Below are 57,931 nucleotides of genomic sequence, written 5' to 3'. Positions count from 1 at the left end.
AACAGGATCCTCGTGACATGCATTAATGGAGAGGTCTCAGTGTGAGGAAGCTGCCCACAGCTGCTTTAAGACAGTTAGCAAAGCAGCACTCATACAAGTTTTTCTATATGTTTGCAGTTTGGCAGATAAAAATATTCTCAAGCGTTTCTACTGCACACCATTGATGCATAAACATATATCAATATCCACTTATCCTGGCTAACAAATTCCTATATTTAAAAAAAAAAAATAATTCAGTCTGTGACAACTAAAAAGCGATTTCAGAAGAAGCAATTAGAAGTGGTACTGCAACATGAAACTTGCAAATTCCGAAGAGGAAATACTGTTACATAACTTTAGACATTTCTTGGACTTTTAAGATTCATTATTGTAGTCCTGCAACAATTTGAATGACTAGTGTTGGCTTCTTTTATGCAACAGGTCTTCTCACGTCATTGGTGCAGCTGTGAGAAGGCCACTGTTAATTCATTTTCGGTTTCCAAATTTGATCTGCATTTTCTGTTGATTGATCACACACTGGTAGGATCTAGCAGAATGACGTGTGGCTCTCTCCTGTTGAATAGTTAAAGCATACTTTACTTGTCATATTTTGCGTCTATGCTTTAGTCTTAACATCTGGTAAAGATTAATTGTCAGCCTTATGTTTACCTAGAAGTCACCTTCCAAAATGTGCCATGCACAATGTCTTAGCAAGCGGTTAATCAAATATTCCATTAGAAACTACAGTTTGAGTTTACAATGAAGGCACTCACACTGAGGCCCCCCCCCCATGGGACGTCAGTGTGAGCTCTGTTTCAAAAACCACAATCGACATGCCTGTCAGGCCACTGGCAAAGCAACTATGATTTTAACTGTTCTTAACTCTGCCTTCTGAAAAAGGGGAAACCTAGCTGTTATTACACATAATTCTACTGATTGTGAAGTGAGACAAAGAGGATGGGACTGCATGAATCATTGCAAAATCAACTCTCAAAGTCTGACATATTCTTTTCCACTCACCATATTTAAATACTTCTACTCGTGTTCCTTTTAGTTCATGCGCTATGAGATTTATTGAACTATAAACAGCTGTGGAAGAGTCATCATCTCTCAATCCCCAGCTTATGCAACCACATGTCAAAGTGACTTTGGGGAAGACACTGAACCCCAATGTTCTCACACTTCTGTATTAGGAGTGCGTAAATGTGTATGAATTAAGCACCACTATAGTGTACACACTCAAGCTCCATTTTCCATGAACTCCATACAATTTTCTTGACTATACATACATATATCTCTCATTTCTGTAAACAAGCCAACTTATTGGATTTCTGTCTTTCAATTGATTCAATAACAGTTATTCCTTAAGATTCTGTGATTAGAGCAGCATTCGAGCCACAGTCTCTTCCACATAGATGAGGCAGCTGGGGCTTAGTCGATATAGTTGTTCTCTCTCAATTGGAAGGTCATGGGTTCGATCCTTAGGTCCTGCAGCAACATGTCCAATGTGTCTTTGGACAAGACACTCAACCCTGAATTGCTCTCGCTGCTTTGTTGGCAGGGTGTGAATGCTTTTGAATGGGATATGTTACTTCTGATGGTCACTCTGCATAAAAGCCTTTGCCATCAGTGTCTGAATGGATGTGACATTTGAGTATTCTCTCTCCTCTACTATGGAATAACAGCAAACTTTATAATCCAGTGATAAACCAATCAGAATCAAGTATTGAAATAGGGCTGTGTAATAAGCATTGATGACAAGCTCTGTTGAGGTTGCGAGTTTAAATAAAGAGTGTGATGTTTCTGGGATGTATCATGAGTCTATCTCAACCACAGGACCAAAAAATGGTAAGATGTTCACCAAATACTGTATACCTCTTAAAAATTGCCAGTTTGCTGTGGCTGAATATAACTACAGTATGAATAAAGGCAGAGTAGCAGCATCCATTAGTTCAAAAGTACAAAAGTACAAAAGTAAATGCACTGGTGTCATTTTTCCATTTTCTCATGAAAACCAGGGCAGCAATGTTTCTATTTTGGATCACTAGCATCTAGGAATCAAGGATAGATGAATGAAAAAAGTAACAATAAAGTAAAAATAAAGCTTATTTTGACCTCACACCTGTCCCATTTTATTGGACATAACATTTCAATAACACCTAGAACATTTTTTTAAAATGATGGTTAATTTTCATCTCTTTCAACTGTCTGAGGGAACAAAGCACTCATCAGTTGATCAATAGATAATCTCTTGGCTCGCCCCCTAACTGTTTGTTCAACTATGAATAGACGAACGATCAACAGATAATCTCTGTTCGTCTGAAAAGTGACACATTCTCCAATATCATGTCTCTTCTTGAAATGATTTTACTGCCTCTTTTTTGTTTTATGTATTCTTACTTGGCTGTTGTTTTGTTCATTAGTGTAATGTAAGGTTGGTCCAATATTGTCACATCTGTGTAGTCTGAAGTTATGTTTATTTGCTATTTTGCATTATTGTTCCTGTTCCTGTTTTATTTTGGTACTTACCCTTGTCTCTGTCTTTCAGATCCTGCTCCTCGGGCCTTTTTCAAACCAACCCCTACACACTCCCCCTCCGTGACGGAGTGCACTCCGTCAGAAGTCACACTCGCAGCTGAATGAAGTCCCCTCCATCCAGGTGGAGGGTAGAAATACAGCAGCAGGCTTTGGGACAAACTTCACTCTCTCAGGTGGAAACAGGAAGTGTGCATCCTGGGGGAACGGCTTATTATTAATGTACGTAATACATTCTGTAAAAGTCTTTATGTAGATTATTTTTCTCTAGTAAATTTACATTAGTGTAGACTTATAGCAAAACGATCAGATGGAGCCCACATTCTTTATTGTAATTTATAATTTAATGTTTAGTTAATTTTTTTGTAATATCAAAGAACAGGTTGTCTTAAATGAAAGCAGACAAGGAGAGTATAAATGAACATCACAGCTGCAAGACGTTTATTTTTTTGTAGCCGAAATTAAGTTTTACAAAGAAATCGAAAGTAAAACAATGATAAATAAATAACAGTGAGAAGTTGTCTGCAACATAATTTAATATTCTCTAGTTTTTGCAACAGTCCCTTTAAATATGAAACACAATGAAATAAACAGGTGAACAGAAGGAAGAAAAGAAGAGGAGGCTTTTATTTGATCCTTTAAAACAATAAACAGGTGAAGTTGTTCATGTCTGTATGATGATATTAAATGTCCATCTTAGTTGGAGCAGTGTTTTGGTTTGTACAAACACTTACACACGGAACTTACTTTTGTATAGGTCACTCCTTGTCCGGTAGTCACCGAGTGATCATCGAGTGGGCATCGGTGCAGACTCGCTGGCGGAGGGTTTTATGGCCCACTACCACTCCCCGCTAAGTGGTTTGAGATGGACTTAATATGGCGGACCCTCCGCGTGGACGCGCAAACGGAGGGGTAGTGGGTAGGGCTAGGGTGTAGTGGACGGTTTGAAAAAGACCCCTCGTGTTCCTGCCTTGTGTGTCAACTCCGCCCTAATTACCCGCACCTCTGTCTCATCATTCCCTGATTGTCTGTCTTTATATCCCTGGTGTTTCTTCCCTCATGTTGCCAGTTCGTAGTGTGTTATCGTGACCCTCGTTCCAGCGTTTCTTGTTCCTGAGTAGTGTATAGTGTTTTTTGACCTTCTGCCTGTTTCTCGTTTTTGATTCCCTGCCTGCCCCTTATCGGATTTGTTTGCTTGTTTGGATTGACCTTGTGTACCGACCTGGACAGGAATAAATTAACCCTTTTTTGGAAACTGCATTTGGAGTCTGCATTTTGAGTCCCTGTGGTTCCTGGCATTGACAGAACGAACTGGCCAGAGAATGGACTCAGCAGGCTCGGATTCAGTTCGTGCTGCGTTCCACGAGCAGGAGGAGCACATTAAACGCCATGAGAATCAGCTGCACACGGTGTGCGGAGGAATTAAGGAGCTCACGGATCGTCATGAGAGCTTTCAGTCTGCCATTCCCAATTCCAACACCTTATGACTCTTTTGGACACAATGATTCCCCCTGACTCGCCGCCTGCATTATCACCTGCTGCTCCACCTGTAGCTCCCCTGTCCTCGTCTGGCTACACTCCCCACCTGGCTAAACCGGAGCGCTTCTCCGGTGACTCGGAGAACTGCCGCTCGTTTTTAGTGCAATGTGGCTTGCATTTCGAATTACAAGCAGCCTCTTTTCCCACAGAGCGAGCGAAGGTGGCGTTTATAATCACTCATCTGACCGGGAGAGCAGAGGCTTGGGCTACGGCAGAGTGGTCTCGTAATTCTCCGGTGTGTCAGACTTCTGCCCTGTTCACTGAGGCTCTTTCCCGGATTTTTGATCTATCAAACCACGGTCGGGAGGCCGCCCAGAATCTTGTGACCCTGCAACAAGGCAAACAGACTTTGATGGATTATGCGATTAAGTTTCGGACGCTAGCAGCTGACAGCGGCTGGAACACCACCGCGTTAATGGACGCTTTTCGCAATGGACTCTCTGACACCCTCAAGGATCAGTTGGCCCCACTAACTCTTCCTTCAGACCTTGATTCCCTGATTTCCCTGGCCTCTCGGATTGACGCACGTCTGAGAGAGAGAGAGAAAGAAAGAGGAGGCTCTCTGCTTTACGTTCTTCCAACCAGCAGTGGCTGCCGCCCCGCAACTCCTCAAGTCATCAGAACGACTTCCCGGAACAGCTCCGTCCCCCTTCAGCACCCTGGGTTGGCTCAGAGGAACCCATGCAGGTGGGTCGAGCCAGATTAACTCCTGAGGAGCGTCAGCGCCGTATGAGGGAGGGACGGTGCATGTACTGTGGACAATTGGGACACTTTGTAAACAAGTGCTCGCCAAAAGAACGGGCTCACCAGTGAAGGAGAGGACACTGGTGAGCCGCACCTCTGCAAAAGACTATTCCTCTCGACGTCTCACTCCGGTGGAGATTTCTGTGGTCTCCCAGTGGAATTCCCTGCAGGCTTTGATCGATTCCGGATCAGATGAAAGTTTCATGGATTGGAGACTAGCTGATCGGCTGGGAGTTTGAAAAGTGCCGCTTCTCAAACCTCTGGAAGCCAGTGCTTTGGATGGCAGACTTCTATGCAGAGTGACTCATCGTTCGACACCAGTTCAGCTCAGAGCTACAGGTAATCACACAGAGACCATTAGTTTTTTCCTGTATGACTCTCCGTTTCACCCTCTCATCCTGGGTCTACCCTGGCTCATTCTGCACAATCCCCACATGAACTGGGCCACTGGGGAGATATTGTCTTGGAGTGACAAGTGTGTTTTAACCTGTTGCTCTTCTGGTTTCACTCCCGAGCCCCTCATGGACCTGCAGAGGGTGGCTTCGCCTACACTACCATCCAATTCATCCCCTGGTTCATCGGCTTCTGACTTTCCTGACCTCTCCACGATTCCCTCCTGTTACCTGGATTTAAAGGAGGTCTTCAACAAATCCAAAGCTACCTCGTTACCACCTCATCGACCTCATGACTGTGTCATCGACTTTCTACCTGGAGCAGCCCCACCGAGAGGACGCCTTTACTCTCTGTCTCCACCAGAACGCCAGGCCATGCAGAGGTATATTGATGATTCTCTGGCAGCAGGGATTATTCGGCCCTCCTCATCTCCTGCTGGAGCAGGTTTTTTCTTTGTAGACAAGAAGGACAAGACCCTTCGACCCTGTATTGATTACCGCGGACTAAATGACATCACCATTAAGAACAGGTACCCCCTTCCTCTAATTTCTTCAGCATTCGAACTGTTAAAAGGTGCCAAAGTCTTTTCAAAACTTGACTTAAGAAATGCTTACCATTTGGTGAGGATAAGGGAGGGGGATGAATGGAAGACTGCTTTTAATACCCCAAGTGGTCACTATGAGTACTTGGTAATGCCTTTCGGACTAACTAATGCACCTGCTGTGTTCCAGGCTCTAGTGAACAAGGTTCTTCGGGATATGTTGAACATTTTTGTGTTTGTATGTCTTGACGATATTTTGATTTTCTCTCCTGATGAGAAGACGCACATCCAACATGTTCGTCAGGTTCTGAAGCGGCTGCTTCAGAACCACCTGTTCGTCAAAGCAGAAAAATGTGAGTTTCACGTCACCACCGTGTCCTTTCTAGGATTTGTGGTTTCTCCTGCGGGCATTCAAATGGACCCGTCTAAGGTCAGTGCTGTTGCTGATTGGCCCACACCCAACAGCCGTAAGTCAGTTCAGAGGTTTCTAGGCTTTGCTAATTTCTATAGGAGATTCATTAGAAATTTTAGTCAGACAGCTGCACCTCTGCATAAGTTAACCTCTTCTAATGTCAAGTTCCAGTGGAACTCCCAAGCTGACTGTGCTTTTTCCAAGCTGAAGAAAAGTTTTTCTTCGGCCCCTATTCTGATCCTGCCTGACCCTATGCTTCAGTTTGTAGTTGAGGTGGATGCGTCAGATGTGGGCGTGGGAGCTGTTCTCTCTCAACGCTCTCCTGTTGATGGCAAGCTCCATCCCTGTGCCTTCCTCTCCAGGAAACTCTCTGCAGCTGAGACAAACTACGATATTGGTAATCGCGAATTGCTAGCTGTGAAAGTCGCGCTGGAGGAGTGGAGACACTGGCTGGAGGGGGCAGAACAACCGTTTTTAGTCTGGACGGATCACAAGAATCTGGAGTACATCAAGACCGCCAAACGTCTCAACTCCAGGCAAGCCAGGTGGGCTCTCTTTTTTACCCGCTTTAATTTTGTTTTGTCCTACCGTCCTGGTTCTAAAAACATTAAACCAGATGCCCTTTCTAGGCAGTTTGACTCTGACTCTGTCCTTAAGACACCCACCTCTATTCTTCAGGCCTTTCGCCATTCCAGTGCGCCTATGGGTACCAACCCCCTCTGTTCCCTGCATTGGAGGTGGAGGCTAATGTCCCTTCGGCCCATGCCCTCATTCGCCGCTGTCGGAAGATCTGGATGGGGGCCAGACAGATGCTACTCCGTTCATCTGCCCGCTACAAGACAGCTGCTGACCGCAAAAGAACCCCTGCGCCGACCTACTCACCTGGACAGAAGGTATGGCTCTCCACACGAGACTTATCCCTTCCAGTGGAGTCCCGGAAGTTGGCTCCACGTTTCGTCGGCCCGTTTCCAGTGTCCAAGGTGATCAACCCTGTGGCTGTCCGACTTCAACTCCCTCGCACTATGAGGGTCCATCCCACGTTCCATGTCTCCCGGATTAAACCAGTTAAGGAGAGTAGGTTGGTCCCGGCCTCTAAACCTCCACCCCCTCCCCGGTTTATCGATGGCTGCCCTGTCTACAATGTAAATAGACTGTTGGGAGGGATATGGTCCTGAAGAAAGATCCTGGATCTCGGCCAGTAATATTTGTGACCCCTCCCTTATCCAGGACTATTATCGTCTTCATCCGGACCAGCCTGGGCCGTCCCTAGAGGGGGGGGTACTGTCACATCTGTGTAGTCTGAAGTTATGTTTATTTGCTATTTTGCATTATTGTTCCTGTTCCTGTTTTATTTTGGTACTTACCCTTGTCTCTGTCTTTCAGATCCTGCTCCTCGTGTTCCTGCCTTGTGTGTCAACTCCGCCCTAATTACCCGCACCTGTGTCTCGTCCTTCTCTGATTGTCTGTCTTTATATCCCTGGTGTTTCTTCCCTCATGTTGCCAGTTCGTAGTGTGTTATCGTGACCCTCGTTCCAGCGTTTCTTGTTCCTGAGTAGTGTATAGTGTTTTTTGACCTTCTGCCTGTTTCTCGTTTTTGATTCCCTGCCTGCCCCTTATCGGCTTTGTTTGCTTGTTTGGATTGACCTTGTGTACCGACCTGGACAGGAATAAATTAACCCTTTTTTGGAAACTGTATTTGGAGTCTGCATTTTTGAGTCCCTGTGGTTCCTGGCATTGACAAATATAGTCAAAAGAGCCTCAGTCAACTACCGATCTCAAAGTCAAACGCAACATATGACACAAGGATCATTCTATTCCAGCATTATTGAGGTGCTCAATGTCTAATTTTAAAGTGATTTGTCAAAAAAATTCTCAAAATAATGCATGACTCGATAGAAATATGCAGTTAATGCAATTCTGAAAAAAAAGAAAAGAAAAATAATTTAATTTAATTTCACTATCACAGTCTTGTGCAGTTGGCTGGTAGAAACGGCAGATATCTCCTTTCATCTCAGGCTCTCATTGGCTATTATAGAATAGGAACAGTGAATAGAAGGCTCTAATTGGTTAAATGAGATATCTGGTCACAGAAATAAATCATTACAGTAAATACAGATTTTTCAAATACTGCACTTTTTTTTAATTAAATCTTTTACTGGGTTTCCATCTTTTTGTTGAACAGTATGATCAGGAGAGAACAGTTAAAGTCATAGTTGCTTTGTCAGTGGTCTGACAGGTGTGTCGATTGTGGTTGTTGAAATAGCGCTCAAACTGGCGTCCCATGGGGGGCTCTAAGTGTGATTTCCTTCATTGTAAATGGGCATGTGTAAAACTGTTATATGGTCACCATATTGCAGAGTTAATGAATGAGAACGGTGGATGGAATGATGGATTGATGGAAAAAAGGATGGATTAAGTCCTATAGAATAAATTGTTCTTCAGTTTCGAAGATAAATAAGCTTAGTTTACTGATCTGCTTTATCTCGTATGTTGCACATGAGAATATGGATCAATAAGCACAAAAACAAAATAACAGTCAATGTTATATAGGCAAAATCTGAGGATTCAGGCTTGGGTATTTAAATCCTTAGTAAGGGTCACCCTTGGTGTAATGTAGTATTTTAAATGTTTCTTAATTTAATTTCATGCTCTGCTAGTTATAGTGAATTTTATATGGAAGCACTTAGTTATGTAAATTGCTGCTTATTTTTACCCTCTTAATTCTGTTTTTCAAACCCAATGAAATGCAGTTTTAAGAAAGGACAACCCAGTTAAGAAAAACAACTGTACTTGTGTTTGACTTCATGTTTTAACTGTGATTCTGCATCACTTGTAATAGCTTGGTGACTAATGCTAACCAGTAAACAGGAGAAACAGAAGCAAAATACAACTTGACCCAAGGCATGGTGGGGGAACAGGGAAGTGATAGACCCGGACAGAAGCCTCCACACTGCGGCCCACTCAGCACAAGCTCAGCTGCCTGGGCCAATTGGGATTTGACTCAGTTCAGCAATCACAGGAACATAGCAAGGGCAGCTGTTTCCCTGTAGTGTAAGTGAGATCTGCTATTATTCAGAAGAAGCAGAGTTCCTGGCTCCTGTCCAGTTTTGTCATCTCGTACTCACTTAGAGCAAAAACTGGCATAAATGAATGAAGTCTTAAACGGCAGCAGAGTTCACTGCCTCCTAAGGTGGGGATAAGCTTGGGGATAAGGCCTTGTTAATATTGAAGAGTAAAGTAACTATTTAAAAAGTGTGAACATTCAAAGGCCAGTACTCCCCTCCCAACACAAGAGTCCCCTCGTAATCACAGTAGGATGACAACAAACCATAAAACTAATTTCATTTGAATTCTTCCTTATCGTATTGCTTTAGACCAAGCTCTTTTATTTCTGGTTTTCATATAAACTTTGCTTTTAATTTGAAAGAACACAAAACACGACTTCCACTGTATTGTAAAGTTAGAAAGTCAATAAAAACAGCCAAAAGAACACATTTTGCTATGTGGTATGAAACCTAAATACATTAGTTTAAGTGATTAACCATCTTTCAGAAGGTTTGCTGTATCTATTTGTTTTCTCTAAGCCCGAACTCAACCAGTAATGAGAGACATGGATTCAAGCTAAACTTTAATGTAATGTAACTTTACTGTAATTCAGCAGTAAACTCGTCACCTGGCCCTATAAATCTGACTTAACCAATGGGTTTTCAGCAGTGACTCTCAGTCAGTGTCATGGCGAAGTTTTAGTGTGAGGGTGGGTGACGGGACTGTGGCCCCTTTATTAACAGATCACATCCCTATAAAAAGTTAGGACATTTATGGCAATGCAACTAATATTAAGTTTTGATTTGTTGTTTTTAATAGGTGTGGCATGGTTAGTCAGATTTGTCCATATACAATTAAGGTGTATTTAAAACCTCAGTATGAAGAAATTATAGCTTAAATTTCACAGCATGGTTTAAATGTTAGTGCATAAAGGAAATGTGTCCCGTGTGATGGCTTAAGCTGAGGGATACTGTTGGGTTAACTGAGTCATCATCTAAATTCGGTTGAAAAACATAACTAATTATATTTCTGCAATGCTAGGATATAACAAATTCAACAAACAAACCTAAAAGTGTCTTGAGAAGAACCAGGTTTGGATGATGTAAGCTTGTGTCAAATCAGTTAGAGGCTTCAATGACATCAGAAGCTTTCAGATGATCTCCTGGCTCTGAGAAATCTCAGAAGGAAATGAGAGACAGTGATGAAAAAAAAAGAAAAAGTTTAGCCCGGCAACAACGTTAGGATGATGGAAAAGCTAATTGAAAGTCTTCACAGTGGCGCTATAAGCAATGTCAATAGATTTTCTTCTCAGATATCATGGCTGCATCATGACTCAGGCAATCAGTGAAGAAGGCTTGGATAACCTTTCCTTTTGGAAGGAGAAAAACTGTGATATTTAGAAATTAGTCTTGTGCAAATTCTTGCAAAGAGTTACATAAAAGGATTTTAAATACTGTCATGTCTATGTTTTTTAAATATAAAATTACATCATTTGGGTTTTCAGCAAAAATATCTCTCTTTATGTAACGGGTGTGGAGTGAACCCAATTGCAGCACAAATGAACCAGTGTTTTCGTTTTTAAACAGTCTTTATTTAGCAGGTTCACGTATGTAGACAACAGACCAGAAGAAGTGAGCTGGAGAGGCAAAGCTAATCTGTAGAGTCTTTCTGGTTGAGCAGGAACAGCCCAAATGTCAACCAGCCACAGGCAGACAAGGAACAGGAAACAGGCAGGCAATACTCGTGGTCATAAACCACTAGCAGGTTTACTGGGGTTGAGACAAGAGACGATGGTCAGAGGCAGGTCGGGTCGGGTCGATAACAGGTAGGCAATCCGGGAATAAGTGCTGGAGAGTCGGGCATGGGAGCTAAGACAATCTGGCAAAGAATGAGTGAAGTGAAGCTGCAAATATACTGGCTTGATTGGAGATGATGAGCAGGTGAGAGCAGTTTGACTATTGAGGCGTGTGGCTGAGCAGCAGGTGAGAGCTGTTAGACTGATGAGGTGTGTGACTGAGCAGCAGAGCAGGGGAGGAGCAGAGCAGACTGTGACACTTTAAGCTTGTTGATGAAGACATTCTATCATCTGTCTGATTCAAACTCAAACAAGGTTTTTTTCTGGAAGGACTATTTAATCCTTCTTGCTTTAATGCTTAATGTGAACACCCTTGAATCTTAGCTGATTGTAATCCATCTTGAAGCCAAACAGTGAGTGATATCAGAATTTTCAATATATTATCACAAAGCCACGTCCCTCGACCAGCTGAGTTGAAAGACTGTCAGGAAAGAGGGAGGCAACATTCAATGAATAACCATACATTTATTTATAAAGCACATTTATAAACAGCAACAGCTGCCCAAAGTAATGTACATAAAACAAGAGAGCAATACAGAATAGAAAAGATAAACAAAAACCACGAGACAAAAATCACACAAACATGATTGACATTGATACATACATGCACACACAGAACACAAACAATATAATTCAGACAATAATATTATAAGATACTCAATAGAAGTACATCATTGCACAAGCAACCTAACTATGACTCAAAAGCCAACATGTTAAAGTGTGTTTTGAGATCGGACTTGAAATAATCCACAGAGTGAGTAGACCTGACTGAGGGAGGAATGCTGTTCAACAAGTGAGGGGCCTTGACAGGCTCAGTCACCTCGAAGTTTATGTATGTATGTATGTATGTATGGATGGATGGATGGATAGGACATCAAACACACAATCAAGGTTCAAGGTTCAAGGTTCTTTATTTGTCAAATATGCCACAAGGTAAACATACAGCACAGATGAAATTGCATTCCCCCCCCCCCAGTGCAAACCTGCAGTGCATAAAAGAGCACTAAAGAAAAAACTAGCAATACTGTACAACAAATAACTTAAATAAAGACATTTGGACAACAAATAACGAACAACAGACAATCGACAGACAAGGCACTTGTGAGTGTTTCGCTTTGAGGTAGAATGTGATAAATTACTATGAGGTAGATAAATTACAGTATTAACAATATAAACAGAGTGCAGATTAAAATACGAAGTTAAAGTGAGGTAGTGTGCAATAGTGCAAATAGCAAATTACTATGAGGTAGATAAATTACAGTATTAACAATATAAACAGAGTGCAGATTAAAAATGTTTGTAACAAAGCAATATATATATACACACACACACACAGGACGCCTCAGGACCCATCACCAACTCCTCCTAAGAAATCTTGACCAAAATGTGTGTTTCAACCAATACGATTTATTTAATGTACAGTTTGCCCTTAGTTGGCAGAAAGGACATAATGACGTGGTGTGAATTAAAAATGTTCCATGATAAAAATAAAACCCATGATGACGTATAGCCTGCTATACTGTAATTGAAGTTAAACCTTATTGTAATAATGTAACCTAATGATTTGCTCATCATCCTTGATAAGTAACTTTTTTAAGCATAATTCTGAGTATTTTGAAATAAAATACATGTTCTGTGTTGAAATACTTTAAAAACTGGTAACAACACAAACTTGGTAACTATTGACATTAGTTAATGTCTATAATATTAGTTAATGATTTAGTACTGAATAACTACCTATTAAATGTTGTACTGTAATGCACACAAGAGGTAAGTAATGATTAGCTAATGGGTTAGCCTTGCTTCATTCTCAATTTGTAATTAATAGCTACTGGACAGAATTGGATCAGAGGTTACTCACTATCTATCCATTAAATCATGGTTAATTGGTAGTTTGTCCCTCATTTGTTCAACAGTAACTATGTAAAATATGTGTGCTTAATGTACAGAGTAACCAATATCAGCAAGGATGTGAACTTAGCTTCTTGCTTGGCCACTCTCTTTTTTTCTCTTCTTAGAGTCATCCATCACCATCCTCCCCCACCTTTTAGCCTCAGCCATTGATCATACGGTAGCAAGACAAGCTAATTGGCAAGTGCTGAAAAGCAACACCCACATATTGGAAGAAAATGGTTGCCCAATGCCAAACTTACACAATTCTATTAGCAGGCAACCAGGGCGACCTGTGGACATTGGAGGGACGCTATTCTACCTGTTTAACGGTAATGTGCAATTTAATTGACTTTAAAATTTGTTAATATAAGGAGAAAAATGTACACATTGTTGCTTAAACTAACCGTAAGGTGAACCCTTGTGAGTCAATTATAAATGCTCAAAGAAATCAAGTCCTGGTTTATCTTGGATTAAAATATCTTTTGATACAATAAACGAATAGATACCTTTTCCCTGAGCCGGCGTGGGTGGATCCACCACTCACCCAATAACCGAGATTAAAACCAAACCTGAAAATGACTTTTGAAGCAAATAGTTGTAACTATCTCTCTAACTTTAAATTTAAAATAACAATGAGCTAGCTAAAGGAGGTATTAATTCTGGAGACACGCTTGTGTTGTTTACCTCTCCAGTTTTTTGTTTCTTGCTATCATTTTTATCCTTTTATCACTGCCTCCTTACACTCCAACATTTGTTTCAGTATTTTGTTTCAGTTCACATATATCACAGCCAAACAGCGTCATCCCAGTTTAATATAGAATCCCACTGATCCCACCCTCATGTCACATTTGGCCTGCTTGGTCTTGTCTGTTGTTCACTGATTCTTTATGATCTCAACAGACCTTTTGAGTATTCTTGTACTAGAATGAGTCAGTCAGCCAGTTTCCCTGCTGCCGCCCAACCCCCTGCCTTCTGGCGTTACCGCCATGGTCTATTTTCATATAGTGGGGAACAAAAATGAAGACTGCAATGAATTAGCTGCATCTTTTTGTAGTTCATGTGGATAAACTGTGTCTTTTGTGTCTAAAGCAAACAACAGTCCCCTGCCCCACCTCAAGCTCCTGTATGGCCTATCAGTAAACCACTATATGGAACTGATAAGAGGGTGTGTGTGGCCTCAAACTGAGTTAAGGATGTTATCTGTGGGGACACTTGTCTCACTCGAAAGTGAGAACTTGCACGACTGACAACACACTTATTGGTAAAAGTCAATTCAGGGGTTGTCTTTACGTAGCTTTTTCTTTGCAATCATCACCTTATTATCGCAGTTTTATTACATTTTCATATGGAGGTCAAAGGAACAGAAAAGGCTCTCCATAAATCTCCATATGGAACACAAATGGTGGTTGTGCGGGAGTTTAAGCCAGCGGACAAACCAGAAGTACAGCGGATCTTTTCTGAAGGACTGATGGAGATGGTACCAGACACTGCCTTCAAAGGCTTAAGACATCATCCAGAGAGTATCCTACTCTACACTGCTATGACAAGTAAGATTAACACATACAATATGTGGCATAGTTAAGAGTAAGTGATTACTTCTTTGGAAACAACACAAGGTGGTAGAGCCACACTGATTTAAAAGGTGAATAATTTGAAAACTTGCCAGAGTTAAGGAGATTTAACTTTCTACTCAAGGAAACACTTTAACATGTTATTGGTAATTGCCAAATAAAAGAAATCATGCTCTCTTTTGTTTTTTTGTATAGTTTTTATGAGCTACCACTGTCCAAATGTCTCAACTCAGGTCTGTAGCAACAACAAAATCGGATCAATGTGCTTCTTTACAATAACACATTTGTCCATATCTTTCCCTCACAGTCATCTGTTTTGTCATCACCATGTGTTGGTGGATGATAGCACTCCTCCCTGCAGTTTGTCTGTGTGGACGCTACTTTTACAGCAGACGTGTGATCCATGGTTACCTGGAGCATGCCATGAGCAGAGACATGGGAGACATGGAAGGGTTCTACGTTAAATCATCAGGTATACATGTCATAATTGACACTGTACTTTTTACTTTCTACTTTTAACTTCAACTGCAACTTCCTATAAAAAATGATCTCTTTCACTACTGACTTAACAGCTGAGCATATAGAGGAGTTGGAACACCCAACATATAATATGACCTTGAGTCTTAATTTATTGCTTGACAGAGTCAGCATTTCAAAAAACATGACCTCCTTAACACAATGTTTCTGAAACCGAGTTAATCCTGCACAGTGAACAACCCAGAAATTTAAACCAGATTCAGGTTTAATGCAGTGCAAGAGCTTATAGCCATTCATATCAGGATATGTTTACAGTGAGTTAAAAACTTCGACCACATCCTGCGTCTTAATAAATGAAAAATTAAAAAAGGACCATATAGAAAACGTAAATGTGTCTTGCAATGAATATTACAAAATGTGTGCTTTTAACCCAAAGCACAAAAATGTGAAACAAAAGTGTTTGATGAAAACAAAAAAAATTACATTTCTGTCAAAACAAGACAAAAAATAATGATAATAATAATAATAAAAAAAATTGAGGAGGCTGATAGGAACGACTTCTTTTTTTGATTTGATTTATTCACACGCTCTTTATACAAATATAAAATAGAATACAGCAGACTTTGTCATCGACATAGAATGATGATGATTAAATATGTATTTTCAATTACAGTAAGGTCAAGGTCAAGATCAAAGTCTTACATGCCACGCTGCAAAGAAAAAGTGGTTTAGAAAAACAGAAATTGATGATTTCAATCCAAAGGTAATAGATTTTTGATCCCAGGTAACACACATTTTTTTTTTGGTCAGTTTCTCTTTCGAGATGTTCCAAAGTGTTTCATAACAGAAAGAGACTCATAAGACTGTTTTTAGATACTGGTCATCAGTAATCACATGCATGGGATAATGATGACATATCAGTAATGTATGTTTTAACAGCATCTTAATACATTAATTGAAGGAGCAATCATAGACTGTAAATATTAATGAACAAAGCTTGAGTAATGTCAGCCATCTATACTGCAGGAGGCTCCGAAGGTGGCTCACCTGTCGATCATTAGCACGTCAGCTACGTGCCTAACTTGATAACTTATCATTTTCAGAATCAATACAGAGCCCTTTAAAAAAAAAAAAAAATAATCACCCCTGTACAGTGTGTGCCATTGCTGACAATAGCTAATAAGACCTTTTTCGTTTTTTTTTCTACCAGGCTGTAAACACGTTTATTTATGCTATAAAAAATAGCTTTTTTTGACCAGTCGTGTATGTGACTTTTGGTGTTCCTGGAGCCAGCCTCAAGCGGACACTTAACAAACTGCAGGATTTTGTACTTCTACATTGTCTTCATTTTTAAGACCTGAAGTTTAGGCATGGGAGTAATAGGCAACTCTGACACCTTGTGATTGAAATTGGTGCTGCAATCAGAATTTAAAACGTGAATTAGTGCTATTTCTCCCCGTCCCCTCCTCCCTAGAGTCTATGTGCACCCAGGCTGCCATTACACAGACAACTTAGTTTCTGTGTTTAGCCAGATCTGCGTCAGTCTTGAAACCTTTCTGCTTTCTATATGTGTCTGGTTGTTCTCCTCGAAACAAATACAGACGATTAGAGACTGGAATCACAACTTAGAAGGAGGACATACCAGCTGCTGCACTGTTTACAGAGAAACCAGCACTTCAGAATGTTTACTTAATGTCTGATGATATAATGAAGTCATTGTGTGATTAAATTCAGTGTACAGTATATTGCTTTTTTGATGCATTAACTAGGGTTTCTCAGTCATCATAAGTTATTAAGGGATGTTCATGATTTCTTCTAGCACTTAAATGGTAACTGACAAGACAAAATCTGCTGAATTCTGAGTATTGGAATGATTGTGATTGTGAACTTGTGATTTCATCATGTTCGTGGACAACAACACCTAAAATCTTTCTTCGTCATGTTCTTGCTGTGTCCTTGCCCCCCACCTCAGACTCCCGTCTTTGGGTAGCAGTGCTGGAAGGCAAAGTGGTGGGTGTTGTAGCAGCAGTCAGCCAACAGAAATCAGGAGGTGCTATTGAGTTGCAGCGGATGTCTGTTGACCAGAGGTTTAGACGGTGTGGAGTTGGTGTTGCACTTGGAAAAAAGGTCCTGGAGTTTGCTGTTTCCCACAAGTACTCCACTGTTGTCCTGGGAACCACTGCGTACGCACATGCTGCCCACCAGCTCTATAAGCGTCTGGGCTTTAAATGTGTGGGCATCACCAATGGGTATGTCACACCTGGTGCGAGACAATCCTTAGCAGAAAGGATTTTCTACAGGGTGCGCCATCATCACTACAGCATGGATGTGCAAAAAAGGAGTTCGGCAGACTAGTCATTCAAACCCCTCACAGAATATACAGTACAAATTCATTGTTAGAACTTTTTTAAGTTTGAATTTAAATGTATTATATAAGCCCAATATTGCCTTATTTCCTTTAAAATAACTCAATATAGATATAACAAATGTATGCTTTGTAAAAAAAAATACAGATTCCCTGGATTTATTTAACTGAATGTTTAGCAAGCTAAATTGGTATCCTCTGTGATTTTCTCTTGGGCTGTGATATGTGTTTGTGAGCATGTGCTTTTGTTTTTGTTTAATATTGTATTGTCTCTTCATCTTTCTGTCTTGATCTCACTGAGATGAAATAAAGGTTATTTTTAGCATTCAAACAATGACGTTTCAGTATTCACAAGAGAAAGATTTAACAAAAAAAGATACATTTAAAAAAAGGATTACCAAAAATATTTTGACCGACCTTTTAAAATGAATGGATCCTTAATTTGCCAGAATGTAAATTTGAACCTTTCTTGCATATGCACCGCACAGAATAAGTGAAGCCAGCTTGGAAGGGCCATTGACCTGCATTCTTTTTCATGGCCAATTGAAGGAGACTGCAAAAACAAGTCTTTTTCTTCACAAGAAATTGATAGTCATTCTCAGTGGGTGTATTAACACAATGAACAGTTTTCCAGTCAGTTTTAAGTCCTCTGGTCATGCTGAGATAATTATATTAAACCTTATCGTGGTTTTTTGTTTTGCTAGAGACTGTCAATTTGAATTACTTGATCATTGATCATTTTTCATTTATGTAACCTAAATGAATTAAATAATTTCCTCCATTTGTCAGCGACAATGTCCTTTGACTGTATTAAAACTATTCTTGAAAGTACTGCTGCTGGGATGGGACAAAAAGTGATCATTGCTAAACTCTGCTCTTTTTCTTCTGCTGAGGTACTTAGAGGAAAATCATGATATTTCAGCAGCATTTAAGTGAAGCCCCAACATTTAACCTTTTTAATCCTGAAATACAACCACAAGAATGAAGCTTTATTTTTCTACAGTATTTGAGAAGTGAAACGTAAAGTAAAGTTTTAATGCATCATACTTCAGCTTTGCAGGCTATATTTATTGCATCATAATACAATTTGTTATTTTTATTATCACAGTACAAGTCAAATAAAATAAGGTTACCAGCTTAGTTCCCAGTAACTTTCCCCCAGTTTGTTGATATGAAAACTGCTTCTATTGCATTTTTTACGTCTTGTGAAATCTTTTCTTCCTCTTATTCACTTAGATGCTTCCTGTGATGGTTGTGAAATTAACACATAGTCAGTGTTACACTTTGACAAATCTCTACACTCACTCATTATATCTGCTTTATTACCCTTGATCTAAAGTTTTTTTGACCTTAAGAACAGCCACAGTTTTCTTTTCCTAAACAAGGCATGAACAATTCTGTCTTATCTAGTGAAGGGGAATTTATAACAAAAAAACCCCCAAAGGTACTCAAACATAATGACAGAACAAAGGAGATTGCATTTTCAGAGGTTGAAATGTATCTTGGAGGAACAAGATTATCTGAAAATGCATTGCAATGAATTATGAATCTAACTTTACTGACTTAACTAGTTGCAAGTAGAGCTCTTGCTCCGCCTCCTGACCAATTATTCCACTGGCCACACATTGGCTATCCTCGACATTGCTATCCAAGTACATTGCTTGTGCATGATGAAGCAACAGGGAAACTATCATTAGCCTGCATTTTACTTTCTGACTGCTGAAAACACAATTTCTGTAAATATCAGATTTTTTGATTGTATCGTCAACCCTACAACCAAAGGTGAGTTTACTTCCTACATTCACAAGATAAACATAAATATACAAAAGTGCTCAACAGAGAAGACAACCATGAAGAAGTATAATGTACTGTATATTTGATTTATTTGATTGTCTTTTATTATTGAGGCATGCAGATGTGAATTTCTTTGGCAACATAACTACAAGTCACAATAGAAGCAGCAGATATAGAACAATAAGTATGGGAGAAGTTCTCAAGAGGTAAACAGTCAGGAGTTAATGCTACTTTCTTTTTTTGTAAGACTCCAGCTAGTGAAGGATGCAAAAATGGCGGTTAAGTACCAAGCCTCTACACTGACAAACTTGGATTGTGACAACAGCAAAATTGACTACAAGCAACCCTTTTTGGATGGCAGCAACCTTAAGTATTCAGGTATGAAGATCATTTGTTGATAATTATTAAAATAATAATGTGTAAATAAAAACATCTCATATGCTATCATGAACAATACTGGGGTTCCACAGAGTTGTGTGAGTTCAGTCATGCTCCTCAATTTTAATAAAGAAGAATATAACTATATATATATATATATATATATATATATATATATATATATATATATATATATATATATTCTCTGCCGACTGACATATTTTGGGGCATTTATTCGCGTTCTTGTGTGGTTTTTTTTACCTCTTTGATTTTAAGTGTCCTACAGTACATTGTAATGCCACATGGTACACAGGTCTTTACTCTACTTTAAAGTCTACACCAATTACAATTCTGCCCAAATATTGTAATCCAGCCACTCCAGAGACTTTCTGAATACGTATACAATGCAAACAATGTAAAGACGGGCAAACAGCATTATCTCTGACCCTGATCATTCACACTCCACCTGAGATACAGTGTTCTGCATTTCAACAAGGTTACACTTTTGTACACTTTTTACACTTTTGTACACTTTTGTACACTTTTGTACACTTTTGTAGTCAATCCTAAAAATGAAAATAGAGCCGAATCCGAAGATTGAAAGTACGTTGAAGGCCTCTAATTATTTGTTTAAATAGTTTATATCGTCACTTTATTTTATATGTTGCAAAAGGAGCTTCTTTTAATTTGTGTCAATGATTTAATATACTGCTTATAAAAATTTCTTATCTTAAAAGATTCTCAGTATGTCAGTGATATGATTCCTTGTAAAAGCTACAAACAATATTTCTGTACAAATATGTGTCCATTGACATGGCCTATAAACGATTTAACCTTAAAAAAATAAGACAGACCTTAATCATTAAAAAGAAACAGATAATGTGATATATGTTGGTGAATGACAGACACTGTTTCAATTCTGATGCATATAATGTTCAGTTCCTCACCACACTTCTTGAATTTTACGTTTCTGATTCCACTCTCGGTGTTGTTCAGTTTTTGCATTGAGAAACAACCCTATCCGAGTTGCAACACTGTGCCTCGCCCTGCTTTGTGTTCTCCTATTGGCTGGAATCATAGGTCAGAGTGTTCACTGTGAGTCACCCTGCTTTTCTTCTACCAGAAATATCAAATGTTTTTAAAGTTTCCTTGTGTCGTTGTAATATTGTTTTTTAATATTTTCTTTATCTTTGGCAGATCAAAAAGTAGAGCAAGATCAACAGAACAGACTCACCACCATAATTAAAGATAAAGAGGATCTACAGGACAAAATAAAGGCCGCAAAAAAACAGAAACGGGATCTTGAGACCATTCGAAATGAAATGGAGCAAACTAACAATTACATATCTAAAAGAAGAGACAACCTGCAGATCAACAATAATTTACTGACTGAAGAAAAAAACCAACTTAAACTTAGTCAAAGTCAGTTACAGGCCGGTCATGATGGTTTAAACAAAGAGTTGGAAAAGCTAAAAGCCCGTAAAGACCAGTTGCAGACTATCAACAATGCCTTGTCTAAAGACAAAGACTTGTTACAATTACAATTTGACGTTGTGCTCAAACGCAAAAATGAGCTACATGGCAATCATGACTCTGTGACCAAGGAAAGGGACAATTTGCAGGAAATATTCTATAATGTAAGCAGATCAAAAGGCGAGCTACAAATGAATTACATGAAACTTATTAAGGAAGTTGAACATTGGCAAGAAAGGCACAACTTCACTTTCAATGAAAAAGACAAGGTTGAGAGCAGTCTGCGAAACATGATGGACGAAATATTAAAGCTGAGGGTTGACTTTGCCACTCTTAAAATACAAGAAGATAGTTTGAATGAAAAATTTAAGAAAGCGGCATCAAACTTCAGTTTAATGGGATGTTTTGATCAAATCCTTCAAAGAGAGAGATTGCAGAAATTGAACGAAAAGCTGACTGAAGAAAGAGCCCTGCTGGAAAGTGAGATGGACAGTCTGAATGTAACCCTTGACAGTAAGCAAAAAACTATTCCAGGCACTGACTCACTCATTTGAAACCTGTTTGAAATTACAAAATGTCTCTATTTACCAGTCATTTATTGAATGTCTTTCTTTTTAAACCAATAGGACAGCACTTGCTTTACTCTATATCAAATTCTCAGATAAACATCTACCTAAATAGAAGTAGTAAAGTCTCCACTCCATACTGTAACTCTATTTTATCTGCAGTGACGATAATTATAACAAATAGGTGCAGAGATTAAACATAATTAAGATTGAATGAAAACACATTTCTACACAGATCATAAATGTGGTATTATCAAAGGCATATCAAGGGATTTGGTTATTAATTCGTAATTCTCCTCAATTTTCAGAAAAGATTTGCCGAAGTGGCTGGAGGAAATTTGAGTCCAGCTGCTACTTCACTTCTGTTGACAAGAAAAAATGGACTCTAGCCAGAGAATACTGCCAAAACAAGGGATCAGAACTGGCAATCATCACAAGCGAAGAGGAAATGGTATGTGTGCATTATGTATATGTTAAAGTGTGTCAGTGCATTCATTAACACAAAAGCCCGATCACTTTGCTTTTTGTGTGTATATTTGTTTAGCTTCACACATTTGTATTTTCATTATAACTGAAACAGCAATTTGTAAAGCCATCCATAGTTTATTGATTGTCATATTCAAGAAACCGCTGATCTACGAATGCCATATAAAAAATGTATTCAAAAGTAAAATGTTAAATGACAGCCAATGGAGAGGCCTGCCTCAGTTGTAACTGATGATTTGTGTATATTTTCAAGACTAAGTCAAAAATTGTTCACTTTTCTGCCACTATTAAATAAGTAATTCTTATTTAAAATTCTTCACAAATTTGCAGATCAGCAAACACATTTGTGGATCTATTCACACATAAATTTCCCTGAATTTACTTTCTTAAATTTCCCTATAAATCAATAAAGTATCTATCTTTTTATGTTGTGGATCTGTGTACACTTTTTCAAATAGTATTGTCACAATAATAGCTCAATAGAATTGCCCACTGACTATCTGACTCAGCTCATCAGAACTGCAACAATACTGTTTCATTTTAGTTCTCCCTAAAACTAGAAGAAAGTTTGAACAAGCCGTAGTGTTAGTGTTAACTGGACTAATATTACTGGTGAATTAGGCCACTACTGTAAGTACTCTAGTGTAAATTACTTCAGAAAAACAAGAAATCAAAGACAAAGTGAACTAATATAAGAAAGCCTTATCATCTCAAGATGCAAAAAACAAGTGGTGGGACTTTAATGTGTTAATTACGATAAATTATTACAAAAAAAATAACACGTTCAATTTTTTTTTTATGCATTTAATCACAGTTTGCTTCATAAACACTGCAGAACTGTAAACAAGAAGCGTTCTTTCAAACAAAATTGCATGCATTGCATTTATTCATCCACCAAAATCCATTAAGATTGAGAAGTGTTGCTTTTTAGGGCAAATATTGTGATGCGCTTAAAATGCAATTGATTTCTATTTATTAATTAGAAAGCCCTGAGTTAATTACAGTTACATTTTTTTAATCAAGTCCCACCCTTAAAAAAACAAACTAAAAGAAACATGGATGATATGGATTTGTATCAGTGGTCGATGCTTTTTTGAACGCTCATACCCATCAAAGCTTGGGAAGGCAACTTGTATCAAAGCAGGCAGCAACCACAAAGTGTGAGCTACATTATGAATTATCCAAATTAAATGTGTCAAAACAATTCCCCAAAACCCTGAAACATGCCTTTACACTACATGTCCCTTTGTGCAGGATGAGTATGCTAAAGAAAACATTGAAAGATCATCCATCACCCATCTGACCATCTGCATTCATGTTTGGCTTTAAAGCATATCCCCTGCAAAACAATCTAAAACATATGTGTACTCTCTGTGTGTTCTTTTTCCATCTTTATTGAACCTCTTCCTTGCTTGACTACAGCAGTTCTTCTCCCAGGTTCACAAGTTTAGCTTTAACAGTATAACTGGACAAATGACTCAAGTGTCAGCATCTACTTTCCCATTTCCTGTATGTGGGCTGTTATGGCTCAATGTAGAATCCTCTTTGAATTGATTTTTTTTTTCTAATAGAAATTCATCAATGGCTTGTATCGAAGTGACCAAGAGGTTTGGATTGGACTGACTGATAAAGGAGTTGAAGGGCAGTGGGAATGGGTGGATGGAACACCAATGACTACAGCGTAATAAAACAACCATATATCATACATATATTTGAAAAAACAAATCAAAACAACAAATCAAGAAGATGTAAGATTTTGACATCATGCATATTTTCATTTTGGTCTTTTCTCCTGGTCCTGCAGATTCTGGGCTAAAGGTCAGCCTAATAGCCATAGTGGGAGGAACCAGGACTGTGTTGAGTTCTGGCATCGAGCATCGGGGAAGGCTGAATGGAATGATGAGAACTGTAACATACGGCAATATTTTATCTGTGAAATATAATTTTAACATTTATCAAATGTTAAAATGAAATGATCAAAACTCAACATTCGGTTTAAGTCTGAAATAGAGTAGCTTGTGATGAGTAATAATACTATGGAGCTAGCAGATGGCCTGTTTGGAGCTGGCATTGACAAAGATTGATGTAGGTTGTTTAGAGCAAACTCTCATAGGAATGGGGAAACAGTTTGGTAATTAATGGACTGAGAATCCGATCAAGATTTGTAATTATTCTATTAATTAAACGTTTCTATTTAAAAAAAAAAAGGAAAAAAAAATACTTAAATGTGGAGGATGGAGTTTCCACATTTTAAAAAGTTTATTGACAAGATTAAAGGCAGGGTTGGTAACTTTCTCCAGAAACACTTTTTAAGATTTTGGTTGATATTTCTTTAGGTCCTGACACAAATTAATAATTTGTTTGCTCTAAAAAGGAACAAAGAAAATATATCCTCTGTAGCAGTTGTAAGCATTTAACAATTTAAAGTTACCAATTTAATGAACCAATCATGACTCTCTGCTCTTTTCTTATTAATCCAGTCTTCTGGGAAGAACAGTCGCAATTAACGTGTTAGCCTACTCCATGATATAAACGCTTTACTTCCTGGTGAATTTCTTTTCTAGTACATACGGTACATTATATGTCATCTTAAAAATGTAACTCCATTCTCTTGATTGTAAACATCATTAAATTAAGTGTAGTCTACGTGTTTAATTTTTCATTTTTAAATATTCAGTTATAAGGACCTAAATATATGTAAATAATTTGAAAATCATTCACCCTTACTACTATGTTGTGATATATTATTGACGGTTCATCAAAACATTAAAAACATTTTGCTCATAATCTTAACAAGATCTGTTTTTGCAATAATTTCTTAAATCTCTCTCATCTTTTGTGCATCCTACATGCTTTCTTGGCTCCATCATATTTAAGCTCCATCTGCCAATGATTATCTGGTAATTATTCTGGGGCTCTGAGACAGGCTGCAGGCTTTATAAGATCGATTCCATTTTTAACCTGCTTACAGTTTAACACAAAGTGGTTGAAGTTGTGCCTATGACCAGGGATTAAATATTGGTGAAATATATTACAAAATTAAATCCACAAATACATTTACTATATTTAATTAATGTTGTTAAGCGTTACTATAAGGCTTTCACATTGTAATGAGGAATATGGATCACAATTTGTGTTCCTCTTCTCTGGAAACAGCAAGCGTAATTTATTGTTTCAACGTTTGACAGAAATGGTATGAACACATAAAGAACTGCATGCACACAAGCACACACTCAAACAGGACCATCGCAGGGGGCTGACAGGCCACCATATTATTTTCATTACAACTATACACAACTCAGTATTTACTGCTCTGTAACTCTAACAAATGAGTTGTAGGTAAGGCACCGAGTGTGATTGACACTATAAATTTTCTGCGACAGTGCCACAATTAATATATCAATGCTCGTTTGAGAGGAAGTTAGTATTGCTTTTAACAGGAAGTTATGTGATAAACCAGTTTTATAAATTCATAGCAGTCCTGCAATTAACTCTAACTCTGTAAATCTTATCCCATCTCCCCCATCCCATTTTCAAACCCAGCGCAGTTTAGCTGATGGCTGTTCTGTCATGAGCCCGGGTCTGCTGAAGATTTCTGCCTGTTAAAAGGAAGTTTTTTCTTGCCACGCTATGACGGATTAAGCTGGGCTCTAACCATAAGTAAGGTCCTTTACCTGCTTTTTGTAAACATAACGATCAGCATGGTCTGTTTATCTACTGTTTTGTTAATGTTAACAGACAAAGAGTATGGTCCTTTACCTTGTGTGGTCCAGCTCAACTCAATTGGATCAGTATCAAAATGGCACAAGCGTCATTATAAAATATTTGTCAAGTACAGCCACTTAGTTTTCTCATCCCTCACCTCAGACCATCAGAACACCTCTGATCACCTCATGGTCATCCTTTTCCTCAGTGCCAACATTCACGTGCTGCTGTTGTTGAAGCCTGCTAGGCTCTGCCACAGTGTTGGTGTGGATGATGCTCATTGTTGCCATAACATTAGCAAATTCAATCCCTCTGTTCAGCCACTGCATCCTTGGCAGTTCCGATCAATTTATCCATCCAATTTATCTTATGCAATTCTTCTTTTGTTTTATTTTTTTTGTTCCTTTTGCTACCTGATTCGTGCTTGCGAAATCGGTAGCATTCAAGTGCTGGCATGAGACATTTGTTTTAAAAAAGCACACAGCTTTAACTGTCATGCTAAGAGGAGGTCCTTGTAAGGTTTGAAAAAAAATTGTAAAAAAAAAAAATCAATGAAGGTGTTTCTTTGGAAAGTTAATTTCACACCAGCTACTAAAAATGCTCAGATATTTCTGTTTCAATGCTAAACATATGTGCAACACAGGCATAATGAGTACAACTTCTACAATAAATAAACAGAATTTACTGATCATATAATTATCAGATTTAATTAGTAATTCATAAATGTATTATTTGATATATTTATGTTTAAATGCTGAGAAATTATACTGTATACAAAATAGTTGCACTGTCAAGGGTGCAATAAAAGAAGGTTAGTCATAAACACAAAGGTCTGTGTTTATGACAAGGCAAGGTAACCTGTGACTCCAGTTCTTTACTTTTAAAGACTTTCAGTTTCCATATAAAGGAACCATATAGATTATGTATTACCCATTTCAATTGAAGTACCTTATCACATGATAATGAAATTAATTTAAAGGCCAAGCGAATAATCATTCTCTTCAAAGAGCCTTACCATCCGTCAGTGCACGTCAGTGGCTGTGGCTCAGTTGGTTGTCTCTCAACCAGTAGATGAGGGTTGTTTCTGATGGACACTTACAACCTCTGCCATCAGTTTTTGAATGTGTACTGTAGGTATGACCTGCAATGTCAAAGTGCTTTAAATAGTTACAAGACTAGAAAAGGCATTATACAGGCTCAAGTCTGTATTGGTCAAACTGACCTAAAGGCCAAATGTGTACATTAAACGCAATATTGTATTATTTTACAAGAAATTAGTAAAGTAAACAATGCCTCAGCCGAGTTGACCTAATTAATAAGGCAGTACTATTCAGACTTGCAGAATTCGGACACAGGGAAAAAACAAAGGTCATGACATAGTTTTGAAGGAGTTACACATCTGAATCATGGAATACAAAGGTTACTATTTCAGAGATGGACAAAAGTAAAAGTAAACTTATGTTATTTTAGACATTAGCATTATGTTTGCATTGCCTGTGTATAATGTCTGTCTTTATATCATTTACAAAATCTGTTTAAATTTTCAAGGCTGGGATTACAGACTTTAATGAACTGTAAAACTTGTTTTCTGTGGGATGTCATTGATGATTTATTCTATGATTTAAAATGTAATTTACAAATCAGTGGCTTTGTACTTTTATTACAGCTTACAAAAATACTAGTTTAAAGAAATTGTTTTTGTTTTTTTCAAAGTTGGCATTATGATGAACACCTCATGTAAATGAGATCTATTTATGACAGTAAGAGATCAGTGTATGTCAATAAATAAATCACAAATGAAAAAAGGAGATCTCCAAACATGTTGATGTTGGGGTCCTTGGTCTGAAATGAAAATGAAAATGGGCTCAAATGATTCTTTGTGCTTTATTTTGTTAGGCAATGGTTCCCCCTCCTGGTAAGATGGCTTTGCATTGCTTCCTCGCCTCTCCCTTTAAAAATGAAATTCCACACAGGCTGCAACATGAGTGGAGGATGCAAGGAGAAACATGAGTTATTTTCGTGTCATGCACACAATGTGCCCAACCCTCATGGGCTTATAAAACACTGGAAAATTCAGTTACAGTGACAAAGCATGCTCCTGTCACACTTTAGTCTTAAACAGCATGTTCTGGTCTTTTTTCCCAGTCTTTACAAATAAAATCTGATACAACAAAGGTTCCTTTTCAAAAACACAACTCAAGTTTTTTATAGTCATCTAACCAAGAAAAATCAACATTAATTGAAGCCTTTAAGAAAAAGAAAAAAAAGAACATCTCTTACGTTATCGTACAATAGACAGTATTACAGAGCATGACTCTCATTTTCAATTTCATCTAAATCACAGAACAAACAAACTCTGTCTTCCTCTATTAAACCTGCCGGTCTCTAAAGCCTGCTGGTCTCTTTGTCTTTTGATTAAATTAAGCCTTCTACACTGTAGCAATCCTTTATGACATAATACATTCTTAGCTTTGGTTTACACAATATGTTAAAAGACAATTTCTCTCTGTACAAAAGAAACATATTACTCTTAACCTCTTGAATATCACAGGGTAACTTATTTAGATTTGTAAAGGACACATTATTCCTATACACGTTTTAACTCATTTTCTCAAGGGTCACAATGATAGGTATCCCAAATAAAGACCTTTTTGTGAGTCTCTGATTCGACAAGTTTATTCCAAAGCCAAAGCATTTTACATTTATGTCTGATGTTTGGAGGCTCCCATCCCAGATCTCCATTCACAGTGAGAACTGGTGCTAATTTATGGTGTCCCTTGAAGGACCTCAGAGCTCTTCGATGAACAGAATTGCAACTTGGATGTTTCCGGGACACGCAAACACCAGAAGCATACACTGGACACACACATGAATGAGAAAGTTGTGTATACAAGCTGAAGTCCATTTACCAGTTGATCAGCCAAACATACTTTCCGGTCAGCTGGAACACAGCAGCGGAGGATAAGTTCAATGTTGTTGTCAGGAAATCTGACAAGTGAAAATAGTTTTTTAAAGTAATTTAATGGATGTGGTTCAAGCGACATAAATTACATGTGAAAGTGTGACACAATTAACAGACACACACACACACACACACACACAGTTATTTATTTAACCTTTATTTATCCAGTAAAAGTCCCATTGAGCTTAAAACGTTTCAAGTTGAGTTTCAAGAAATTAAGTTTCAAGTCCAGTGTCTTTTTTTTTTTTTTTGCTGCGTCAGAACATATTTAAATTATGAAAACAACATGTTCAGCATCTTTTTATATTGTGAAATAAGTTCTTCCTTCCCCATCTTTGCATGGGTTCCTTTTTTAAAATTGGCAAATAGTTTCTTCTTTCCTGTGCAGACCTCTGATTACACCGAATATTTCTGCTTTATTTCGCATAATTTTAAATAACGGTCTTTATACCCTGATCCTCCGGGAATTTATTCAAGTAAAAAACATGAGTTAAGCTTTTCTTGTTTGATTTTAAGATTTTAAAACAAAAAATATCAATCAATGGGGTTGAGATCTGTTGACCAAGGTAATGTAGAGTTAATAACAACCTATCTCTCCTCAGTCAGATATTATTGACAAAATTAGTTTCAAGGAATGTTCTCGCTCTGCCTCCTGCCAGCCCTTACTCCCCAAGCCCGCCTGCAGAAGTCTAATGTATACAGAAAAGGATTAAAAGTGAGTCTGCTTATAATAAAGCAGAAGTGCACTGCTTTTGGAGTTTCAACCCCTTCAGAAATCAGGAAGTGGAAATGAAATGGATTTTATCTTCTGAGCCAGCTCAAATCACAGTTCCTTCAGGTATCTAACCATTTGACTGTGCTGTCATCTCTTCAAGCAGAGGTAATTCTTTAATTCTTTTTAATTCTCTTTATTCATAAATTCATGCATTCAAGAACTGTAAAATAAGAGATCCTCTTAAAAAGGGTTGGGACTTATTATTTGACAATATCTTGAGAGCGAATTGGAAGAGGATCAATACCTAATAACATTACAGTAATGAAGGCAGCTGTGTGCGAAGCTAAAGCTATATTTTTCTTCCAGAGCTCATGGAGGATGCTGATGAGTACAATGCCTCATCAGTGGCAAACTTGGTCAGTGACAGCAATGATCATGGCTACAAGAAACTTAATGGAGATGACAGAAGGTTTCAGTATTCAGGTAATAAAATATAAACATATATTTTTTAAAAAGTCAGTTGTTGCAACAACATGATGAAACAATAATCTGGGAACTTTCTGCTACCCTTAGATCCAAAGTGAGACAGATCCCAATAACCAACTGCCTTTATCAGAAGATATCAGAATGAAAAAAAAAAACACAAACCCCCCCACCAGTGTGTAGCATGTCAGGCAATTATCTATTAGCAGTAATGAGGGATTTTATTCACTAGTATATTAGAATTACAAAATAACAGTGTTTTTGTTGACTAAGAATGAGCTCTAAAACATTCAGAGGAACCATGTTATACAAAAGCCTGGAATGGACAAAAAAAACACTGACTCTAAAGAGAGCTTTTTGCTTTGAGGTCTGTTAGTTGCAATCTGTAACTTCACTCTTAGATGCCACACAATAGTGCACATTAGACTATTTAGCCCTTCAAATATTTCTTCTTTAAAGATGAATCTATTTCAACCTTATATTGATAAACAAATTAATTATTTCGTAGTTTAAAGAACTGGACCTTGTGGCAAGAGTCAGATGTTTCCCTCATGAATTAGTGGAGACCAAAACGAAGCTTAAAGAAGAATGATTATTGAGCTTACACTCATCAGTGAGTATGTATATCAAAACGAGAGAGGGCAGGTCAGTGTCTCAAACCTTTTTACACACTTTCTGTGTCTCAGAAAATCAGTCACCCCTTTTTACATTTAGATTAAGTACATTTTTTGCATCAAGTGTGTAATATTATTATCTTCACGTCTCACTTTTTAAAGTGAGAGGTGAAGTTATCACACTATGCAGGGACAGAAATTAAACTGTCAAAAAGATTGTAGATTACAAACCTATTGTCACGTCTGATTACTATTTTCACTCTATCTGGCCCATTAAGTTAATGCTGCAAATGATTGATCAAAGGAGCTCATTTGTATGAATATGTTTACATTAAATAAATCTGTTATATAAAGAATGGTCTATATAAAAAGTTATAAATTGTGATGACATGTTAAATTAGGTTAATCATGATCTCACAACTATTTGAATAAGATTCCTCCTGGTTGGTCAAAACGTACTACATTGAATAAGTCTGAGTCTGTTCTTTTTGCTGGCTAGAAAGCCAGCAAAAAGAACAGACTTAGAAAGTTTTTTTCTCAATATTTAATTGAAAATAAAGCACATCAGTTCCTCGTCACACTTATTGAATTTTACATTTCTGATTCTGCTCTTGGTGTCGTTCAGTGTTTGCATTGAGGAACAACCCTATCCGAGTTGCAACACTGTGCCTCGTCCTGCTTTTTGCTCTCCTATTGGCTGGAATCATAGGTCAGAGTGTTCACTGTGAGTCACCCTGCTTTTCTTCTACCAGAAATGTCAACTGTTTTTAAAGGTTCCTTTTATCTTCAGCATTGATTTTATGTTCTTCATCTTTGGCAGATCAAAAAGTAAAGCAAGATCAACAGAGCAAACTCACCACCATACAAAAAGACAAAGAGGATCTACAGTACAAACTGAAGACAGAGCAAAAACAGAAAAGGGATCTTGAGACCAATCAACAGGAGTTGATGACGAGGCATTATGACTTACAACTCAAGACAAGCCAGCTGCAAACCAGTAACAATGTACTGACTGAAGAAACGAACCAAATGAAACTTAGTCAGAGTCAGCTGCAGGCCACTCATGATGGTTTAAACAAAGAGGTGGAACAGCTAAATATCAGTACAGACCAGTTGCAGACTATCAACAATGTTTTGTCTAAAGACAAAGACTTGTTACAAAAGCAATATGATGTCATGCTCAAACTCAAAAATGAGCTACGCGACGGTTATGACTCGGTGACAAAAGAAAGGGACAATCTGCAAAATAAAGTCAATAATGTGAGCAGGTCTAAAGGTGAGCTGCAATCCAGCTACAACAACCTGTTGAAGGATTTAGATAATTTGCGAGAAAGACACAACTTTACTTCCACAGAAAAAGACAAGATAGTGGGCAGTCACTTAAACCTTACAGAAGAAAAAATCATTTTGCAGAACACTACTGCCATACTTAAGAAATCAATAAGTAACTTGGAAAAAGGCTACAGTCCATTTGAGGAGGATCAACGGAGAATTGAAATTGGGTGTGAAACTCAAATACAACTTAAGCAAAAAATGCAGGAAAAACACAACAATCTGACTGTTGAAAGAGACCAGCTGCAGAGGGAAGTCGAGAGACTGAATGCTACGCTTCGAGGTGAGCAGAAAATACTCAGAATCTGACCAGAAGCAAACAAGAAGCTTATAAATTAATCTCATGTCAGAAGTAGTGTGCTCTCTTGTCAGAAACCACTTTCTTTTTTTTTTTGTATAGCGCCCATTCCCAACATATTTGATCTCAAGACACTTGACAAAACCAGCAGGTGTAGAATGTGTTCTTGTACTCTTTTTATATCATAGCAAAGAGATAGCACACAGTTGCCACTGTATGGGCAACACTAAGAATGGGTCATAACTTTCATGTCCCAATTTATAAAACACATTTAGAAACACCAGCAGCGATACAAGTGAAGTTCATTTTTTATATCAAATTTAATAGCTCAGAAATACAGCATTTCTGCAGAATGCAAACACCATTTACACAAAGTACACGTGCATGATCAAAAGTACACATGAGCATCAATATAAATATGTCCACATGCAGGTGTGAAAATACATACATATGAACTCAAAATTAAACGAACGTGAACAGAGGTCAGGTAAGATTTAGAAAGAAATTAGTTTGATAAACGCTCACATATCAAATTCAATAGTAAAAGTTACTAATCAGAAATAAAAAGAGCCAATGTTTAAAACAGATGTTAGTAAAACAAGGCAAAGCAGGCAAGCTAAGAGAACAAGCTTAAAGTAAAGAGTACATTTAAGGCAATATCTCATTGTTTTCTTTCTTTTTTTAAAAAAGTGTGTTAAGACAGTAACCTTTTCCTGACCACTTTATTAAAAAAAAAAGGAAAAGGAAGGAAGCAAAGAAGTTTCTTTTTCTACTAGCAGCAAGGCAAACCAAACTTCATGAAGTGTACAGTATTTCAACACTGTTCAATAAGCCACATCTCCGCCTTTAGCCCTCATGTTGTGTTCTTTTCATGTCAAACTATTTTGTGTTCCCGGTCAAAAATGACCAATCCATTTAAACTCAACCTGCAATATTACATATATTATCACTACTTATTGTGTTAGATCTTTTTTATCAACTTCAGTTCTTGTGAACATCACACGTTTTGAACTTCTGTTTGTTATTTATGGCCTGTATACCTGATAGTACACATTTTTATGGATTGCTTCATCTTGATAATTTGAGCAGATACATCTTGAATTCCAGTTCTAAAAAGCATAATTTCTGCTTTAGTATATTATTTATCACAGACTACTTCGAGCCGAAGTTACCAAGAGGTGTGTGTGTGTTTCTGTGTCTGTGTGCATGTGTCTACATGTCCATACGACAAATGAGGATGTACCTGAGATCTGTTTTTTACTCTAATTGTAGTCCCCACATTCATTCCTAATGACTGGTCATTTTTACCGGGAACACCAAGAGTGTACAAAAGGTGAATAATATACACACAATTGTATGCAAATAAATGTTATTTATTTAGCGTGTTAAGATTTAGTGAGATAAAACTTTTAAATCGGTCAGACTTGACCGGAACACAACATAAGGGTTAAGTTATGAGCCTTCACAAACCAAAATCCATGTTTCCCATGATGACGGGACTGGTCAGATTCCCTTAAACTAACTTAATCATACCTGCCAAGAACGAAGTCTGAAACTGATTGAAATCCTAGAAAATTGAAATGAAGTACTTTTACCAATTCTTTTAAACACAACCCTCTACTGTATTTAATCTTGACCAATAATTCTCACTTGATTTCCAGAGAGGAAATGTAACAATGGCTGGAGGACATACGAGAACAGCTGCTACTTCACTTCTGTTATCAAGAAATCCTGGAATATGGCCAGACAACACTGCCAAAGCATGGGAGCAGATCTGACCATCATTAAGAGTCAGGAGAAAATGGTTTGTTTATTTAGTGCATGTTTACCCATTCACATCACATTCACACACTGAAGGCAGAGGCTGCTACATAAAGACCATTCACCCACTGTTGGTAATGCCACTCATGAGCAATTCAGGGTTGCTATCAAGCTCTACTGGAATAACTCAGAACACCTATGAAATCAATCACCAACTAATGGCTACTTTGTAAAATACTGCTAACCAAAATTAATATGGTAATTAGTCAAGAATGGGTAAAATTGGCAACTAAAATAAGTAGATGGATTTGTATTTAAGTCCCATGTCTTTTGATAGTTTCATCATTAGACATTAGAGCTATTACTCCACATATTCTCATTCAGTCTCATCACCTTTATCTATTCATATTTTGTTGGAATTTATTTTGGGCATATTTGCGCCTTTATTACAGATAAAGGACAGTGGATAGAGACAGAAATCAGGGAAAGGGAGTGGGGATTTACATGTGGGAGGGGAGCCACAGGCCGGACATGAGACCGGGACGCCCGCGTGAGGACTATAGCCTCAATACTTGGGGACGCGCGCACTAACCACTGAACCACTGAACCACTGCACCACCAGCGCCCCCCATCTATTCATATTTTCTTTAATGTGGGAGTGAAAAATGGATCCCATTACCCAATAGTTTGTGGGAATAAAAAAAATATAACAAAGACACCTATTTTTCAATACAGAGTAATGAACTGTTTTCCTCTCAGGTGTTATCTGAACTTTATTGCACTTTTTATGGAATATCAAGCTGCAGTATAAATCACATTCATGTCGCCCAACAAGTAACAATAACCACCGCTTTGGCTACTTTGGAGCAGTGAAATATGTAACTGGAACATTTGGCTAACATGCTCAGAAATAGTTTGCACACACCAAATACAGAGTCTTTATTAATCCCACAAATTGAAGTCCACTATTTGTTTAAACTATTGTTTTGTCAACAAAAATCTGTAAGGGGCTAATCCAATAACCCAATTGGGGGTCCGACAGAGAACACTGAGACTTTGTGCAAACTGTAGAACAAACAAATTTAATGATCTTTGTGCATCCATTTAATACAGTACACATACGTTACAAATTCCTTCCAACTTAGATACCGCTATACATGGCATAGAGAATCATTTCATCTTTACTCTTTAAATATCAAGCATCTATTTAGAACAATCTCTCATTACACTGCTCACTGAGTCTATACATTTTGCACCAGAGAGATTCCATACGATATACGTTTCTCCGAGTATCGTCATAGCTACTCGATAGCTATGACCTTATAGATAGATAGATTGATTGATAGATTGTAGTCTGCTGACATCAAGATCATTTCTACAAAGTGTACCCAAACTGAATGAATACACATCAAAATCCAAATACATTTTCACAGCACAACTCGTTTCACTTTATTCACCAGGTAGTTGTTTATTTGATTAATTCTTTTTTCATACATTGCAAGTTTCAATATATTGATTACTATGTCTATTGTAACTGTTTTGTTTGTCTTTTTCCTCGTAGAATTTCACCAATAGCTTGTATGAAAGTGAAAAAGAAGTTTGGATTGGTCTGACTGATAAAGGAGTTGAGGGGCAGTGGACATGGATTGATGGAACTCCAATGACTACACCGTAAGAAAACACATATCTAAAATTACAAACTGAACCATTTTTTATATCATTGACCAATGATAAACCAATGTCTGTTCACAATTTGTGTGTTTTCTTTGCCCAACAGATTCTGGGCTAAAGGTCAGCCTAACAGCCAAGGTGGAAAGAACCAGGACTGTGTTGAGTTCTGGCATCGTTCGTCACGAATGGGGGAATGGAATGATGAGGAATGTGGTAGGAATCAATATTATATTTGCGAAAAAGCAATTTAGTTCCTATTGAGCTTCCGATGGTATTTGGCTTGCTTTAGGACGGGGTCGTCTAGTTTCCTTTGCAGTTTAGATGTGAAATGCAGTTTCATGTACAGTAGGAAAGGGCTCCTTATATGGCAATTAAAATGTTGATTCCTTATTTTCTTCATTTTATAACCTTATATAAACTTCTAATTGTGACTTTCTAATGTCAATGTGTTAAAGATGATTTACACCTTCCTCAGCAATGACAGTATTGTTTTCAATTTAAAAATGGTGGAAGACATTAAAAACATTTTGCAGGTCGACATCATTAAGTTCTTTAATTTTTCAAGTTTTTTTTGTCATCATATCTTACTTCCTGATTTAGACATCAGATAGACTTGATTCCTCTTTTGTGCTGATATACAATCATATCTTACACAATCGTTTTTGCCTTTCGTATGTCATATTTTACTTCGCTGTTTATTTCTTTCTTTTCCTCATCACTTCCAGTAAAGACAACATGTTTTTTCTTGTTTAGAACAGGTTTTAGTTCTCTAGTAACTCCTGCTTTGTTATTTGGCAAGTCTGTCATGTTTTTCGTTGCTTTAGTTTCTTAAAGATATAAAGGGAAAAGTGTTTGTGTGAGTTAATTCAAGCCTGTGCATGAGCTGAAAAACATCCCAAACTGTAAAAATAAAAACATTCCTGCAAGCAGGAGGCCTTAAACAGATCAACAAGCAAGTTACTTTCTTTATTGTTACAAAGAGTTTAATTTTTTTATACAATCTCTGTCAACAGAACAATGACTGTCAACAGTCAAGTTGTGGCATTTTGCATTACTCGTCGGTTTCTGACTGTCTTGAGATCTCTTCAAGACGGAACAAGTTCTCTGTCGAAGCATTAATGGAAATTAAATCTTTGTGTTTAACTTGTGAAAAATTCTTGGCTGTTTGAGGATTTGTTTATGTTTTGTTGTCAGAGCCAATTCATTTCGTTGCGTACATAAGCTGTTTTAGCCAATAACTAGTGAAAAGAAATAACATACTTAATGCTTATTTGGATGTCACATATGTGTTTTTAGAGTCAGTAAGTTATGAAGCTATTATTGTGGCAAAACTATTTGAAAATGAATGTGCACAGATCCACAAATGCATGAAAAGATCCACAAATGTGTGTACTGAGCTGCAAATTTATCAATAGCAAAATATTTACTGATATAATAATGGCAGAAAAGTTTGCTTTTTGTGCTGTTAGTCCTGTTATTTGTGGATCTGTGTGTGCATTTCTAGATCTATTCATGCATTTGTGGATCTGTGTACATGTTTTCAAATAGTTTTACAACAATAATAGCTCCAGAGTCAATCTATGTCAATTTTTTTGCAGTATGAATACGAGCTGATGAAAGTGTGCTAACATTAGCATGCAAACAAAACAATGCAGGCACATGCAATCGCAGGTCAAGCCAAGGTACATTTTGTTCCCCCCTCCATGTGATTGCATGTTGCTGGAGGAGAGCAGGGACTTTTAGTATGGTGGAGGAGTTGCAAAGGCAGTTTGTTTTGGTTTTATGTTGGTGCTCAAGAGTGACATCTGCTGGATCAAAAAGTCTCACGTTCTTCCTTTAAAGGTAAAGTCTCACAATTTTTCAAACTAACATTTATTAGCAATGTATCTGTACTAGACCTTCATCATAAGAAGGGAAAGTGAAGTATGGATGAAAAGCTTAATTAAGAAGTAGAGCTCCCTCTGTGCAAATGTGGAAAAATAGTATGAACACTTTATTTTATTTGGAAAATAAAGAAACAAAGAGGAGGGTTTTAGTCAGTAAAAACTAGTTTATTTCTGCTGATTTCATTTGTTTTTATTTACAATATATATCTCAAAAGATCTGACTGTACAGCAAGTACAAGTAAATAACATTTAACATGTATACAGGATTGCATAAAATGAACTTTGGGACCCGTGGTCTATTATCTTCCACCTGATAAAGGACATGAACAAATGGAAAATAGATATGTATGTGAAAAAAGACAGAAGTGTAGCACACCACAAAATTCAATGCATTAGTGTTACAAATACCATAACAGAACAACATCTGTTTGCGTGCATTGTTTGGATTTTATAAAATGCTGAAAGTGAAGTTAAAATGATTGATCACATGACAAATCTGCAGAGTAGTTTTTACTGTATAGATATTTATTATTAATTATTTTACTTTACTTTTGTTTGAACACACAATTCACTTCTGCTATCTACACTACAATAATCTCACAGTCACAATCATAACACATCTTGAATTAGATTATAGATATGGCATCATTGAAATGATCTAACTTTACATATAAAAATAAAGATACTGCATGTAGTGTACTGCTATAGTTCTCAGTAAAGAGGTATTGCTATTTAATTCAGTGCTTGATAAATATTCTCCATCTTAACGAGTAAACACCTCTCATCACGTTATATTGCTTTCTCATAGCAGTAGCACAGTTAGGGGATATTTTTATATTTGAGAAATAATGGAAGTAACTGAGTAAGTAACACAGACATCAATAATGTTTGTACATCAAGAAGAAGGACAGATATATTGACAGTGTGCAGTCAGTCCTTGTATTTAGTGCAGTAAAGAGACGTTTGGTGCGGAGTCAGCGGGACATCATTCGCACAAACTCTGGGAAAGGAAAAGACCAAAAGGATAGTTATCAACCTATAGTGTATTGGGGCTTTCTACAAACTTCTTCTTCCTCTTTTATTAGCTTTCACATCCTCATTATGCTGCAGCATAAACTAAAATCATTATATCTGCAAAATCTTTCTGTTAAACCACTAAAAAGCAGTGTTTAGCGCCTGTTATTTTCTTTCCTCTGTCTTTCTCTTCATTTTCAGTTTCTTTTTTTTTAAACAACCCACCTTCAAAGTCCACCTGTCCATCCCCGTTAAGATCCACGTCTCGTAGGATCTCGTCAATTTCTCGGTGATTGAGCTGCTCCCCCATTAGCTTCTTCATGGCTTCCCTCAGCTCTCCCAGACTGATCTGACCATCACCATCCGAGTCAAACTGAAGAAGAAAGGTGTAGTGGAGAAAAAAAGAAAGTCTATTTAATTTAGATGTGAAATGTTCATAATATTTAACAAAGACATGCATTGAAGGTGAATTCTATTTAATCAAAATGCACTTCTTTTTGGTTGAAGGTGAATAGATTGCTTTGCAGACCTCCTTGAATGCATCCCTTAATTCCTTCACTCCAATCATATCTGCAGTTTCAGCAAGCATCTTTGGACCCATTAGTTCTACAAAGTCCTCAAAGTCCACTCTGCCACCACCTAGAGGGGGGAAAAATGTAAGAACACACGGGAAAAACCATTATCTCATCTTTCATTTTATTCATTAGTCCCCGAATGGATATTTGGGTTAGACCCTGTCACTGGAAGCTAAGTAGGCCCGAAATACACACATGCACAAACAGGCGCTATGGACATGCATTAAGGGAGAGGATGATCCTCTGGTTCCCAACTCAAGTCTCTTTAGACTGATCCACTGTTGCCCTTTTTCTTAACGGACAGTTAACTCATTTAGTGTCTTTAAGGGAGGTTAACAGAAAGCTCCAAACAAGTATTGGGTAAAAATTAAGGTGATTTGTGTGAATGTTTTCTAACGTTTGCAAGAATCACTCACAGATCTGCTGGCTAAGTTCTATCAGTTCCATCTCTGTGGGCATGTATCCCATTGTCCTCATGCACTCGCCCAAGTCTTTACAGCTGATGAAGCCATCCTTGTCTTTATCGAACTCCCTGAATGCCTCACGGAGCTCTGTGGAAAAAACCCAAAACAAAACAAAAAACAACCAAAAAAAGAAAAACAGCGTTTAGTGAATTCCTCAGAAGAATATTATGTATCCTCCTCACCTTGATGAAATGTTGAAAAATGAGACTTTAAGGTGGTTTTGTATCTTTGACTATGTAACATCTTTTTGTTGGTATGTGGTGGGATTTCTAATGCAACCACTGGTTGGTGCCAAAGTACAAGAAATACACACATTTCTACTGACGGTAGCATTAACCTGAGAGACAGGTTGGTACTGTGAAGACATGTCACATTTTGTTAAAGAAGTTGAAAATTTAAAAATGTAAGATGTTGGACTTTTAATGCTCACCGTCTGTGAGACCAATACTGTCTTACATTCCATTTTTCATCAATATAATTTTTTACAATTTCTAACTGCTTTATTATATCAATCAATTACTTGTTTCTTATTAGCAATAAGTACGGCCTTTTACCTGCTCTTTTGTAATGTTAACAGTCAAAGACTAAGGTCTGCTTTTTGTAAAGTGTCTTGAGATAACACTTGTTATGAATTGACATTATACAAATACAAGATTGATTGAGTGAGTGATTGATTGATTATTGGTTACTAGAACAATTAGCACTAGTTACTAGTGCTAATTGATTAGTTATACGTCACTTATAACTAAAGTTTATGTTGACTAGTAAGTCAATTCTTAAAGAAAGGGCTGCAGACTGTCTGCACATAAATGTAGTTCACTAATAACACAGACAGTTGCAGACTTTAAGATGAATCCAACTTACAACATTAGATGAAGGGGGAAGTGTACTTCAAACCCTGATTACAGGAGAAACTGTTTTAACTCGAACAAATGTTTTTGACACACCGTGGTGTCTTATACGTTTCCCCATATGATAACATTTGAGAAGTCTAGATTGTTAATGTTAAAACTATGGGTGTCATTCGTTGGGGAGACCAATGTCTGCCTGCGTTCTTCATTTGTATTTGACCTAGAAGATTAAGACAATTTCTACCACTATAACACACCTGAAACTCCAACTGTGCTTTTGGCAGTCCGTTTGAAATGTTGGTGCTGGACAAGGATCAATGATATGCGAAACAAAAATAATTTGCACGTTTTTTTCTTGAATCGTTATAAAACCATCTTGATTCTAAAGAGCTATGGTAGCATTTCTAAATCTCTAAAATTACAAGACTGCATAGTTGGCCGACAGCTTCAAAATAAAAATGGCCCCATGTTGGTTTTTATCATCAAATGTCATTCACTCTTTTTTTCTTTTAAAGGGCTGTTCAATAGCCTGGGATTTCTCTGGTGTTTGCAGAAAAATTTAACTGTTTAACATTATTGTGACATTTGAATTTGTTGATCATATAGCCAGACAATGCACCACTTTTTTTGTCTACCAAAACACATAGATACATCCTTCCTTTTGATCCACAGTTCACGTGAAAGAAAAACAAATGCAATATTGCTGGTCTTGCTGTTTTTTTTCAGTCAGAGGGCAAAGTCAGGGAGCAGTTTGAATAAGTACTCTTTATGGTAAAGCCCACAAACTAACAGTCAAACTGAAGGTTTGTGGATTTAAAGGAGGGCGGCAACAGGAAAAGACTGGACTGAGGGGACAAGGGATTGATACAGCATTTGGATTAAGCTTTTTTTAAATCTCTGTACCTTCCATCTCCTCTGGTCGAAGATCTCTGTCCTGTGTTCGTGCAGAAAGAAAACAGGAAAGTCATACAGTAAAAAGGGAAGGTTATACAATCACTATCAGTCATCATTCACCAGAAGAAAACATTTTGGTGCCGTAGTTTCCTGTGATCTTTTTCGCTGCTGTGAATCCTTTTTAAATGAAATGTTCATCAGCCCGAGCAGAGATTCTATTACAAGATTATTTCGTTTTTGATCCAACTGACCCTAATAACCTTTTAGTCCACAATCTCACATCCAATCTCATTTTGTTTCTGCTAAAGAAGGAGCTGTGAAAGTCTAGGGGACATATGCTTCTCAACAAGCGTTTAAATGGGTAAGACAAATCCACAGATACACTAAAACAAATCACACAGAAAGCCTGAGAACTCTTTCTCCCATCCAAACATACTGGGATAACGCTACACACATCTGAAAGCACACACACACATGCAACAAAACTTTTTTGTGTGATAGGAGCTCAAAGAAAAACAACCCATTTTAACGTACATTTGTTGAAAGTACAATTTAATGACAAGTAAATTATATGTAAAAATAGCTGTAGCCACACAAGCTAAAAAGCAAACCATTTGTTTAGTTTTTGATGAAATGGCTTTAGCATGTTGCTGCATGAAAAAAAGGTAATGTCAGAATGTATCCTACAAGGCTGTGACATCAGCACAAGGAATAATACAGGCCAGGATTAGAGGATGTAGGAGAGAGAACAGTGGCAGGGAGATTACAGCTGTAAATTGTATTACAAATCACGAAAGCTTATCGGTTTTCCATGTTCCAATCTGCCAGAGATTTTTTTAAAAATCTTGATTTGCATCGTCATTTGCATCTGCACAGCAGCACAACTGTTACTTGGTTAACAAACATTAAGACACCTGCAGAATGCTCAGCATCTTGCAAAAACACATGTTCCACTTCTGCTGGTCGTCTTTTTTCATGGCAAAATGAGTTAATCTGACTTTGAGCACATCGGCGAGGAAGCAAAATACTTGTAACTTAGACACTGTCGCCAATAATAAAAGGAAAGGTGCAAAAGCAATCATCAAAAAAATAAAATAAAATAATAATAATAATGGCTTCTTATTAGTTTGCCGTTTCAAAAAATAAAAAATAAAGTAGGGGTTTATAAAAATCTATTACTTTCACACTGTCCATGAAAAGACTAATGTGAGACTGATCTCTGCGTTCTCTGTCTAGGATTTCATTGGTTCTCATCAACAACTTTAATTGTTAGCAGGAAGTTATGCAACCAGTTTAGAAAAGGTTGCTGCTGGTTTATTGCGCTGATGTTAGATATAATTATTTATTGGAAGACTCAAGGTCCATTTGAAAGATACAGAAACACACAAACATACAGCAACACACAGGTTAAAAGATTGGTAGAAGACAATTGTACCAATGCTTCCACAAAGGTGACTGGTATCGTACACTGCTGAGACGTACAGTGCTGAGATCTGACTATCAACATTTTAAAAGAATGCTGTTAAAGCTCAGTGTTTCATGGCTGATGCTTTGCTTTCCTTAATAAATCATAAGTTCCTAATGTGTGCACAGGTGTGCTCTGCCCTGAAGTCACTATGCTGACACTGGTCTCAATGGCAATATTAACAAGTTTTTTTTAAAATATCATACCCTTCTGTTTAACATATTCATTATCTTTTCAAGAATAAAGCACGCTAACATAACACAACAAATAATGCTGATGGTTGATTGTAACTTCATTTTTAGGTATTTGATCTGAACTCAAACGATCTGTCACTCTTCCACCTTAATAGAGAAGTTTCAAAGTCGATGAAAAGGTACAATAATTTTCAACTGGGAAAATGACATGTATATATCTCATTTCTGCAGAAGGACCACACTTGCCTGCTTTCATCATTAAGTTCATCACGATGTGTGCCAAAGTTGGCTCTTGTGTGTGGCGTTACAGTACAGTTCACACACCAGCCTTCAGCTTCAAAGAAGCCAGTTAGCCCGTCTCTGTGCTGTTTGATACAATGACTAAGGCTGAGAGTGAGACAAGGTGATGTGAAAAAGAGAGACCAACAGAGCAAGAAGCTGGACTACGGTTATTATTGTTGCTAAATGTTAACAGAGGCTATCCATATCTCCTACTCAAAAGTACCAGAACAAAATGATTCAGCGCTCACTCAATATGGATTATCACAGCATTGGGACAAAGTTTTACTCTATTATTTAGGATTTCAGGGAAGCATATCTCGATGGAAAAACTAAGTAATACTCGCAGTAAAAAAATATGTTTAAAACACAGATACTTGTCTGCACAGAGGTAGCACATCTTAATAAGTATCAGTATTGGAAAGCAAACCTGCTTCGCCACCCTCTACGCATCAACAAATGCACGTCGTAATCTGTGAAGGGGGGACGTAACAGTACAATGTGTTTCACAGTGCAGTGCAGTTGTGCTAAGAGACCTTCAGTGGGCGCCAAAGTGCACCAACCGAATTGATCAGTGGGGTGAACTCAAACACCAAGGCTGCTGATGGTGATAAACAAATAAAAGTCTTAAAAAAAGGAAGGCTTTTAAAACTGTAACTGAAGCAATTTTCGCCGTTCCCTCTTTTTAAAAAAAACCCCATATATATACTGTCATCTATTTCAGTCAAAACTGCTAGAAATCAGGATAGTATCCAGCTAAAAACAGGCAACATGAAAAATGTTTCTAGCCATCTTTGGCATGGATATTTAAATACAAATATTTTCTCTCCTTTTACCTTTTGATTTTGGTTTCCACAAGTCCATGGGAAAATCTGTTAAAGCTGTGTTTCAATGGCTGATGCATTTGACATGTTGTGCTATGGCAGCCATTTCCTTTTCTGATTTGGAGTCTTTGTAGTTGCATAATAAATAGTTCAAATTTATCCCCTGTGTTTAATCAGTATGTTTTCCCCTCAGCTCATCTATAGGTCTTTCATCCTGCATTCATCAGGAGCATATAGCGCTGTAAAGCACCTGCGATCAGTGTCTTCACCATCATCCTAATGGCTCTTTTCAATTAGCACAGCTATAGCTGCACAGTCAGGAGATTACTATAAATTATCTCTGCCACATTCCTCATCTGTATATAGGGCATTCAGCTGGAAAAAAATCCTCGCATGACTTCTTCAACAAATTGACATAATGGATTTATGATCTATAATTACAATCAACATAAAATGAGAGGTAATATACTCAATCATTATTGTGTAGCCATTTACCAAACCAATTATTGTCTTTTCAAAGCTCACAGAAATCATTTCTTTCTTTCCTTCTTTGATCTTATTTTTCTTTCTCTTTCTTTAATGAAATATTTTGTTGAAGTGTGATATTTCAAGATTTGACAAATGTATTCCTGATTCAGAAACAGAACGTACAGGTACTTAGAAAGAATTGGAAAGAAAGAAAAGGACTATATTAAAAAGATAGTTTTTCTACTCAAAACAACCATATGTGTTCTTAGGATTGATGGACCAGGGTTACATTTTTAGTGAAGCTGATTGGATTGGATAGCTGAGATGATGATAGAGGCTCAACGGGTGGATGGCGTTAGCTTCAGCTTCCCTTGGACAGCGTGTAAAATGGATGGATGAAGAGATTTATTGGATATTTTGGCTATGATAATGTTGTACTGTGTGTGTGTGTGTGTGTGTGTGTGTGTGTGTGTATGTGTGTGTAATGTCATACATACAAGCTGGCTCTGAGCGAAGCTCTGTCTGAGGAAGATACATGCAGGCCCCACTAAGTTGTGCAGCATGTTGCAGTTCTTAACCAGAGCACACAGAGGCTCCTCAAACTCTCGCTCGCTCCCTCCTTCCTCCTCTTCATCCGTGTCTGCTTCACCTGCACCTTCCAGGCCCCCCAGGGTGGTGGCAGCCATTGGGGTGCTACCTCGTTCTACGGGCGACTCTCCCTTTAAGGAGGGGAACCAACTGGATTAGAACCAAGATAAAACTACCACTTATTGACTCATTTTTGCAATCATCATGAGTCAAATTTCAAAATACATGTGTCCTATACATGAAGACCATAATCCATTGAAAGTCTTGATTGTGCTTGATAAGAACCTGTATGGTTTAAATGTGACTCTGAAATATTCAAAGAAGTAGCTACACACGAATGTAGGCTTGGATATCCAAAAAGCATTGTCCGAAATATCTTCTTTAGTTAAATCTGTTTATCTGAGCTGAAAAAAGTTGAACGAGTCCTTACCTTCTCTTTACTGTTCTTTTTAGAAGCCTTGTTGATGTTTCCCATCACCCTGACAAAGTCACCCTGTTTGCCCCCCCTCTTGTCCTCCTTAGTTCCCCCCCCTTCTTCCCTGTTTCTCAGTCTTTTTCTTTTTCTCTCCCACTTTGCTCCGTCACATTAAAATCCAGTACATCCAGTACAATCCATGGGTCAGTGTCTTTTGCACACGGTGAGATGACAGCAAATGTTATCACTTCCACCTCTACTACTGCATGCAAATAAGAACTGGTCCCAATACATGTGTGTCCAAGTGGATCCAAGATGCTATTGTTCCAGAGAAAGACAAGGCATATGTTGCATTAAATCTTCAACTCCTGTTGGATAGTGACCATTGTCATGATGAGCTTTGAGGCATGTGGTGCAGATGTTATTGAATAGCAGAAGAGTGCTGGAGTGAGACGGGGTGGGGTGGGAAAGCCAGGTCATATCTGGACTGAAACAACCTGCTGCGGCCAGACTCTGGCTCTGATTGCATGACTCACCCATTTTCTCTATCTCTCCAAGCCTCTCGCACACAAACACAAGCTTTTCTTTTTTTTTTTTTTTTGCGTTTATCTGTCAGCCCCTCTTGCCATGAGTGATCCCTTGAATTTGGACCAATTTAATCTAATCCATCCAGCCCACCCACCTTCCTCTCTCTGCCGCGCAAACATCAGGCTTACAGTCTCATAAAAGACTAGTCTGGCAGTACACTGTGTGTTTATTTTTGTAAGTGTGTGTATGTTAAAATGGAGTGAGTATAGGGGGGATGGTAGAATTATGGATGGAGAATTGGCTGCCTCTTTAATCCCCAGCATTTCAGATTAGAGGGAAAGAGTTATGCTGACAGCCTTGGGGACTACTGGATTGAAGAGGGAGGTACAGATAAAGAGTATTCATCCTCTCTTTAAAGTACAAATAATGGGACCTTTGGTAGCGCTGATAAAAGTTTAAGGGATGTGCAACTGAAAGGGGAATTATTGTGCTAGTGTTGGACATGAGCTCCAAAGAAAAAGTAAAACATGACATTTATTAGGCGTGATATCTGAGGCTGAAGGTAGAGGTGTTTATCATCATCTGCCCTAGTATAATCTTTTAAGTTCATGTAACACCAGATTGCGGCATTTAAGGAATACATAAGTTTATGTTTTGTTTTCCTTTTTTTTACACAATAGTTACCTTATAACACTTTTTATTCAAAGAAAATCTGCATTATACTCAACAAAATTCACAGAATGTGCAAGCAACTGATGGCAGAACAATCTGACTTTGCTTTTGAAAGCCTTGAGCAGGATGTGACTCATAGGTGGATGGCTATTTGCCTTGACCTGTTTTTTTTTTTTTATTTAATTTTTTTTTTTTTTTAACGCACTCTCAAAAATGTCTAATTTTCAGAAAACTCTGAAATTCCATTATGCAATTACTATGCAAAGGTTACTTGTTAATTTCTTTACAGCTTTTCCACCAGGTCCTTGTTTGACATCCTTCCTTTCTCCTTTGTCTTTAGTTGCCTGTGTTCAATATTACTCTTTAAATCCTAATACTACATCCTGAAACTACACAAAAATAATGACATCTTTAATATTTTGAAGTTCGGATAGCCATCACTGAAAACCTAGAAATGTAATCCTTTACATTCAATCTTGGAGAAATAACAACATCTGTTTACATCGACTATTTACCCATTTCTTTAGCACTGTAGTCTTCTTTTCAGTGCACTTAACATCACATGTAGTCTCTTATTCTAATTATTCTTCAAAAAACTTTTAAACTTTTAAAACTTTAATAAATGAAAGGGAACATAACAATGTTAATGAAACTACAGAGAACATGCCTATTGCCTACCTAATCAGAATTTTATGTTTATTGGAATATTGGTTTACACAATGCAAAGCTTATGTTTTATTTTACACTAACAGTTTATAAACTGCAGAGAGCAGCAATGTTAAGCTTTCTGCTAAGTGCACAAATAGCTGTAATACTTATGTACCACCACCAGATGTCAGCATCTGGCTTTATGGATGTTGAAGGCACAAGTCCAGCATTTCAGCTAAGCGTGTATATACAGTATACAAAGAGAAAGATAGAGATGGAGTAGTGAAAGAAGCAATCAATTTCTAACTTTCTTGTAACATTTACTTAGTTATCATCATTGGTTCTCCACCAACATAAATCTCCACCTAATTATGAGACTTACTGTATTTGATTAGAAAAAGATACACTTTCAACTGAGAATCTATTACAGTAAGAGAAGAGACGGAGAGTGCTGAGGTGACATATGACAAAGGAATTGTATCCATGGTCTTGGTTATATAACAGTATGGGCCTTAGCCCACTGATCCAGCTGGACATCAACTAGATTAGCAAAAAGAAGCCTTGGTCTTGTAATGAGCTTTTTTTTTTTTTTTCCTTTTTTTTCCCCCTCACAAATGGCATATTTGACAACGAAGCACAAAATGCTTCAGCTTCATTTTGTCTTGTAACTGCGATGATGACTGCAATGGAGACATCGATGGGTCACAACCAAAAACACATCCACAGAAGGGAAAACTGACAGATTTTTGTCTTTCACTTTAATAAAAGGAATTAGTGAAATCCTGCGTCGATCAAAAACTGGGTGTGATTACGAAGCTTTTCGCCATAATTCCCCGAAACAGAGCATTTGGGTGAGAATAATGATCTATCCCTCGACAACATCAAGCATACCAGATGCCCCCAAAAAAACGAGAATAGAGGATAGGCCAACAGAAAAATCTACCGCCCTGGTAGTGAAGGACATATTCCAAGAGTAAGTATTTTGCATGCCATGCTATGTGACGTAGGTCAAGCATTTTGGTCCAGACGGGGTGTGTCCATGTGTCTTTGCTTGCTGACACATTCCTGCACTTTCACATACAAACACAAATTTATGACAAATGCTTGAAATGATGTCATAGGATTTAAACAGGGTGACCTAGAAATTAAATGCAGATATTTCTACAACCAACCCCATTAAAAATGAGGTCAGTGTATGCTGTATCACTATATTGTGAATGTCAACTATTTACAGCCTGCATAACATTTTCATCAAGCCTCTCAAATGTGTTTTTATCATAATCCCAATATATGAATACATCCTCTTATATGTGGTGTAAGACTATTTGATGGTAGGGGTTAAGCATATATGTCAAATGCTCAACCATTCAGTTGGTCTTTGTAATTTTACCCAGTACACACCTTCTGACCTGAGAGGCGTAATATTTGCTCGATGAAATGAATTTATAAGGGATGCTGATGGCCTCGTGGTTAGATAACACCCAATGTAAAGAGGCTAGGTCCTTCAAGCAGGTGGCCCGGGTTAAGAGTCTGACTTGTGGCTCCTATCCAGCATGTCATTCCCTACTGTCTCTCCATTGACTTACTACTTCATCCAATCAATCCGTCCTATCAAATAAAAGCCCAAGCAAAGTAAATCGTATCACTTATCTTATCCAAATCAGAATCAGAATCCTTTTTAATTTGTCTTGGTGTATTATTGCAAAAGAAAAGAAAATAACTTCAATAAAATAAAATATGAGATGAGAAATCTCATCTACATCTACACAGTTTACCATTTCTTTCTCTCTCTCTCTCTAACACACATATACACAAAAACATGCGCACATGCGCACAAACTCACTGTACACGCAATTACTATGCTGCTGATGAACATAAGGGTGCTATATTGATAAGATATGCCATCAACTAAAGTCCTTCTGAATGCTATTTGCACTGCTATCTGGATTTATGTTGCTGTTATGTCAATGTTGTGTTGACTGCAGTAACTAAGGAGACTAACAGCATCTATCAATGCTACAAAAGGTCCACGACAAAAACAGCAAAATGCACTTCTCCAAATGTGTTCACGAACAGAAAGAAACAAGTTCTGCTTGAACATTAGAGCAGTCCACATTATTTAGAAATAAAGGTCTCTTACAGATGACAGATTTCACTCTAACTTGACATGGTTTTACAAACTGCAACAACACAAGGCTGTCTGGATTGGCCCACATAGCGCGATCCCATTCTTTCCAAAATGACCCCTTATAAAGTGGATAATGCCTGTTGCACCTGTCCAGAGACGCTTCTTCATGTGACCTAAAAGTTTATTTATTTATTTTTTGCTGAGGTTTTTAAGGTTCTTCTGGGTCAGATAGTTTTTTGTAAAAATGAGACAAAACACCATAATTGGGAATGAATCTTTATCTGCTTCCATAATATGGGAAACAACTGTTGCTACTAAGACTGCTGTAGTAATAATGGACCATGAAACTAACCTACTTTTAAATCTGTCCTCTAAAGCTGCTTTGTATCCAGAGACTATGAATACTGTCATTCAGCAGTGGAAAGTGTAACCTGATATGATGTGTTTACAACAATGTCTGAATGAAAGAAGTCAACTGCCAGGAAACTGAACATATAAAGTCTAACCTAGTTTTAATGCGATTTTGTGTAAATGAGATCTATAACTGTGTGCATGGAGAAAAACACAATTCATATCACGGTACCTGTGTGTTTTTTTATTTTATTTCTCAGTATTTTGTGTGCTTGGTGCATTTTGGTCCACTTTGTCCTTTTCACTATGTTTACCTGCACTGGATCTCCAATCAACACACCTGCCTGTGATCATCTTCACCTACAAGAAGCCTGCACCAACACTCAGTCTCTCAGCAGGGCAAAGTCTCTTTGCCCTGTTTACTATTAAGAAGAGTTTTTTTTTTTTTTTTTTTTGCCTGCCTGCCCAAACCTCTGACTCCTGTTTGTCTCCAGGATTATCTACCGCACACAAACAAGCCAATTGCCAACTCGCCTGCCTGCCAGCCAGCCACCTCCTTGATCACTGCCTCACCACTCCCCCTGCTTATTCAAAAATAAATATATTTTTTGTATATTTTTTTTTTTACAGCTATCAGTCTGGTCTGCATTTGAGTTCAGCTAGTTGTGATAATTCAAATCCAATACTTTGCACATTTCATAGGCAGTTACTACTGTAATAATAGTGGTAATATTCTTTGGCAATATTTTCACATGCATGCCAATAAAACTTGCCGAATTTATTTGAACTGAACTGAAATGATTTGAATTGCTGAACTACACTTTTCATGTACAGTGCTAAAAGAATATCTAATAAAATTCCCCTGACACAGTATGTGTGCTGGTGTTAAACACAAAAGGAATTAATAAATAATAATCTTTTGTTTGCAAGAGTAAGCTGCTTACAAGGTTTCAGAACAGAAACAATATATATATTGACAACTTGTTCTTAATTTAATATGCATTTCATAAAGTGAACACTGTTTTTTTTTTTCTTTCTTCGATGTAACCAGGATTAGTGCTTCTTTGTCAACAACACAATCCCTCTGCTCTTGTTGAATCATTACTTGTGAAATGTGTGAAAGCCTTCTCCAACAGAGGCCTTCCAAAGTACCTAAGCTGTAGATAAAGATGCTCTTCACTTGCTTGGGCAGGCAGTCATGTTACACCCCGCCTAAACCCATCAGGAAGCAGATAGCCAATATATTAAGTACAGACACTGTTTCATACAATACAATGACATTCCAATATGACAATTATACAAACTCAGATGTTGAACAGTGTGCTGCTAAACAACTGGAAAGTCAAAGTAAGATTGAACTACTACTGTGTACTATTGTCATCTAAGGAAAACAGCAAAACTACAACTGCACATTACTTTTTTTTTTATTATTATTTTTTATGAATTTGTAGGATGTATTTTGGGGTAGGATATAGTACAGAGTCAGAAATCAGGGAGTGAAGGAGTGTGGAATGACATGAGGCAACAGATGCAGATTTGGTGGCCGGGTTTACCTCTATGAGGCCTGGCATATGAGCGCAAACATCCAACACAGTGGTTGGAAAGGGAGACTGGAACTTCAGGTCAGAGAGAGAATGGAAAAGAATAGAGTAGAATAGAAGCCTACTCCAATTATTGGGGTATGATACATCTCATCCTTCTGTGGAAAGTTACTCTAGGGGGCTGTAAAGGAGACTCTGACTGATTGTTAAGCCAGATACAGGAAGCAATGTGGATTATTTAATGGCTGTGGGACTGTGAGAGCTCAGTGCCCTCACAAGGATATCTTACAGAAAATGTAATTGGCATTCAGGGGAATCTTGTGGAAGACCAGCTATTCCTTTGCAAAGAGCCAGTAAAGGTGGTTTGAGCCTCTGATTAGGATGCCTTTTTTTCTGTCATGGCCAACTAGGATACTCTAAGGTAGGCACAGACCTGGCTGGATTGTATATCCCATCTAGCATGGGCTAAAAAGGGAAACACTGAGTTGACTTACATTGCATGTTGCCATTGTGACTAACCCTTGGATAAATGGGAAAAAAAAATGTATGGATGGAATATAACAACACTGATCCTTTAGGTTCTAAAGTGATTTTGTGAAGAAAAAAAAAACTTGGTCTCACCAAGATTAGATGTAATTATTTTGCAAAGTTAGTAACTAAGTTGTTTATATGAACAAGCTGCTTACAAGGTGATTATTTGCTTTAAAAATGATCATTAAGGAAAGCAATACAAGTTACCTACTGCACGGATAAGGTGATGTGTCATTGCAATATATACTGTAATCGCTGGCTTACTCCATTTACAGTTTGAAGCACTATGCATGTCAAACTATTTTTTGTTTGTGAGTATCAAGATACATCCATGTCCACAAGTCTGTAGTTTCAGTGACTTTGAAGCAATGATGTCCTTCTGTTTAAGCTCTAATCTCTGTTAACATTGCAATCCTCTCTTTCTTGATGACATCCAACCAACACGTTCTCCCCTGCTCTCAACCCTGCTCATCTTCCTTCGTTATTCACTCCATCTGCTGCTTACTGTTCCGCTGACTGATCCGAACAATTTAAAGAGAAGAGCAAAAGAAACATTTGAGACAAAAAAAACCCCATAATGACCTCTGTTTCTCCACAGAGGACCCACAACAGTCAAAATGTAGACTTTTTACAACATTAATTTTCATAATTCTGGTTCTAAAAGTAATGATCTGTTAATAGGAAACCAGTTAGTTGGACATTATAGCTTTTGTTGTATGGAAGAAGCCATATTAAATCCTTTTCTTAGATTATTTCTTTACTTTAAGTTTTTGGGAGCTGTGAAAAGACTCTTTATGCTTGAAACTTATTATTGAAGCTCCTGTAAAGATTTTATTTAGCTGGTCATGAAACATATTAAAATTCTTATGCAAGGAAAAAAGACATTCTGCTCAAATATTTCATATTTCCAGGAAGTTATTTGTAATGCCTGTCACCTCTGCCCCAGGGCTGATGTCACATGTGGAGATAAACAGCCTGCTGCAGAAACAGACATTTAATTTTTCCATGCCTAAAATTATTAGACTTTTGCAACATTAGTTTTCTGTTCTGAAAAAAAAAAACAAGTTAAACCACACCTCTGTCTGAGCACTGCATAGCTACAGGTGGCAAACCACAGCTTTAGTTGATGTTGTGGGAGCAAGAAAACCTAAATCCACTGATCCAATGAGAAAGTGTCACTGCACACAATCCCTTTTATTAAACCAACCCATAAAAAAAAAAAAAAAAAAAAAAAATATATATATATATATATATATATATATATATATATATATATTTAACGCTTGCAATAGACTTCTTCAGAATATTAAAGGTGAAGTTCAGGTAGATCTGAATTCACTAATTCAGACATTTTTCTTTATGCGTTTATCTGCAAGCACAATTAGCAGGGGATCAACAAAACAGAACACTTTTTTTGGGACACGCTCACAAGAACATTGCTCCATATCACAACTAAATACTCTACAGGAAACCTTCCGATTCGATTGATACAGTATTTGATAGCTTGCAAAGTTGCACAGCATTATTATCTTCTGTAAAGTACACATATCTGTGTTCATTCGTTTTGGTTGTGATCGTGTTATTTTCTATTAGTTATTATGTGTCATCGTCAAAAGTTACAGTCACACAAACATTTAACTCCCACTTCATTATCCTACCTGTCCAAAGACGGAGTCCACGATAGGTCGCAGTTTTCTTCTGTCTCCCTCCTTCAGCCAGAGGTCCTCAGGAGTCTCCACAGGGGAGGACAGACTCAAGGTCTTGGCCTTTTGCTTTGGAGGCCTCTTCATGCTTGCTGAACTCCATCGCCTTAATGACTCAAGCTTCTTCTTGATAGAACCCTGGAGAAGAAACAAAAGCTTAAAGTTGTCACACTTGGAAAGAGACAGAAAATAAGCACAGGAGAGAAAGAACTGTGTGAACACTGATAATTCATGCTTCAAAGGTTACAAGTGATGAGACAGTTCAAGTCATTACACACTTAGGGGAGAAAAGGCATTTCATATATCCATTCTTAATGTATAAGATAAGAGAAGTTTCTAAATGTCTGAAAAACTATGTAAATGAAAAGTTGTATTTCTTTGCACACAGTTTTTCTGTCAATAATATTATTTTTAAATAAAAGCAAACTAACTTTTATCTCACATACTTATTGAAAAAAAAAAAAAAAGTTCATTTCATCCAGGCCTTGGATGCAGGGATTGGGTCACCACAGTATATCACATTTAGTGAGTAAGAGCAGCCGTGGCAGGATTAAGGACACTGCAAAGTCATATAACTACATTCACATCCACTGACCTTTTTCATTAACTTCCCCTCTGGCACCTCCATGGTTGCTACGCTTTTGGCATCAGTCATCTTTGCAGGGCTGCTTGCATGCACAGAGGCGTCCTGGTTCTATCTCTCTCTCCGCCTGCACGCTCTTGTTCACTCCTTCTCTTTAACTGTCTCTAGAGCATCTGACACCAGTTGATAATCCGAGGCATATCATCCACTGTTGTTGCTCCTCCTGCTCTCATCTCCCTCTCTCTCTCATTCATCCCTCATCTGCATGTGTCCACATGGACCCCTCACTCAGCTTTTATTCGTCCTGAATAATGTGAAATGCAAAAAAAGTCAATTTTATTAATTGAACAATAAGAGACATAAAGTCACCTATTCATTTAAATATTTTCACATTTTCTTATTTTCTTGTGTGAGCAGTGCCCCATTTTCAGTACATGTATGTGACATCTGAAATAATCCCCTATTTACTTCCTCTCTGTCTCTCTCTGATCTCGTCTGTTCCCAAGCTGATGTAGGCTGGTGTCTTAAATCCTCTGCCCTTTATATTGCTTCCTTTTGTTTATTGCATTCACCATATGGGCCTGTGTAGACTATGACAATTTTACAAATTAATTTTAGAATAATATTACTGTTCTATTTAGAAAATACAAAGAAAAGACAGGACAGGACTGGTAGAGTATATGTTTTTGGATTCAAGGCCACACATGTGACTGAACAGAGCTTAAATTCATATAAATTGGATTATGTTGATTTTTGGACATGCCTGATATTATTCTCTCTATAGCATCACAAGAGAAGCAACAGGAAGGACAAAGAGAGGAGGAAAGGGATCATAAATAATAATAGAAATAATAATCTTTTTTTATTTGTGGTTCAATGACAATGTGAGCTCAACAAACCTGTTGCTTATAGATAAAAGCACGTTAGCTATCCCTTTGAAAATGACCACGTTGATCCAGTTAGTGCACATCAGGCCCATTTTAAAAAACAGACACAAATAGATCAACCAAGCAAAGCTGAAAAACTTGTACATGTTGCTAGTGAGCAATAAAAAAATGAAACAAATGTGTAACTTCTGTCATGATATTGATAATGAAGATGAATCTAATTCTAATCTAATCATGTAATGTGTTAATCGGTTAATTGTATGGTTATGTTAGTTCCTCATATTGGCAACCATGTGAAAATATTGTCCCCTTTACTGTTAACAGAAAAGCTTGTCAGGTAGCACCAGTGCTTTCATTTAGCTCCTATTTGATTAGATCCTCTGGTCACGATGAAGAACTCCATATACTGTACATTTTGTGTAATATTTATTATCTATTCTGTCATTCAGAGCTCTCTATCATTGTGCACACACTGAGGTGTTTCAGAGCTTTTTAACATAATCAAATAAATCAAAGACAGGAATTATTTTTTAATAACAAACCACCTTTGAAAGGGAGCGATATGCCAACTGCATACCTGATCACACCAAGAAGCACCGGAAGAAGCGCATTGCCAGCAAAAAAATAAAATAAATAATAATATATATACATACATACATAGTATGGTAGTGTGCCTGCTGTGTATGGACTACATATGTGTATGCACGACTTACAATAAGTTGTATACATGTTGTTTACAACATGTAACTTGTCTAAGCATCAAAAAATTTTAAGTCATAAAACTGCAATCAAAATATTTCATTTTCTGGGCTAAATGACAAATGAAAAAGTGCACATAGTAATGAGAGGATCCTGGTCTAAAAATCCAACAGTACAGTATGACTTAAACTCAGTGTTTAGCAACCAATGGGAATTTATGACACTCACCTGTTCAAACTGAAAAGTGGCCAAACTGTTCATAAACACTTGACTTTTAACACATCAACAACATGTTATATACAAGTTGTATTCACATGGTCTACGTGTTGTTGACGCGTGAAATGTCAACGTATAGACCACGTGGAGACCATGTGTAAACAACGTATTGGCAACGTGTTGTTTACGAGTTATTTGAACAGTCTGGCGTTCCGTAAGAGCTCGGCGTCTGCTTGAGTCTATTCGTTACTGTTGTAACGTTTAATAGCCCTGGTGTGCATGCAGCTCAGCTCCACACGTTTCTTTCTGTTTTGCTTGACGCGATTTAAACCGGCCACACCTGTAGCTTAGAAGCTTGATCATCTGTTTTTAACTCAGTTTATCTGTGAACGAAAGGCCTGAAGTGTGTGAACAAGTTTATGTATATTTCTGTGCATATTGTGTTGAAATGAGGATAAAATGTTGTTTTTGAAGAAAGAAAAACAAAACACAGTTGAAGTAAAACTGAAATAGGCCATAGGCCGACATAAACATATGTATGAACATTAAACTAGCAGAAGTGAGGAAAGGAAACATGCTATAGAGCTTTATCTTTTTATTTACCTGTTATTTGCAGGACAAATCTAGTCTGGCAACAGTCCTCCATAAGGGGCCTGTTACAAATGTGAGGAGAGAATATGTGTTAGCAACCAGGAACAAATTAAGGCCCCTGGCCCCTGCTCTGCAGACTCGGTATAGCAGCCCCTATGTGATCAAGGAAAAGCTGAATGACCGTGATCACATAGTGGAAACTCCAGAATTTAGGCGGCGGAATAGATTGTGTCAGATTAACATGTTAAAACCTTACTTTGAGAGACTTGCAGTGGCTAAAACAGTTTCTGTCCAGTGCTGAACCTATTGATGAGGTCAAGATCGAGGGCACCGGATCTGAGGCATTTGCTGTTTCCAGCTTGTTAGATGAAGATGTTTCGGGTCTGTCTCTGGCTGTTGTACAAGGTCGTTTGACAAATTCTGAGATGTTGTCTAAATTTCACGATTGTTTTTCACATCTAACCAAGGTCCAACGCGATGGTGTACTCAACTTAATTAAATCTCATGGTTCTTTGTTTTCTGATATTTCGACTCAAACTCATGTGCTGGAGCATGAAATTGATGTGGTAGATTTCACAACGAGTCAATCCAGACATCCCTGTTAAAAGAAACAGGTGGACGACATGCTAAGAAATGGTATTGCGTAACCCAGTTGGAGTTCATGGAGCTCGCTGTGCCTCCGAATCTGACGGCTCTGAACGTTTGTGTTAGTTTTTCGTAAAGTCAAAAGGATTTTTATCCTCTGCCTCGAGTCGAAGATTCTGTTGGTCGTGCTAATTTCATGACAAAACTCAATCTACTTAAAGGCTACTGACAGGTGCCACTCAGTATGAGAACGTGCATGCTACCTTTCAGCGCCTGGTAGGCATGCACATTTGGGGTGTGGAGAATGTCCGAGAGGCCCATTACGTTTTTAGCTCGGCACTTACCTATCTTTTGTTCTGTTTAGCCAGATCTCCAGTCCTTTGAATCTTTCATATTGTATGGCGTCTCTCTTTCATGTTCTGTTCTCCTCTGTAACGAGTTGCCTTTGGTGAAAACCCAATCAAGGAGGCCATAACAACACGTAAATCTTGAATTACAGATATCTGTCATTAAATTTGAATAGAAGTCAATGGTACAAGTTGATTATAGTTGTAATTAAGTTATACAGATATATAAAATGACCATTTCCACTTGTGAAAAATGATACCTCTAAAACTTAAATGTTAAAGAGACGTGCCATATGTGTGGGTGTTTGAACGTGTTGAAATGCCTGATAATTGAAAGATTTGACATTACCATACTTGAGGTGTCACGAGGCAGAGCATTAACTTGCAAACAGTAAAGAATAAAGCTTTGTGTAAAAA

General features: G+C 37.7%; 4 protein-coding genes across 6 annotated transcripts; 3 read left to right on the top strand and 1 right to left on the bottom strand.

Annotated features, from left to right (window-relative positions):
• Nucleotides 1–14,293: 14,293 nt before the first annotated feature.
• Nucleotides 14,294–17,760, top strand: LOC306817323 (N-acetylaspartate synthetase-like). The gene is made up of 3 exons (XM_079334110.1): nt 14,294–14,483; nt 14,815–14,979; nt 16,957–17,760. The coding sequence occupies exons 1-3, from the start codon at nt 14,336–14,338 to the stop codon at nt 17,337–17,339; spliced, it is 696 nt and encodes a 231-aa protein (XP_079190236.1). The 5' UTR covers nt 14,294–14,335; the 3' UTR covers nt 17,340–17,760.
• A 1,244-nt stretch (nt 17,761–19,004) lies between these two features.
• Nucleotides 19,005–24,432, top strand: LOC306820559 (uncharacterized protein). The gene is made up of 7 exons (XM_079338439.1): nt 19,005–19,131; nt 19,391–19,521; nt 20,518–20,616; nt 20,719–21,507; nt 21,869–22,011; nt 23,618–23,727; nt 23,851–24,432. The coding sequence occupies exons 2-7, from the start codon at nt 19,416–19,418 to the stop codon at nt 23,987–23,989; spliced, it is 1,386 nt and encodes a 461-aa protein (XP_079194565.1). The 5' UTR covers nt 19,005–19,131; nt 19,391–19,415; the 3' UTR covers nt 23,990–24,432.
• A 4,974-nt stretch (nt 24,433–29,406) lies between these two features.
• Nucleotides 29,407–36,539, top strand: LOC306818053 (uncharacterized protein). Its single transcript, XM_079335419.1, has 7 exons — nt 29,407–29,593; nt 29,795–29,911; nt 31,151–31,249; nt 31,346–32,140; nt 33,817–33,959; nt 35,478–35,587; nt 35,694–36,539. Exons 2-7 carry the CDS (start codon nt 29,800–29,802, stop codon nt 35,836–35,838), a joined length of 1,404 nt encoding a protein of 467 aa, XP_079191545.1. The 5' UTR covers nt 29,407–29,593; nt 29,795–29,799; the 3' UTR covers nt 35,839–36,539.
• Nucleotides 36,540–37,642: 1,103 nt separating this feature from the next.
• cabp2a (calcium binding protein 2a) lies at nt 37,643–54,338 on the bottom strand. 3 transcript variants are annotated; one of them, XM_079337002.1, is made up of 8 exons: nt 54,202–54,338; nt 53,562–53,744; nt 44,999–45,220; nt 41,281–41,311; nt 39,479–39,613; nt 39,017–39,126; nt 38,713–38,860; nt 37,643–38,473 (listed from the first exon to the last, which is right to left on the bottom strand). In XM_079337002.1, exons 1-8 carry the CDS (start codon nt 54,259–54,261, stop codon nt 38,448–38,450), a joined length of 915 nt encoding a protein of 304 aa, XP_079193128.1. In that variant the 5' UTR covers nt 54,262–54,338; the 3' UTR covers nt 37,643–38,447. The 3 variants fall into 3 exon arrangements, with proteins under 3 accessions (XP_079193128.1, XP_079193130.1, XP_079193129.1); XM_079337004.1 differs by lacking the exon at nt 44,999–45,220; XM_079337003.1 differs by lacking the exons at nt 53,562–53,744; nt 54,202–54,338 and adding an exon at nt 45,520–45,605.
• Between the last annotated feature and the right edge of the window lie 3,593 nt (nt 54,339–57,931).

This window comes from Symphodus melops (genome assembly GCF_947650265.1).
Source record: "Symphodus melops genome assembly, chromosome: 2".
In the NCBI taxonomy this organism is placed as follows: Eukaryota; Metazoa; Chordata; class Actinopteri; order Labriformes; family Labridae; genus Symphodus; species Symphodus melops.
This window is presented reverse-complemented; position numbering and strand designations above follow the sequence as displayed.

Bases quoted from the DNA above. Each gene is read 5' to 3' on its own strand.
- LOC306817323 (XM_079334110.1), top strand. From the start codon at position 14,336: ATGGTGGTTGTGCGGGAGTTTAAGCCAGCGGACAAACCAGAAGTACAG. The intron at 14,484-14,814 runs GTAAGATTAACA...TTTCCCTCACAG, and splicing joins ACTCTACACTGCTATGACAA to TCATCTGTTTTGTCATCACC. The intron at 14,980-16,956 runs GTATACATGTCA...CCCCCACCTCAG, and splicing joins GTTCTACGTTAAATCATCAG to ACTCCCGTCTTTGGGTAGCA.
- LOC306820559 (XM_079338439.1), top strand. From the start codon at position 19,416: ATGGCGGTTAAGTACCAAGCCTCTACACTGACAAACTTGGATTGTGAC. The intron at 22,012-23,617 runs GTATGTGTGCAT...TTTTTCTAATAG, and splicing joins TCACAAGCGAAGAGGAAATG to AAATTCATCAATGGCTTGTA. The intron at 23,728-23,850 runs GTAATAAAACAA...CTGGTCCTGCAG, and splicing joins GGAACACCAATGACTACAGC to ATTCTGGGCTAAAGGTCAGC.
- LOC306818053 (XM_079335419.1), top strand. From the start codon at position 29,800: ATGGAGGATGCTGATGAGTACAATGCCTCATCAGTGGCAAACTTGGTC. The intron at 33,960-35,477 runs GTTTGTTTATTT...TTTTCCTCGTAG, and splicing joins TTAAGAGTCAGGAGAAAATG to AATTTCACCAATAGCTTGTA. The intron at 35,588-35,693 runs GTAAGAAAACAC...TTTGCCCAACAG, and splicing joins GGAACTCCAATGACTACACC to ATTCTGGGCTAAAGGTCAGC.
- cabp2a (XM_079337002.1), bottom strand. From the start codon at position 54,261: ATGACTGATGCCAAAAGCGTAGCAACCATGGAGGTGCCAGAGGGGAAG. The intron at 39,614-41,280 runs GTACAGAGATTT...TTTTTTCCACAG, and splicing joins TCGACCAGAGGAGATGGAAG to AGCTCCGTGAGGCATTCAGG. The intron at 38,861-39,016 runs GTCTGCAAAGCA...TTTCTTCTTCAG, and splicing joins TAAGGGATGCATTCAAGGAG to TTTGACTCGGATGGTGATGG.